Raw genomic sequence first — 72,089 nt, 5'->3', positions numbered from 1 at the left:
ACTGACGCTATGTTTACTCTGAGTTGGTTACCCACCCCCACCCCCCCACCTCACCACCACAATTGTGTAGAGCGACAATAATGTCACACTTAGGTATACTCTGGATTGGATTAATGTTCTAAACTGACCGGAGAGTGGTAAATGAAAAGCACTAGTATTGAAAAGCTGGGTTTTATACTAACTCTGATTTAAAAAAACTTTCATTATGCTGTAATACTTTAGTATTTATGATGACAATATATTTAAATATGATTGTAGACAAAACATTTTTGTAAAAACGAATAGTGTTAAGCTATTTTATTAGATTCTTAAGTAATTATTGATTTGTTTTGATATTTATAATCAAACGTGTAGACATACACATGTTTATATTAAGAGAGTGACTATTTCCCCTTTTAGCTTGTCTTAGTTAATGCCCCAGGAATTATTATGTAATTTTTTTACAAGGATTACAAAACAGATTGTATTGCGTTCATTGTTTTTGATTGAAGTGTGTGCATATATATTATGTTTAGAGTGATACATGTTTTGTTTTGTCGGCCTACATTTTTTGTTTTGTCGGCCTGCATTGTGTGTATTTTTTATTTCTTCAGTGCTACTTTCAATTTATTTTACATTATAGCGAAGCAATACCATACAGCTATTATATATATATATATATATATATATATATATATATATATATATATACGTATATAGAAAATATTACAAATTCGGCGCCTTTTTTTGCTATTCTCACTCCCCCTACACCGAAAACGTGGGTACGCCCCTGACGTCAGTATCTCACTATCCGCGTGACATCTTCATTCGTTCAACATACGTGCGCACCAATATTCATTCGCATCACTCCATACTCAGAACATGCCTCATAACACTCTTCATTTTAAACAAGTTAATAGCTCTGTCGTAGCGTAAATCAAGAGCAGGGTTAGTAAAACCATTGGTTAAAATACATGTTTTATTTACAATAGAGTTACATGACTAAAAACCATTGCGCGCCTAGCTACTGAACGTGATGACGCAGCCATTGAACGTGATGGCGCAGCTATTGAACGTGATGACGCGTGTGGTGTGGTTGGATAAAAATGTCTACTAATTCTGTCCAAATTTTAAATTAATTCAAAAAATTGTTTGTGACCGAACGAAAGGATATTTTTGAAAACTTTCTTCGGCAATATTGTTCTAAATTATGGCATGAATCGATTAGTACATGTTTCAAGTCGCTTAGTGGTCTGGTTGTCGAGATATGGGCAAAAAACTGCATTTTTTCGAGGTTTTTTGGCTTTTCCGGGAAATCCATGAAAGAAACCCGGAATTTTTATGTCTTATGTTCATCCTCGTAACTTGCTTAACATAATTGCTTTTGGAACTAGTCCTCGATATTGCTTCATTGAGGAGGAGATACAACTTAAATCTGCGGACACACATTCATACATTCATCCATCCATCCATTCATCCATCCAGAAATGACGGGTTAATAAACGCAATTCTCCAGAATGGAAATTGCGCTAAAAATATATCTAAAAATAGAACTGTCGCACAAAAAAAACGTTGGAATAGTTACATTCTAAGTTCCAATAAAACAAAATTCCATAAACGTTATTTTTCATAAAGATACATTTCGATTATTGTGTATTCCCGTTGTGAATTTCTCTTTGGTGAGCATATTAGCGGTGAATTTTCCTATAGTGAGTATCACAGCGGTGAATTTTCCTTTAGTTAAAGGAAATTTCTGAATTCTGAAATTTGAACGCGTATGTTGATGAGATCTATATCTTAACTTTTCATTTGTTTCGAATTTGACGATAATGGATTTATTCTTACACATAAGATAGATCCATATATATATATATATATATATATATATATATATATATATATATATATATATATATATATATATGGCACCTTAAGATTACTTTAAAATTAAATTTTTTAAGTAATCTAAGACATTTTTGCAATATTTTTTCTGAGATATATACATACACTTAAAACATAATTTATTATAGAAACGTAGTATTGTAATTTATTTTGAAATAATGTAACACAAAATTCACTGTTATTTGTGTTAAGTATTTGGTTTTGTTCATATTCTTACAAATCTTTGAGATGTCCAATTTGCTTAATAGAAATTCACTATTTACAGAAAATCTGATTGAAATGTTCCCTGAACTTTAAATTGTAGCTGTAGTAAACAAAGAATCTGACGCTAGAGTTGATGTTTTGAAGCAGCTCCCGCAGGCTGTTGATAGTGTTGTAGATGTTGGGGTAGCTTCCATTAAAGCAGAATTCGGGTATCGCGGTCTCCACTAAATTCATCACGATTTTTGGCAGGTTGCAGAGGAAGAAAATGGAGGAGATGAGAATCATTTGCTTCACTACCTGAAGTTCTTTACCGCTAAGTGGTGGTTTTTTATCCTTAAAGTCTGTTGGTTTGTTAGATCTGGCGAACGAAGCGTTTGGTTCTGGCGTTTGTGTGGTTGATTTACTTTCATAGATAATTTGATGACTGGATTTTGATAACGGTTTGAGGTTGTTTCTGAATATAAAAGCAGCTTTCAGGTGGCTGGCCATGATACAGAGACAGACAAACAAGGTACACTGTGTCAGAATGGGGAACATAACGTCGCGAATAATAAAAATTACACCCTTGGTAACTTTTCTTTCTGGGGCCAACCACAATATCGGTCTAGCCACGTTAATTCGAGCGTCAAACTGGTGTGATACTCCCATAAACATAAATACTGGAATACAGAGTCCTATTGAAATAAATATAAACAGAATCATACATTTAATGTTTATCCATTTCGTGAAATAGTATCTGAACTGTAACGGCTTGGAGACACAAATACAACGAGCGACGGTTAAATATGTTGTTATCAACATTGTTATCGAATACACAGCACTGCCGACGTTGGATGCAAAGATAAAGATGGCGCTGGGATCAATGCTGTACCAGGTTGTGAAGTTACTGATGATCTCAGCCTGGAGGAAATCATACGCCACAGACCTGACAGTGACAGCCAGTAGGTAAGTGACATCAATGAGTGACAGGGTGAAAAACGACACTGTCAAACCGTCACGAAATCCCACGGCAAGGTAGGTAATCACGCTTAAAGAGTTGTCTAAAACACCGAATAAACTTACAAATCCACGAATAAAATTGAGCACGTCCCAAACTAAAACATCTCTTTCTATTTTATAGTCTGTAAAGTTAGATGAATCGTGTGTATTATTCATTTTAAATCGAAGTTTCTAATGATATTTATTTCAAATTATCATCCATCACACATATACTGACAGTTTATTTTTATCATCTTAGTTTTTTATTTGTGAATTCTGCTTTCGTTAAAGCAATGGTCCGGTGTTTTATTTTAACGTGATTTTGTGCTCAAACGTCAATTAATTACAACCTTGATTACGTTAATAAAATACTTAAATTATATAACATTAAGCCTAATTTTTTAGTTGACCTTCCTTAGTACGGTTTTTTAGCCTTTTGCTTATGTAAAAAATTTAAAGAAAATCCATTTTTTCATTTTTGATAATTGTAAATAGCATGGTGATAACGAATTTAAAATAATCTACACTGTATGTTTTAGATCTGTTTTTATTTGCTGGAGTCTTAACCCATATTCTGCTAAAATTTATTAAATACTAGTTAAAACACAAATTATGTTTCATTGTATTTGAAAATGGCTAAACTATTGAATTTGTGTGTGTTTTGTAGAAAAAATTAATTTAGAAAAATGTTATAGTGCCGGATTTGCAGGACTTGTCAATATGGCGGAAAAAAGAAAACATGCGCACAGGATAATGCATATCTTCTAAAATATTAACATTTTAAGTGCAAAATACATTTGAAACTTGTAGCAGTACCATATTTCTATCTGATAAAAATATAAGAATAACAATTTTTTTTACTACTTCGTTATATCAAGTGTACAACAAGCGTCCCATAAGTGGGACGCTAGCAACGAATGGCTCAATGTAGATTGTTACACAAACGTCACATTTATTGGACACTAGCGAGAAACAAAGATGCAAATGTTTATGTTAAATGGTTATTTATGGTGAAACAATTGTTGACTTTGTTAACTGCTGAATTAGGGGTGTTAAGTAGTATGTATGGATATTTAATTATGACCTTGACCTATATTTATGCAGATTGTTACACAAACGTCACATTTATTGGACACTAGCGTGAAGCACAGATGCAAATATTTATGTTAAATGGTTATTTATGGTGAAACAATTGTTGACTTTATTAACTGTTGACTTTGGGGTGTTAAGTAGTATTTATAGATATTTAATTATGACCTTGAGCTATATTTTCTTATATATTATTGTATTAGAAAATTGCAAATATTGAAAAAATTACATTTTATTTTTAAGTTTTCAGAATTACACTTACTGAAGTATTTAATACCATTGAATACAAACTAATTTAGTATTGCTGTAAATGTACTAGCGCGTGATATTAAAATTATAACAAACCAAAATAATAACAATGGCCATGATTTGGGTGAAATGATTCAGTCATGGGAGTTGGTTAACACTCTTCATATAAGAGGGCTTAAGCTACATATAGCAGAAATGTGAATTAGCTGTGTACAGTTGTCATGCCCCAATAATATCCCCCTCCAAAGGTTACCGATACCAGCTTTACTTTGTTAACTTTTTAATGAGATTCCTGGTGTTAGATTGGGAGCTGTTCGCATAGTGAGGTGCATACAGAGACGGATCCGTGCCCTAGAAATAAGATGTCTGATGTCCTAATGTACGCCTTTGGGGGGGGGGGGGGGGGATAGCGAGGGTAACAAAAGAGAAGATGGCTGGATGACATCTGGGACTGGACAGGAACATCTTTTGCACTCTTTTTTCCCTAAGGGCAGAGTTTCTTTCAGGCATCATTTCGGAGAAGGGGGGGGGGGGCTCTGCCCCCAGAAGAAAATGGAATTTATATACAAAACATACTTTTACCAATGTCCACCCTTCCCCTGAAATTTAAGTCCCCACCCCTGAAAATTTCAAGTACGCCCCCCCCCCCCCAAAAAATAATCAATTATTTATATTTAATTATATTACAGTTTCGATGAATAATAACAATATTTGTGATTATGTGTGTATAATTAGATGTACTAGTCACAGCTTTACTTATTTCCAAGTGTTGTTCACTTTGATGGATGCTAGATTGAAAGAAAACTAGACGTTTGAACATAATTTCTGCATTTTAGACCATGGTATGGCTAACCCAATTGATCATTATCAGTATTTTTAGCTGTCCTAAACAATTAAATCATTGGTCTAACAATACAAAATCAGTACACAGCTTAATTTTCGCGTGATTAGCCATATTTCGTGAAAAATGATTTTATTTTTCAATAAATGTACATGGGGCCGTTCGTTGCTAGCGTCCCATTTATGGGACGTTTTTTAAAAAATCGATATTTAAAAAAGTATTGATTTAAAAAAAAAATCCATAGTCATTCCTTCATTTAGTGCCTAAAAGCTAAACCATATCATAAAATTATAAAAATTTGAGACCTTGGGATAATATGGGTTATTTTTTTCGGGAAATTCCGATTTTAAATCATCGCTAGATCGTAGACCCTATTACCTATTAAACAGCTGTACGTAGTTATTTGTATTTGAATGTTTAAAAAGGTAAGCCTCTTTTTAAAATTATGTTTGAAACAAGCATTGCAAACACTTAAAGGCTATTTTGTTTATTTCAATCTAATTTTTCGCAAGGAAACAATTTTCAACATGAGACGTCCGTAGCACTGGTTCAAATATGTGCACATTTGATAATGGTTGAGCTGCTCAAGCCTTGGGTTGCTGATATAAAAAACAACCATGTTTAGTTTATTTTTTGTCTTGTTCAGTGTCATGCGAGTTAATAGGGTAGGGGTACTTTTAAAATATGAGCCTAATTTTAGCCTAATTTTATTTTGAATATCAAATGTGTGGTTTACAAAACCATTTTAAACATTTTCAAAAGCTAGCAGTTTACCATAACGGGCTAAACCAACTTTTAGAGTAATAATATGTAGTCCCTATAAAAAGGCTAAACCTGTTAAAGCATTTTGATTAAAATTATCATACAATAAAAACAACGTATGTGCCAAGAGTGGTTATTAGTATTAATAGATACTATATTTAAACGGATATCCTTCACCTAAACTTTTTGAAGTATTTTTTGTATGAGCTCTTTTGTTATAAAATGTTACCGTCTTTGATGAGCTGTGTTAGGATTAGGCATATTTAATTAGTATTGATACCAAATTGAAAATAGTGTTGATGGGGAGCTGTGGTAAAACGCTCGACTGGTAACCAAAAACTGAAGTTTTCGGGATCGAATCCATAGGCCGTGCCTGATTCAATGGAGCTCTGATCCGTACATGACACTGTCTACATTGTACCTTTATGTGCCATGGTGAACTGTACTTCATCTTCCCATGGAACCCCAGGGTCCGTCAAAACGATACCCTTTACGAAAGTTTGTTTAAAAAATAATTAAAATACTTTTTAAAATACAGAAGTTCGACGTCACAGATTCTGAGACTCTATTGAAACATTCTCACAAAAACCATAGCCTTCTATTTGAGAGTATTAAGTCATTTACAGACGGCACCTAAAAATTTATTTATATCAAGTATAATTTTTATTCATCCAATGTAGATTTAAAAAAAAAAATAGAGTACATAAAGTGGAAGATGTATGGCAACTTAGTTATGGCAAATTTCTTCAGTCCAATTTAAAGATAAAAAAAAACAATGGACACACAGTGAAATGCTCAGTGAAGAAAAGATTCGACTTTCAACTTTCATTGAAGTTCACTCACGATTGAAACGTTCAGCTATTATTTTAGCTAATGATGGTTTTTCTTGCATCAGAGGAAATGAAAGTCACCAAGAAGGCATCCAGTGTTACTTCTGTCATGCGTTTTATCCTATTGATAATGAAAACTTTGTACATAACCCTGATTGTCGCATGAGAGATGGAAATGCACGCGACAACATCCCTTATCAAACAGATGGACTGTTTTGTTCAAATTTCTCAGAACTATACGGAAACATAAATGCAGAAACAGAGTCCATCGATGTAGCATCTGATTCTAGGCATTCTGAAAATAGCTCAATCAATGCAAACACATCTCAATCTGACAGCATTATTAGTGATACAAGCTTTGATGCTAATTCTTTAATATTAGATCAGCACTCCATACAGTCTGAAGCCAATCAAAATTCTCGCACATCTGTAAATCAAAGCCAACCAACCGGCACCAACCACGCCCAGCAAGAACCAACAGCCAATTGTCAACCCTGTGCTCTTGTTTTCTCTAAAATATATCCACCAGTGAGAAGTACTACACATGCGAATAGCAATGCGTTACAATCCACCCAGAACATTGAGATAACAGGCAGTAGCACGATGACACAAAATCCGCCACAGCCACGGAACATCAGCTCTGGCACACAGCAACCCATGCCCGCAACACAAACATCACCTCAGACGTTACCCACGACGAGTGTTTCAACCCTTCATGCAGACTCCTTGATTGCAGCGACCCAAGCACTGCCCCTGTCAATAAGCACGAACAACCGACTACAGCAAAACCAGAAACAACCCAGACCTAATGTTACCAACCTCAGCACTGAAGCCAATCAACTAGCACTAGCACCAGTATCCCAAACCCAACCAACCGGCACCAACCACGCCCAGCAAGAACCAGCAGCCAACAGACCTGGACGACGGCCTGGGCACACCCCGACCTACAGCGAGCTGGGCATCATCACAGAGAGACCCAAGCGAAACGACTACGCCTCGAAGATCAACCGACTTGAGAGCTTTGAATCCTGGCCGAGAGGACACCACCTAACTCCTAACGAGCTGGCTGATGCTGGCTTCTACTACGCAGGTAAGTAGTCTCTTGTTTACACACCACACTCATATCATAAATTTAACGAGCTGTGATGGTAGGCCGACAATGGGCGACTAAAGGTTGCAGATCTTGGTGCTGTTCTCGCAATACCAAGTTATACAGAGGACACTGAGTCAGTTGACTTCTACTTCATACAGAGAAGTAGCTACCCATTGCCGCGCTCAGAGCGTGACTATCGATTTTACGCCCCCGTCTATTTATATACTTATTTACATTTGACATTTCCCCCACCCTGAATTCGGAACACTGGTAAGTACACTCGTTTACATAAAGTATATAGAGTTTCTTTCAGACAATTTCTCATAAATGTATATTCGCTATTTTGTAGGTAGCGCTGTTTAAGGCCAGTTTGTTTGTTTGTGGGTTTGTGTCCAATCATTTAACTTATTTTTAACCAACTTCTAATGCAGCAATTTCGTTCAATTTTTTTTATCTAATTAGAAATTGGATAGGTCATTAAAATCTAACCAAGCGGGTTCGAAGCTAAAGGGATATAACAAGATAAAATACTAGGGATCACTCGATAGATTACAATATTCTAAAAAAGAATTTTGTACATTATATATTTTTCTATTTCATCCTGGGACATGCCTGAAAGAAGCTCTAACAACCTTTTAGTAAAAGCATCCAGCTTTGATGTAGAGCTGATTGTGTGTGTGAAGGTGCAGATGGTGGTGGTTAACACAGTAATTTTTCCAATAAAAACTGTATGATATGCCAAGGGATGATTACATTGCTTTTAGATGATGAACGCTATCTTATGATTTATTTTACATGATAGTCTTAAACATAATTAATACCACCATTTTTATATTGCTACTAGACTACCCGTCATCCTTGAATAACTGTGGGTTACGGGGGTCATCCATAAATAAACCGGGAGTGATCTCCTCTAAACTTTCTCGAATATTCTTATAGGAAACAACAGGGGATTGCAACTCGGGATATAGACATGATTTTAAATCAATTTTAAAAACTTGCACATTTTAAAATAGAAAAAAACCTCGTAGAAAAAAGAATTGCACACCAAGTGAACGCCAATTGAAATGTGCATAATAGTGCGGGATATTATAAGTACTTTATAAATTCACACGCGTTTTTTGACAAAATCGGAAATTGCGAAAATTACTACTTCCGGTTAACGGAAATTACTCAAAATATAATAGAAGGGCAAAGAATTAGTTCTTTTACTGGCATGTGAAATTTCATTTATCTATCTGCTATCCGAAAAAGTACTCAAGTTATAGGCTTCAAAGTAGAAAAGTTCCACTCAAAAGTTGATACGGATCTACGATTTTGATATAATACTTATATATGAAATTTCATCAACCTAGCTGTAACGGTACTCAAATTATCGTGTTTACAGACTCACAGACACACACACAGACATACACACATACACACACACAGACATACGGACAAGATTGCAAACTATGTTTTTACGACTCATGGATCTGTAAAATGTCGAGATTTGCAAAAATCTCGAATTTTTGTGCACGATTTCAAGACTTTCTCTATGATTCGTATATACGAAAAAGTAAAAACATCACGTCTGTCACTTATAGTCACAAAAAAACAGACCCCCCCCCCATAAAAAAGATGTCACGCCCCAGACGTTTTTTTCTTTTAAAAACAACGATTTTAGCTGAGCATGGTTCTTACAACACAATCTCTTCATATGCTAAGGTTACAAAAACAGGTCAGCTCTACTTCACCTACTCAGTGTCCTCCCAACTTAGACATGTTTCTGTCTTTGAAAACAAAGATTTCGGCCGAGCATGGCTCTGACCACACTATCATATGCTGAGGACAAGGAAACAGGTGAACTCTACTTCACCTGCCGTGTATCCCGTGTATCATTCACATCTTAAAAAATTGAATTTTTTTTTAAACATAGGCATGATGTTTCTAGAACCCGTGCCACACGCATGTAAGAATATTACACCTTTTTGTGCTCTATATTAATAGTTTAAGTATGCTAAAGAAACTTGATTTACGCCAATAGGCCCAAGATCTAGTATTATTTCAAATTAATTTTTATCTTAAATTAACTTCTTCCATCCCTTAAAAAACAAAGATTTATATGAATAAATGAAAGTTGAACTATAGTTTATTATAGAAACTCATTATTATCTAGATCTAGATATAATTATTTAGATTCTACGACTAATTTGGTTAAGTCTAGTTTTTGCCGTAACTCTTGCTAGATCTAGAACCTAGAAAGATTCTTGAATTAGATGACCAGTGAAGCTAAAAAGCAAAGATGTATATCAAATATTTAAGGACTAAAATAGTTTAATAAAGAAACCCGAAAAATTTATTCTGATTTTAAAATGATTTTTATTTTTAACTAATTCATTTTGGTTTGTCCTAGATCCTAGATCTATAAACAACTTCCTTCGACAGCTGATCTTTAGATTCGATTCTAGATCTAGAGAAATTTATTGTATACTTAAATGAAAAGGACTGTTGAAAATTGATATTAGTTTTGGAACGTAATAAAAATAGCAAAATAAAAAGCTTTAGCCGACAGAAAATTAGGTATATAATGCGTTAAACGTTTGAATGGGCAACAAAATCTGGTATGAAAGCAGCCATTATTGTTGTTAAAAGTACATAAATCATGTGACGTCAATACAAAATCATGGTTCTGAACTGTTATAATGAATGTGGTTAATCTACCAATTAATAAATCAATAAATAAATTAACGTCTTTAAATTAATTTGTGATTAACAGTGTGTTTAAAAAACGAAATTGTTCTCTACCTAAATACTATTTTTAAGCTCTACACATAGTGCAGATTCTCTCCTGTAACAAAACGGACAAAAAAATAAATTTAAAATATGTAAACAAACTTGAGTTATTGTAGTATATAGATACTATAATCAAACATTGCCATAATTATAAAAAATTAAAAAATTAAAAACTTATAACCCTAACCTCATGGAATATCTATTTGTCAGGTTAATTATTTAAAATGTAAAATTTTAACTTAGGTTATGGCGATTGTGCCCGATGTTTCTACTGCGGCCTAGGTCTGAAGAACTGGGGAGACGAGGACAATGTGTGGGTAGAACATGCCAGATGGTTCCCTAAATGTGCCTTCATTCGTCAACAGATAGGTCAGATTTTTGTGGATAAGGTGCAAAGTCTAAAAGAAAACAAAGACCAGGTATGTTGACTGGAAATATGTAGTGACAGGTGAATGAGCATGCTTGGATTAATGTTGTTGTAATAGTTAACCTGTGTTATCGTTACTGTTTTACCGTCGTGTTGTGAGTTCTTTTTCTTATGTAATCATCCTCCCGTTTGTCCTAGTTTTCTTACGCGGTTTTCGTTTTTAATTTTTCTTACACATCATTCCAGTATTTACTTCCTACCTGTATGTTAGCTTGCCAAAAATAAAAAAAAATTGGCTGAAATCGGAGTCAAGTGCCTATATGGCGCATAACAATTTGATACATAAAACGTCCTTGAGTTGAAACAAGTGTAGACTTTTTTTAAAAAGTTAGTTTGTGTGTTTATAAGCTTTTAAAAGGACTTTTGTAGATTTGTGTATTTTATAAAACTTTTTGTTTTGAAGAAAGTGTTATATTTTTAATCAAACTATGATGCAACACATTTGATTTAACTGCGCTGAAAGGAATTAATTTAAATTGGTAGGTATAATATGCTTATACCTAAAATAACCTAATACATTTACATTGTAAACAACGTTAAATTTCACTCCCAGACAATAAGTGTATCAAACATAATCGCCCCCCCCCCCCAAATAAACCCCATTAACAATATCCACGACTTGGGTCAATATAAGGAAATACTATTGATAACGAGAACAAAATTGGTAACATAGTTACGATAATTCAAATGTTAACAACCATTGAAATTGTTTCAACCCAAAAGAATTTCGATTCGGCAGTCAATTAATGTTCTGATTTTTATTTAATGAAAGAGCGGGCACAAACAACATCTTCGACATAGGACACCCAAATAAATGTGGGAGCTGCAATGTTCGAAAGCTTAACCAAACCAAACATTTGATCCATTTAAAATATGTGATAACTTTACACGATGAAGCTTGGTTCATATCCCCTTGGCACTCAGAGACTAGGTGTGCACACGGCATAAAATGTATCTCTTCTAAAATCTTAGCATAATTTCTAAAAAAAACATTCCTACAATCTAATGAAGGTCATTAAAAAATTATCTTCGTTTTGTGAAGAGAACATTCAAAACTGCTCTGCATTATTTTCACAATTTTAATTTGAAGCAAACTACGGGAAACTTACACAGCGCATGCATATTAGTATTAGCAAATGATCATGATAAAAAAGTTTAAAGAAAAATGTATTTGCAAAATGTAATCTAGAAAGGTAAATTTATTCCACCCGAGCAAAAGAATATTTTAAAATTTACAGGACTCTCGCTTTCAACAGGATTTGTAGCTTCATAGTACATTTTGTCATGTGCTGAGAATGATGTTTGCATTAGCGTATGTACCAACTGATAAAAAAGTATTGCTATTTACAATTTATCTGAAAATTCTCTCCAAAAAGCAACTCGAATATGCTTATGCCTACAGAATGCGACATACCATAAACAACCCAGTTGAAGTTTGGAAGAGAAAATTCTTGTCCAGTATGGGATGTTGCCTTCACAATATTTAAACATCAAATTAAGTTTAAAAAAAAAACACAAATATCACCTCAACATTGTTATTAAATAAGATTTATTTAGGATACTGTTTACCAAAACAAAAACTGTATGGATATCAGCGTTGGATTTGCAACTTTTGTTCTAAGTTTCATTGAGCGCACTGTATAAAAATAAATACGCGGCAGACTTTTTTTTTAAAAGTTATATATTACTTTAAAATATATATTTATATTAAAATACTGTTTACATCTAAACATGTTAATTTTTAATTATACTTTTTAATTCTCATCTTCATTAGTGTTTTCTTATATAACCTCAATCAGAGGGGGTTGGGGTGGGGGGGGGGGGTTGGGCGGAGAGGGTGGAAAAGAGTCTAACGGATTAATTTTAAATGGGTACCTGTCAAGAGTTTATGTTCAGTTTAGTGTAATTTTTGTTATACAATGTTTTAACTGTATACTTGTTCCTAAACGAATTAATTCTCATCACAGATAACGTTTGAGACGGTGATGGAGGCAATGAATTGTGCGAAACACACGTTTAATCTCGGTGGGTAAAAACATTAAGAAACTTTTTCTCTCACGATATTTGTGAAGTTTCATCAAGATAATACTTTGCTTTAGTTCTGATAACTGTTCAGTTAATATTTTGGTAACATCGTTGCAGTTAAATATAAACTGGCCTCTGTGAAAAACCTATCTGTAAAGTACCAAGACTTGTGTGTTTATTTAGCGGCAGAGCTTTCCCCTGGTTTAGGAAATATATTACTTTTCTAATTAACCTAACTACATCCAACCAAACACAAAACATAAAAAAAAAACAAAAAAAACGTAAACATAACATCAACGCAAACCAAAACAGAGAGGAAAATACCGGAAACACAAACATAACGCAAACACAAAAGCAAATACAAAAGCAAACACAAAAAAAAACACAAACACAAACACAAAAACTAACGCAAACAAACACAACGCAAACGCAAACAGAAACGTAAACATAAACATAAACGCCAACACAAACGGAAACAATAACGCAGAACATAAACCCAAACTCAAATGCAAACATTAAAGCATAGTGCTCAAAGTATAGCCCGGGGCGCTATACCGCACCCTGCCGGGGCACCGGGAGAACCACCTGATTCAACTTAGTAAACGACTAAAATATCCAATCTTATTCATAGCCCATCGCAGAGTTCGAAATAAACGTAGGCACCAGAGGGCTCACGGGAATGTATGGGGCGCCAAATAGCACCCAGTCGGGTCGCCAGATGACACCCGGTTTCGATTTAGTGTACGACTATAGTAATTCTTTTTATTCAAAACCTATCGTATTCTCTAAAACGAACGTTTGCACCATATAGTAAATATAGCGGACATTTAGGAGCTGCTTCTAAACTTGTTATTGATCAAAAATAAAAATTAGTAAACAGTACATTCATTGTATAAAATAAATAAAAGGCAGTATTTAATACATCCGTGTCTAACCTACCACATTGCACTTGGTCAAACCACGCTAATTGCATATATTTTTTTCCAACACCAAACAAACTTAGACAATACTAGGCATTCTGCCTAGCTTCGCTTAAGTTTTCAAAAAACTTATCAGAGTTTTAATGATTAATTATTTGGTAACCGGCTGTAATGTGGAGTTTAGGGCCTAAGTTTACACAGTCTGAGTATTTTCATGTCACGCAAACATTGTTGTATTCGCAAACTTATTTGTCGCAAGGTAATTAGAACTGCAACGGCTTCATTAATAGTATAAATCTTATATTATATTAAGTTCACTTTTGCAATTAACTTTTACATTTCAGTACAATACATAACTAAATTTGTAACAAAACATTTATTTAAACGAATATTATACTTTGTGATTTTTCTTTTTTTTCCTTAAAATAGTATAAAAATTATTTAAAAATGATTACTTTAATAAGTTACCTGCCCTGTACATAGACCGAATGACGTAGTCTTTTTTTACTTTTTCACAAACAATTGTTTATATAAGAAAATATGGCATCTGGACAAAGCTAACGAAGGGTTTTTTACCGACGGGAATAAAGCGTTTTGGTTACCCCCAGGGTCTGTCTACGACCTCAAAAAATATTAGCGGGATCGTTCGTCAATTTATTTATATATAACTCATATAATGAGAATTTCACTCGCGGTCATTGTTTAGCCCTCATCGAGGGCTTTGAGTCTGACCAACAGGTACATGCAAAATTTTAGCCAGATGTACAGAGGTTAAGTACCCTAAAGTACCTGTTTTTCACATGGAATGCACTTTACGAAATTTTCCCTAAAATGCCGAGCTTTTTATGAAACCCCTAGACGTTCTTCTACCACCTCACAAAATATCAAGGGGGGGGGGGGGAGTCGTTCGGCAAATATTTTTTTTCGATAGATAGCTCAAATTAGGAGAATTTCACTCGCAGTAACATCGAGGGCTTTGAGTCAAACCGACAGTTTTTCCATACAGCCTAACCATTTATCTAGGAGCCTGATGTACAGAGGTAAGTACCCTTAAATATGTGTTTTGACCACTTCGCGAAGTTTTCCCAGAGAGATATGCCGAGTGTTTTATGACAACCTTGTGTGTTCTTCCACCACCTCACAAAATATCATGGAAGGGGGGTTCATTCGGCAAAAATTATTTTTGTTATATAGCTCTAATAAGGAGAATTTCAATCGCGGTTACTTTTAGCCCTCTTAGATGGGTTTGATTCAAACCTATAATTTTCTTAAACGGCCAAGCCACCTACAGAAGTGCATGCTAAAAATTAACCAGATGTACAGACGGTAAGCGCCCTAAAATCTTTTTTGAAATTACCCTCTGTTTTTCGAATAAATTACAAAAATTATATAGGGAAATACGACTTTTCAGTTTTGACCACTTTGCTAAGTTTTCCGAGATATGCCGAGTTTTTTATGACTGCCCTAGGCGTTCGTTTATCACCTCACAAAATATCAAGGGGGGTCGTTCGGCAAAAGGTTTTTTTGACATATAGCCCATATAAGGCGCCGGTCAGTCGATGACAGTTTTGACCCCTCTTCGTGGACTTTGCGCCCAACCGGCGCCGGCCCTTGTGTTCCATTGCCCCAAGGCAGGATCCTGTCTAATTTGAAGCACCTGTGGCGCCGGGAAGTGCCCTATTGGGCACCCGAGCACTTTGCTTCATATATTAGGATATTTTTTCCCCCGATGTAATCTAGTTTTAAAAGGGAATTTTTAAAATGTGATAAATCGAGGGAAGTAATTAAAAATAACGGAAAAACAGTGAAATAATTTGTACACTTTTAAAAATTTTTGAAGGATGATACATTTTCTTTGAATATGTTTACTACACTTGACGTTAATTAAAATTAAAGTTTGGAAAATGAAACTTGTTTTCACAAAACTATCGACATTATTTTTTAAATTCTTCATTTAGATATGTAATGCTTTAAGATTATTACACTATTTCGATCAAGTCGAGTTTTTACTATGCTTCTACTGGCAAGGGTACGTACGCTGTACGCACATACAGAGCCACAGAGACCTTTGAGCTTTATATATATTTGTCGACTCGCCGATTCCACTAATCTGAAAACCTGTATACACTTCAGAGTTGGGCTTTACCCCAAATCAACCATTAACTGACATAAAACCACAACCCTCGACAAAGGCCCCTAGCATTTAAATTTTCATATCTCCCCTTTTATTATTGAATTTAATTAAAACCCGAGCAGTAGATTGCGTTCTCCAAAAGACAGTGTCTGCGCCTCTACGTGGTTTACATCGTGACAAAAAAACAAAAAAAAAAAACCACAGCTCAGAACATGGGATGAACACGTCTATCTAGTTATTTCTTCTTCTGCTATTGAAAAATATAGTCATCTATCGAGTGATCCTTAGCATTTAATCTTGTTATATCCTTTTAGCTTCGAAAACGCTTAAGTTAATGACTGATCCCATGTCTAATTAGATTAAAAATATGAACGAAATAGCTGCAATAGAAATTGTTTAAAAATGAGTTAAACGATTTGACACAAACCCAAAAACAAACAAACTGACGTTGCGAACTAAATAAAAGCTTGCAATAATACAGAACTCTGGCCTTCAACAGCGTTATCTACACAAAGGCGAATATGCTTTCATCCTTAAAGTGTTGCGTCTGTTGGCATTAGAAGTGTCTTTTTAATAAATTTATTTTGATTTTAATTATGATTTTACTTTTTCAGCATCGTTAATATTTCCATATATAGCCCTCAATCTAGGCTTTTTTATCCTGTTTTTTTTGGTCCAGTTGGCTTATGTGGGGGGGGGGGGGGGGGGAGTGTAGGGTTGTTTCTACATAAATAGTTTTTTTCGTGTCACTTGAGATTTAATCAAACAAAATGCATTGTTCTTATGTATGCATGTAAGTATATATATATATATATATATATATATATATATATATATATATATATATATATATATATATATATATATATATATATATATATATATGGTGACAGGACAAATGATCTCAGGACAAATGATCTCAGACAAAATTTCTCAGACAAAATATCTCACGGACAAATGATCTCAGGACAAATGATCTCAGGACAAATGATCTCAAGGACAAATGATCACACGGACAAAAGATACCAGGACAAAATATATCAGGACAAATGATACCACGGACAATTGATCTCAGACAAAATATCTCAGACAAAATATCTCACACCTAAATTTTAATAGTGTATTGGGTGACTTTAGTTGATCTGAACAATTTTTATTAACTGTCGTATGGTTTTGTTTAATATGTTTAATATTGTTTATAGGCCCATATGATAATTGTAAGAAATGTTTGCCGTATAAATTTATCGTATTGCACTTTTAAAATTGTATATTGCATTTCAAAATTAGGATTATTACTATAGAGGATTAAAGAAATTGTTCGATAGACAGCGTAGGCGTGCTTGCCAAACATGAGACAATCCAACCATGTCAGGTGGACGAAACTAGATCAAAGAGGATGAAATAACAATAGAGAAACACCTTCGTATCAAGGTGGCAGCCCGCTTTGATGGTAGAGACATGCCTTAAGGGAAAGACATCCGCCCTCCATGAACAATACAACTAATAGCTAAATTCAATAGTTATGCGTCGGTCACACCTTAGTGATCAGGTGACTAATGCTTTTTTAAGACAAACAGCGGTCATCGCGGTGTTAGAACATGTCGAGCAAGAGTTCACACAATACATGATCACATAGTATTGGAGAGGTGTGATCATAACGATGTACTGTCAGCAAAGAAACGTAAACGTTATGTTTGTGTTGATCATGCAATAAAAACAATAATTTTACGTTACGAACCTAGAGACCCATTAACATTTTTGAAAGATATTTCGCATGTTTCAAACATTATTGTTGTATAGCTACCGTTACTTTGTTTTATACTTTATCATTTATCATAACTTTCAGGCTAAAGGAGAAAGTTTGTTTTAATTTTTATTTTTTTCAAATCAAAGGCCATTACAAAGATTAAGTTAAATAAATCTTTTGATGGTTTGTTAAGTTTAACAAATTCAATTTATTCACAATTATTATGCGTAAAGAAAGTAAACGAAACCATATTGCCAGTCAATTTAAAAAAAAAGTTCAAATGAACTAAAATCATTGTACATACTATCAACATTTTGCTGTGAGATATTTTGTCTGAGATATTTTGTCTGAGATCATTTGTCCATGATATCATTTGTCCTGATATATTTTGTCCTGGTATCTTTTGTCCTTGAGATCATTTGTCCTTGAGATCATTTGTCCTGAGATCATTTGTCCATGAGATATTTTGTCTGAGATATTTTGTCTGAGATCATTTGTCCTGAGATCATTTGTCATGGAACCATATATATATATATATATATATATATATATATATATATATATATATATATATATATATATATATATATATATATATATATATATATACAGATAAATGTATGTATTTTTTATAATATGGATTTATCAAACTTGAAAAATAGTGTTGTATAAAGGCATGTTTTCGTCATCAACTTTATTAATGTGCAAATTAAGTACTAAAAATAATTTTTTTCTGACAAAACACATTTATTGTTCAAGTTAAACAATTTTAGTATAGAAACATTGTTTTCACATACAATCTATTACTGTATATTTTAAAAGAACCATTATTTTAAACTTTCTAATAACTATTTATAACTATAAATGCTGAATCTGAGTCCATCAATGTTGCAGGTGGTTCTAGGCATTCTGAGAATAGTTTAAACAAAATACAATCTGACAGCAATGTAAGTGATACAATATTTGCATGTGGTCGTGGATTTGAAAATGCAAAAAGTTCTTCGATTAAAAAAACAATAACATGCACAGACGATGTTGGTTCTGCTAATTCTATAACATTAGATCAGGAATGTACGCCTCGTCGGCGCAACATACATTGTGAAGCCAATCAAATGTCTGACACATATTCTGTAAATCAAACCCAACCAACCGGCACCAACCACGCCCAGCAAGAACCAGCAGCCAACAGACCTGGACGACGGCCTGGGCACACCCCGACCTACAGCGAGCTGGGCATCATCACAGAGAGACCCAAGCGAAACGACTACGCCCTGAAGATCAAGCGACTTGAGAGCTTCGAATCCTGGCCTAGAGGACACCACCTAACTCCTACCGAGCTGGCCGATGCTGGCTTCTACTACGCTGGTAAATAGACTCACGGTTAAATAAAGTATATAGACAATTTTCTCCGAAATGGGGGGGGGGGGGGGCACTTAAATTAAGTATTTATTTTCTACATTAATTAAAGCTTTGGGATCACTTATCTAACCCAGCGATCCTCAGAGCTATGCCGGAGCGATAATTCTGGCAGGTTTAACCCTGCCAAACAGGCCCAGGGTATGTCTTGCCCTGATCCTTTAGTTTTGGGGTCGTGAAATGGGCTAACTTCTCGTCCACATAAAACCAAGAAAAGTTACAGAAACCGAAGCTAAATATGAAATTAACCTAGTCATTGGAAGAAGCAGAGTTTCTTACATTGATATCTTCGCCTTCCCCAACCTCACCGAAATAAAATTAATATAGAAAATATATGCTTTAACAGAGTCTAACCAGACCACGAAAATTTTATTCCGCCCCCAACTCCGGAAAATTTGTGAAAATCTCGATTGGATTTTTGAATAATTACATTACTTTCTGTATAGGGCTTACTCGTATACGAGAAAGTAAAAGACAGAGTTTCTTACAGGCATATCTTCGAAAAACGTCTGTCGACCCAACCACTCCCTGAGCGAATTAGAATTTATATAGCAAATACATGATTTAAAAGTGCCACCGCCCCCCCCCCCCCTGCCTCTGCCCCGCAGAAAACAGTCAGGAAGAACCACTGAGAACAACGGCTCCTCTCGATAGAAGCATGACGCGATGGATATAGCTACATTATACATTTTTATATTTCGTCCGGGGACATGCCTAAAAGAAACTCTATCAGCCTTATAGTAAAAGCATCCAGCTTTGATAGAGAGCTTATTTTGCGTGTGAAGGCGCAGACCGTGGTGCTGAACACAATGTTTTTTTCAATAAAATGATACATGCTGCAAAGGGATCATTACTTTGCTTTAAGATGATGAGCACTATCTTCGGATTTAATTTACATAATTGTATTAAATATAAATATTATCACAGTCTTTATATTGCTATACTATAATAAAACCTTACCCTTATTATATAAATTAAAATTTGACAACCATTTGAATAATAAACGTGTAAAATTTTACATAGGTTATGGTGACTGTGCCCGATGTTTCTTCTGTGGCGGGGGTCTAAAGGACTGGGAAGAAGAGGAAAATGTGTGGGTAGAACATGCAAGATGGTTCCCTAAGTGTGCATTCATACGTCAACAGATGGGTCAGATTTTTGTGGATAAGGTGCAAAGTCTCAATAAAGACAGAGACCAGGTATGTTGACTGGATATATGTAGTGACAGGTGAATGAGCATACTTGGATTAAATGTTGTTGTAATAGTTAACCTGTGCTATCGTTACTGCTATACTCTCGTGTTGTGAGTGCTTTTTCCTATGTAATCATCTTCCCGTTTGTCGTAGATTTCTTACGCGTTTTTCGTGTTTAGTTTTTCTTACGCATCATTCCAGTATTTACATTCTACTTGTATATTAGTTTGCCAAAAAAATTAGGCTGAAATCGGAGTCAACGGCCTATATGGCGCATAACAAATTGACACGTAAAACGTCTTTGTTTTGAAACAAAGGTAGACTAGAAAGAGTAAAATAATCCACGACTTAGGTCAATATTAGGGAATAATATTGATAACGAGAAAAAAATGGTAACATATAATTATGATAAATCGAGTATTAACAATCATTGAAATTGTTTCAACCCAAAAGAATTTCTATTCGGCAGTAAAGGAGTGATCCAATTTGTATTTATTGTAAGAGCGGGCACATACAACATTTTAGACATAGGACACCCAAATAAATGTAGGAACTGCAATGTTCAAAAGTTTAATTAAACAAAACTTTTTCACCATTATAAAATACAAGGTGTGCATACGGCGTAAAATGTATTTCTTCCCAAATGTTAGCACAATTTCTGGAAAGGAGTTTGTACAATCTAGTGAACGCAATTAAGAAGTTATTTATGTTTTGTGAATAGCACAGTCAAAATTGCTCTTTGCATTATTTTCACAACTTTAATTTGAAGCAAACTATCGGCACCATACACAGCGCATTTGTATTATCTAATGATCATGATAAAAAGTTTAAAGAAAAAAGAATTAGCAAAATACAATGTATAAAGGTTTTTTTTTACCCGAGTCAAAGCATATTTAAAAAATTACAGGACCCTCGCTTTCAACAGCATTTGTCGCTTCATAGTACATTTGGTCTTGTGCTGAGAATGCTGCTTGCATTAGCGTATGTGCCAACTGATAACAACAGTATTGCTTTTCACAATTTATCGGAAAATTCCCTCAAATGTCAATTGCAGATTAGTTTGATGAATACATTAGCAGACCACAGCGTCGATGCGGAGACAACCAATTTTCTACTTACTTTTTCGAACATGCTTATGCCTTCAACCCAGTTGAAGTTAGGCAGAGAAAATTCTTGTCAATGCTTGCCTTCACAATATTTAGACATCAATTGCCGTTAAAAAAAAGAAAAAAAACTGTATTAATAGCAGCGTTGGATTCGCAACTTTTGTTTTAAGTTTCAATGAGCGCAAAGTATAAAAATATATGCGAGGCATAGCTCACACACTTTGTTTTTTATAAGTTTTTTTTATTTTAAACTATCTATTTATATTAAAATACTGTTTTTGTTTAAAAATTGTATTGTTTTTAGTTATACCTTTTTGTTGTCATCATCGTTAGTATTTCCTTATATAATCTTAATTGGAGGTTGTTGTCTAAAAGGTTAATTACTTTCCGGGGTTTATGATCAGGTTTTCTTTAGTGTAGTTTCTGTTATATATTTCATATGATTGTATACATTTTCCAAAACGAACTTAATCTCATGACAGATAACGTTTGAGATGGTGATGGAGGAAATGAGATATAGCATACACACGAATAATCTGGGTAGGTAATAACAATAGCAAATTAATTTCTCTCGCGATATTTATGAAGATAGATTTACAAAAATAATTAGTAATTTGTGCAGCTAATATTTTGGCAACACAGATTTTGTCATATCAATGCTTTAAATATATATATATATATATATATATATATATATATATTTATATTTATATATAAAGCAATATAGTATGTTTGTTTGTCCTTTATGCATTACTACACCTCTCATTACATCGCCGTGAAACTTTGGGAAGTTGTTGAGAATATTTCTGGGGAGGTTTCTGCGAAAAAAAAATTCAAATTCGTAGGGTTGGCGCCCCGGTAGAGCGCAATTTGTATTTCTCTAAATACGGTATATAAAAATAAAAGTCGACTTTGGTTTGACACCATTCATCTGATCGCTATCAAACTTTGGTGAGTTCATTAGAACACTTTAAGAAAGGGTTCTGTAAATAAATCATTTTTAATTTCACAAGGGCGGCGCTACGGGAGGGAGCGATTTTTCTCTATATACCGTATATAAAAATAATAAAAGTGAATTGCCGTGACACCGTTCACACGATCGCCATGAAACTTTGGGAAGATGTTGAGAATATTCCTGGGGAGGTTTCTGCGCTAAAACATTTTCAAATTCGCAGGAGTGGCACCCGGCAGGGCGCGATTTGTTTTTTCTCTGTACAAGGTTTATAAAAATAAAAGTCTATTTCGGTTTCACACCGTTTTTTTTTAAATATTGCAAGGGCAGTGCCACCGGGGGGAGCGATTTTTTTCTCTATACAGGGTATATAAAAAATAAAACTCGGATGCGGTTCATCGGAGTGCCATGAAACTTTAAGGAGTAGATGAGAATACTCCCGAGAATATTTCTGCGAAAAAGAAAACTAAAGTTTCTTATGGGCGGCGCCATGTAGGGTACAATTTTCGACAATACACAGTTTGGCGCCCAGAGTTTTAGAGCGACTATATGGCACTTGGCATCCGTTAATCGAGCGTCCTGCATAGCGAGTAAGGGGTACTACTATATTCAGCGGTAAAACTACAACAGGCTTCTATAAAATAATTTTGTAACGCGAGGAAATCCTAAACAGTTTCGTCACTTTGCGAAAGATGAAAAAATAACTTTTTGAATATGAGGAGCCTACTGTAGAGTTTCGTCACTTTGCGAATGATGCAATAAGCATCTATTATTAGACGATCCAGTCAGAAATTGAGATCGAGCATCTAATAATAGACCATTAGTAACGCTAGCAAATTGCATCAGTCACACTGATGTTTACAACACGTCAAACAATTGTTTTACGTGTTAAAGAAAAAAATCCTGTTCATTTGTGTCACTTTAGCGAAAGACGAAATCTGCATCATTGTTTACAGGATGCTATTGGTACGCTGGTTTATCCTATGAGCACGATGGCACCTGTTAGTTTTACGGAGCCAGGGGCCGTACGCTGCGCCTATGCGGTAGTGTAATTGGGGGGTGGGGGGGGGGGGGGCTTCTGAGAGCGCCCCTCTACGTCCCTGATACATAGGTGGTCACCAAAGTGTGTTCTACCTCATTATTTCGGTGAGTGATTAATGTACACTCAAGGTTTTCATGCGGTAGTGTAGGAAAACCCGTGTCCCGATAATTATTATTATTAGTATCCAAGCGCAGGTATTGTTTACATTTAAATAACACAGTTTTAGAAAAGAAGGACACGCGTCTAAGAAAATATGATTGGTAATGCATTGGTGATATCCTTCTAATATATTTCGTCAGACTTTCTTCTATCCCCGCGGAAACGCGCGGGGGACGGGTACATTAGTATATAATAAATATTTATAATATATATATAATCTATAATATAAGCGGGCTGGTAGTATGTCAGTCCTTTCTTCCTTTCTTCCGTCATCGCTATAGATTTTGGAACCATAAAAGTAAACATCGCACCATGCAGTGCTTTTCAGTGCATCGGAATTTCTTATTATAAATTAAAGAATAGGGTTTCTTTATAATACGACTTAAATGTATTTTATAGTAGCCACTGTTTTTACTCTTGCGCATAACGTCAAGAAAATATTAAATACACGCACACTGCTAAAACACATTAAAAGGATCAATGTCAAATATCATTTTCGTTTAGATTCTCAGAAAAAGTGGATACATTTTAATGACATAATAACAGTAATGTAGAAAAATCTAATTAATTAATTCTTGTTTTCTAATTTTGACAATGGAGGTAATTTAAAAATAAATTTAACTCACGCTAAATAATTAAATCTACGGAATGGCTAAAGTTAAATTAAATGTTTGTGGTTTAATACATGTTGTACGTCGGCGGTTTACATTACACCACGGGGAAGGGGAGAAGAGAAATCTCGGCAGATATCAGTTAGAGCATTGCGCCATTTTAAACATTTTTATATTGTTTAATATGTTAAATTAAAGTTTAGAGAGGTTTATGAGTTACGGTTTTGGTTACTATATCAGCATAAAAAACATCATATATGCAGCCGTTTAGATAATACAGTGATGTACGAGTGGTGCTTGCGGGTTGATGTGGCTAGGACAGGGGTCGGCAACTGCGGCGCGCGAGCTGCATGCGGTTCTTTTGACGTCCAGATGCGGCTCTCCAGCTCCTTGCACAAATATTAATAGTTATATAATTTCATTTTTACTGGACGGTGGGGTACGACTTTACCATTGCGTTCAGTGGGATGGAAGATACTCCTGTTGAGAACCAAAGGATAGAAGCGAACGATGCAAGTTATTCAAACCGATATCCTAGCCAGTTAGTCGGCTTTTGCCGTGTTGAGGCCTGACTGGCTAATGTGAGACATCTCCTGAGCCGGTGATATCCGTAAAGAAAAAATAAAATAAAAATTAACAGCTTCTAAAGTGGATTGAGATAGTCCTAGAATAATATCATTTTTAATTGTAACTTTTGGCTCTTGCGTATCAAAAGGTTGCCGACCCCTGGGCTAGGAGAATGACGGTGAGTTAAGTGTGGGTCGATTTTTTTCAGATTGCTGTTCATGTAAGGTCTATTTTATGGTGGTCGGCGCTGTTATTTTAATGTAGTGAATTCTCATTAATTAAACTATGTCTCTCTTAGAATACTTAAAAAAAAAACAACATAAAGATTACAATTGAGCAACATTTTTTACACACTCCTTATACACACTCCTTATAGAAAGATAATGATGCAGTCAGATGCTTATTCATTTTGCTTTATTTGCTTTATGTGGATATGCAAGTGTAGCACTATAGTATAACAAATAATAAAATCTCTGTTCCCAAGCTGGTACATTTAAAAAAGATTTACCGTGGCGGAGCACGGGTATGCAGCTAGTATATATATAATCCGCATAACCCTATTTCATCCAATCTAACCAAAACTAACCTAATCCAACGCAATTTAATTTTAAATCAAACCCTAAATATAACCAAAATCTAACCCTAAATGCAAATGTAAACGTAAACGTGAACGGAATCGTAAACGTAAAATGAACGTGAACGTGAACGGAAACTTTAACGTAAACGTGAACGTAAACGTGAACGTGAACGTTAACGCGTACGTGAACGAAAACTATAACGCCAACGGAAAGACACATATAATCATAAAGGACACTTAGGAACCACTTCTAAACTGTTATTGATTTAAAATAATAATTAGTAAACCTAACAGTGCATTCTGTGTATAAAATAATTAGAAAATAGTATTTAAAATACTTGTTTTTACCTACCAGTCTGCACTTGTTTGATCCATGATAGTTAAATAATTTTTTTTCCAACATCAAAAGTAACTTAAAAAGGGTATCTCTATTTTTTTTTTGTAACCTTGTATATTTTTTTCAGACAAAACAACATGTTTTAATAAACCGGGAGTGATCTTCCCTAAACTTTCTCGAATATTCTTATATAAAACAACAGGGGATGGGAACTCGGGATATAGTTATGATTTTTAATCCATTTAAATTCTTAAACTTTTAAAAATAGAATAGAATCGCTTAAAAAAAGAATTGCGCACCAAGCGAACGCCGAATAAAGATGTGTATAATAGTGCGGAATATTATTAGTACTTTATAAATTCACATACGTTTTTTGAGAAATCAAAAATAGCGTAAATTAGTACTTTCGGTCAACGGAAATTGCTCAAAATTTGACAGTAGGTAGAGAATTAGATGTTTTACTTACATGTGAAATTTCATTTATGTATCTGAAATAGTAATTGAAAAATTCAAAGTAGAAAATGTACCACTTCCGGTTATCGGAAATCGCTCAAACGTTGATACGGATCTCTATTTTGATAAAATACTAATATATGAAATTGTATCAACCTAGCTGTAACGGTACTCAAAATTTCATGTTATTTTTTTGCACGATTACAAGACTTTCTCTATACTTCGTATATACGAGAAAGTAAAAAAGGGTAATACATTATTTTTACTTCATTTTTCGAACATTATGTCAATTAAAACTATGAGCTGTAAAATGAAAACGCAGTTTAAAACCGATCATATTGAGCTTTTTAGGCATCGATTTGGATTTTAGTACAAATGGTAATACTTTAAAAATAATACACATTGGCGATCTAATGGAGTGGCTACTATATGCATGTCAAAAACAAACATCTGTTAACAGGGACGGAACTTCAGTGCCGCCAGACCCTGCAATGTGGGGGGGGGGGGGGAGGGCACGTCATTTAGGAGCCCAGAGCCGACCATAATAAATTGTTTTATAGTTTAAACAAAAGTAAATTTTCCTTCATCTTGTATATTATTTTTCCCTTTGTTTTTAAACCACTGTGAAAGCCGAGTCTTTCTCCTACAGTTAAACTTATCAAAGATAAGCAAATGTTCAAACCACTACCATGACTTATTTCCCTTTGTTTTTTTTTTAAAAATAGTCAAATAGGGGTGATCATAAGCTCCTTTTAATAAATTTGTACAAAACAAATAAAAAAGGCAATTACTTCTCTTAATTATTTTTTTTATAAGTAATTACTAAGGAATGACATTGTATAAAATAGAAATGTATAATAATAATATTTTTAAAAAATAATAATATAAATACAAAAAAAAAAACACATAAAAATAAACATAACACGAGACACCATTACTTAAACAAAGCTTTCATGTTTTATATTATTTTGACAGACTAGATGTTAATAGGGCTTCGATCAGAAACTATTTAAAACTGATTTTCACAAAACTTACTAATGCTCTTACACTACTCACATGACATGATGTTGATTTTTTTTAAAATTGACGTTTTTCAAATCCAGAACAGGCCATCAATGAGTATCTTATCTTCGCATATTGTGATTATATATATATATATATATATATATATATATATATATATATATATATATATATATATATATATATATATATAATCTGCAATTAGTCGATCTAATTCAAGCACTTTAAAAATCGTATAGTTTATTTAAGGCCGCGTTCTCTCTAGATCAGTTTTCGGTCACTTTAAACTCGTTATTGAAAGTACTCGTTAAAAAGAGAGTGAACAGTAAACTTTGTCAAAAACAATTTCCATGCAACTTACCTGCAAGTATCTGATCTAATAGGTGTGAGTAACAAACAAACAAACGACACAAACATCACCCACTTTACTTTTAAATATATAGATAGAAGAGAAAAAGTATCACAGAAGATAAAACATTTTAGGGAAAAAAAAGAAGTAAATACTATTTTTCTCCTAACTATTCAATAGAATTGATTAGAGCCATCAAGGAATCGAACAACCAACTACGCCAGCAGACAGATTCAAACTCGAGACTTTTGGGTTAGTAGTCTAGCTCTCTTTATATGTTTCAGTGAAAAACCATTAAGTATTAAAATTGTTTATGGCTTTGATCTTTATGGCTTTGATCTGATGACCTGGTTTATTATTTAAAAGATGCATCAGGTTTATAATTTTAAGAAACCATTTATATTCTTTACTGCTCTTTTGCGAAATAGAGCCAGCATTTAAAATACACTACAATACTTTATGTTTTCAGAAACTATGCGTACAATAAAAGAACAGAACAACCAGCTACGCCAGCAGACAGTGTGTAAGATCTGTATGGACAAGGAGGTGGCTGTCGTCTTTCTGCCCTGTGGTCATCTGGTGTCCTGTGGGGACTGTGCTGCAGCCATGAGGAATTGTCCAGTCTGCCGGGTCAACGTCAAAGGAATTGTTAGAGCTTTTATTGGTTAAAGTTAATTCAATCAATAAACATGACAGCCACATTTAAAAATGAAAATTTACCTATGTTCACAAGTTTGTATCTTTTAAAAAAAATGTTTTGGTATGCCTTTGTTTATATTTGTCTAGCCTTGAAATAAGAACATCTGCAATATGTGTAAGATTTTAAATGCACATACATACAGAAAAAATAATTATGTTTGAAGTGAAATTATGATAAAAGGTATAATAAAAATATTCCTAGACGTCTTGAAATATTTTTTTTATTCACATAAAAATTTCATTTATAAACACCTTTAAATATAATGGTCCAGAACAAAAACAATTTTAAAACAACTCAATAGTCACAAATCCTACAAAAATAAACAGTGTCAAGAGACGATTCACTGACAGACATATCACCCCTATCCTACCTATCTCATTCAAATTTAAATAATCGCTTACACGGCAACCATTCGGGAGAGGAAAAAAATAGCGTAAGATAAAAATAAAAAAAAACTGGACTTTCTTCAGGGTGGGGGAGAACGTTTGCACCATAAGCAAAGATAGAAGTAAACATAGAATACATTTAGGAGCGGTTTCTAAATTGTTATTAACAACAAATACTATTTAGTAAACAGTACGTTCAGTGTATAAAATAAATAAAAGTCAGTATTTAAAATATCTGTGTCTTACATACCGCTTGGCAGTTTATTGCATAATGCTAATTATGTAATTATTTTTTTTAACAACACCGAAACAAAGTAATAAAAATTATCCCCCCTCCCCCATGTTTTTTAAAGGGAAGTAATTGTGTTTTTGTAATTTATCATGGGAAGTAATAAGTGCTAAAGGACTTAAGGAAGTAATTTTCCTATATATATATATATATACATATATATATATATATATATATATATATATATATATATATATATATATATATATATATATATATATATATATATATATAAATTCGTTCATTTCACATGACGGTTTGGAAATTTTAAACTTGTTTTACAAAACCCTCAAAAGTAATTTTTAAATCATTAATTTTTGATTAAAAAACAAGTCTGTTTTTTCACTATTTACCTTTGTACCACCGGTTAGTCAGTCTATCCAGCCACATACAGAATTGAATTTTATATATTAGACTAGCTGTCCCGGCTAGGCCATGCACTGGCTTCTGTGAAAAACCTATTAGTAAAGGATCATGACATGTTTGTTTGGTAATCAGCATATACCCGGCATTGCACACCCTAACCACAACCAACCAAAACCAAAACACAAAAACACCGCAAACATAACACAAATATAAATACAAATACAAACAAAAACACAAACGCAAACACAAACCAAACACAAATGCAAACGCAAACGCAAGCATAAACACAAACACAAAGAAAACACAAACTAAAACAAAAAAGCAAACGAAAACAAACCAAATGCAAACGCAAACAAATGCACAACCACAAACGAAAACCAAACCCAATCACAAAGAAAACACAAACGCAAACATAAACGCAAAATGCTCACAGTCTAGCCCGTGATGTCAAATTGCAGCATGCTGTGGCGCCGTCGGAACCGCCTGTTTCAGCTTAGTAAACGACCATAGTACCCCCAACTTATTCTTAGTCTTTTGCACTCATTTAAACGAACGTAGGCGCCATAGCGAACACGGGAAGGCCCGTGGGGCCAACCAGCACCATGTTGAGGCGCCGGAGGATGCTCGGATTTGATTCACTTAAAGACTATAGTAACCTTTCTTATCCATAGTCCAGGGGTCGGCAACCTGCGGCTCGCGAGCCGAATGCGTCTCTTTTAATGTCAAGATGCGGCTCTTCGGCTCCATGCACAAATATTATTAATTATTATTTTATTTTCAAAACTCATAAAAATATTGTTCTGCAACACTCGGTAATCAACTATATAATCATAAACATAAACATTAAACATTCGCAATTCTATTAGAATATTTAGGTACTCCCTATTTTCAATGTAATTCCTATTAAACTATTCATCCCGAAATGAAGCATTCAACTTCATTGTGGATATCACAAAGAAAAAAATCGAGCTAAATGTAAAACTGCAAGGAAAGGAAAACTCAGCCTATGCCATGCTTGAGAAGTGGATGTTTCGAAAAAAAATACTTTTTTTTGTTGTTGAAGACACGGAGAGCGGTAAATTACTTGATTTCGAAAAATCTGAAAAAACAATTCAAAACAAATGCAAGTACTCTGACGTTAATAGTAGACTCTCTCAACACAAAAACAAATGAGATTAACTTTGATCTGTTTGGAATTGATGCTGATTCACTTCAAATGCAATTACTGGATTTGAAAACGACTCATTTGTGGAGCGGAAAATTCACAGAACACAAGAGCAAGTAAAAATAGTTGAAGGTCTAGTAAAACATGCACGTTACGCTGCACAACTGGACAGCTGTAAAAGAAATATCGCGAGTTTAGGTACTCATACGTGACGCATGGAATAGATTTGCAGGATGGTACAGTAACGTGGAGAAGTTGATCTTTATGTCAACATATTCGTGCTAGCAAGAGTTCTCATACATGAATATAATAAAAAGTTAAGTAAAAAACCAACTAAAAACTAAAATCTAGAGACGTGCTTGACACCTCCTAAAACAATAAGTTATGAGCCAGATTTAAACAAACTGTCAAACGGCTTGCAAAGTCAATGCTACAATTGATGTAACTAATGTAAATATTCAATGATTATAGTTATAATTTATGATTACTAATTTTATTATTCTAGGGTAAGGGTTAGCTAGCTAAAATACTATAATATGTTTTGTGCGAAACATGTGTATTTTTAAAAATATGATTAAATATTACTTCATATTTAAAGCTGTTTATTTAAATTATATATATATATATATATATATATATATATATATATATATATATATATATATATATGTATATATATATATATATATATATATATATATATATATATATATATATATATATATGTATGTATATATATATATATATATATATATATATATATATATATATATATATATATATATATATATATATATATATATGTATGTATATATATATATATATATATATATATATATATATATATATATATATATATATATATATATATATATATATATATATATGTATATATATATATATATATATATATATATATATATATATATATATATATATATATATATATACCTAATCCTAAATATTGAAACAAAATGTTAGTGGCTCTTTAAAAACTAGTAAATTATGTAAACTGCATCTTTCGGCTCTTCCGTCTCAAAAGGTTGCCGACCCCTGCCATAGTCTATCACACTATTTAACACGAAATTATGCACCATAGCGCCCGTTTCAATTTAGTGAACAATTATAATACCCCAAACTTATCCAGAAAAGAAGTAAACATAGAGGACATTTAGTAGCTAGCTTTTCAACTATTGATTAAAAATATAATAAGTAAACTGTACGTTCAGTGTATAAAATAAATTAAAGGCAGTATTTAAAATACCTACACTATTGCACTTGATCGATCCCCGCCAACTATGTAATTTTGTTTTACCAACACCAAAACAAAGTAATAAAAAGTACATTTTTTTCACCCGTTGTAATGTTTTTTTTAAAGGGAAGTTATTGTGTTTTCCTAATTTATCAAGGGAAGTAATGCGCGCTAAAGGATTACATGTAAATAATTTTCAGAAACAATTAGACATTTTGTGTAAGGTGATACATTTTTTTTAAATTTATTTGATGGACATTCCAACATTTATTACTCTAAGTTTAAATAAACCGTGAGTGATCTCCCCAAAACTGTCTCGAATATTCTTATATAAAACAACAGGGGATGGCAACTCGGGATATAGATATGATTTTTAATCGATCTTTAATACTTACACTTTTAAAAATAGAATTGAACCTCGTAGAAATAACTATTGCACACCAAAAGACCGCCAAATAAAATGTGCATAATAGTGCGGAATATAATTAGTACTTTATAAATTCACATGCATTTTTGTCAGAAGAAGATAATTAGATCTTCTACTTACATTTGAAATTTCATTTAACTATCCGAAATAGTACTCAAGTTATAGGCTTTTGAAAAAATGAAAGTAGAAAAATTTCCACTTTCGGTTACTAGAAATCGTTCAAAAGTTGACACGGATCTTGACAGTTTTTTCCATATCCATGGGGATAGTTCTAGAACCTTAAAACGTATCGGGGGGAGTGGGAGGGGGAGGGCGTTTGGCAAAAGTTTTTTTTTTATAGTATCCCGAAAAAGGGGCTCACAACTTATTCGCTCCTGGCAAATAGGCTCCCGACGTAATGAATCTCAACATGTTGGCTCACGACAAATTGACTTTCGACATATTGGCTAAAAACTAATAATCGTATGACCACTTTTGGCATATACGTAGCCTGATTATCCAACTCCAACCTAAAAATATCACTCTGTTCCTTCCTCCACTTCCACCATATGGCGTAATCGAGATTCTACAAGCAAAGTGCCGCTAATTAAATATTTTGGATAAGTTTTATCAACCCACGTTACGACGTGTTGCTTAAAAGCGAACACAGAAGATACACGTGATGTTTACAGGATACATCGCGATATACAACGACTTGTTTGATGGATGTGATAACTAGTTCACCATTAAATTTAAAAACCTACTATTTCGTATACTTGATAGAATTTTTAATGTAAAAATAAAGCCTGCTGACCGAGAACAACATACTCTGTATTTTTTATGGTGGTCACTAAGCTTACACTAAAGAGTACTGAAGTCGGGATTCTACTGTCAGGGGTCATATTAAAAGAGGACTTTTCGAAGGGACACTTATTGTCTTTACGTGAACGGTATTGATACGGACCTTTATCCGGTAGTCAATAATAACTGGATCCGTTTTGTTGGGAGTCGTAATGACGGGAAACAGTTCATTGGGAGCCTAAATGACCAGAGACTACATGAGTTGGTGGGGCTCTTGTTTTTGGGGGGGATTTGTCAGGGTCGTTTCGAAGGGTCTGTTATGACATTGGCTGTTTTGATACCGCACGGTATTAATATACATATAAATTTCCAAATAGTATTTTTTTTTACAAAATGTTTGTTCTGTTTTTTCTTTTAAAATAAAGTGCTTTTAAACTTCTAATTAATGCATTCAGTGATTTTATATGTGTGTTTCGTTACAATTAGCAATTTATTTATTGTGTTGATAATATGTATTACCTAAAGTGAATTATCTAAACACTATATGCATACACTTTTTATTGAACATCTAGGAACAAAATCATTCATCCTTATTATTCTTAAAAAATTGTATTCATTTGAATTAAACAGCTTTAGAATTTCATAAAAAACGTTTTAATAACAAGCTTTTATGTACTAATACACTAAAAAGTAGAAAATAAATTATACAATACTATTTAAATAACTATAACGAAAAGCGTGGGTCACTTTAGTAGCTATTGGATACCTTTACTAATGTTTAGGACTGACGACTGACGAGGAGGTGAGTTAAATAAAAGCTTGTAAAAATGTTTGAATGTTTTTCAAAAATCTTTTCGAAAATTATTATATTTCCAATTAGTCATCCCTCACCCTTTAACCCTTATCGGTATTGTTTGGCCACCACCGTTGATTTGTTCATAATTTTCTGTCATCTGTCTCAGTCCTCTGCAGCTATAAGTAGTTTTTTAACGGGCAATCCTGTCTAACCTGTGATGTCCTCCATAACTTACTTGCCCTCTGCTTCTTCTCCCTTCAGGCGCAATGCCTGGCAATATTGTTTTCGATATGCAGTTGGTTCGCGTGAGATACCCTTATCATGTCGATTTTCTTGTTTTGACTAAGCCCAACAGACGCTCAAATGAACCATTTGCATTAGTGATCATTTCATTTGTTATGTGATCTATGTATGAGAACCCTAGTAGTCTGCTTAGACTGTTCTGAGCCTGGATTCCGGTAGGTCTGTGTTGAGGCTTCATATGTCGTATTCATACAGATAACAGACATCAGCGACCGCATGAATTCATGTTTTGTTCAAATAGAAGTTTTTTCGTCCTGTCAAGTTCTCCTAAATTTAATGAGTGCTGCGGTTGTTTGGGCTTTCCCTCCCTCTCATTCGTGGCAATTTACCCGAATATCTGCCACTATACCGTTTTGTTCATGATTTGTGTCTTTTCGTTAATTTTTTTCCATGCAATATGTTTTGCCAAGTCGATCTATAATGCTATCAACTCGTATTCAATATTTGTAGCCTCTATGTCATCAACGAAGCTTAGAATAGTATCCATTCATCCGTCGATGTTAACTGAGCCGACATTGTCTCCCAAGGCGTCAGTCATGATCCTTTCTAGGTAGACATTGAAAAGCAGGGGATAAAACAAGCAGCCTTGCCTGACGCCTATTGTTATTCCAAACTGTTTGCATATGGTTTTGTAGATAACTACTACCTTGTTAGCTCTCTTATACATATTTGTGATGATTTCTGTAGGTTTGCACTGATGTTGCATTTGTGCATGGTAGCTAACAGTGCATTATGCCCTATTTTATCGAATACCTTAATAAAGACTTGAGATCTTCGCCCTTTAATATCTCCATCATACTGGCATGAAACGACCACGACTTTGTCATTATGATATAAGTTTACATTTATAAAAGATAAAGAAGCAGGAGAAGAGTAGGATAAAATTCAACCTTGAAAAACAAAAGAACTTCAAAATTGTTCGAAGCTATACAATCATGATACTACTGAAGACTATCAGAAACTTAATTCATCTCATGTCACACATAATCACAAAGATCCTGTGGCATACAAGATGGAAAATAGCTGAATCTGTCGACCCAATCTTCTATCATCACCATTCCTAAGAATACTGGAATGTCGAAAATACCGTCTTATAACTAAGTCAATCAAGCAAAGTTCTGCTAATAATAATGTTCTGGTCAGTGTGTCGTCGCATCACATTTACTCTTTTATACCCTGCGTATTTATAGTGACGAAAACAGTTTTGCCACTGGCTGACCAACATACAATTTTATTGAGTTAAATTACAGATAGATTTATAGAAAATATGAAGGGCAAATACATTTGTAAAAAATAAAATAAACAGTATCATGTAGATAGTGTTTATTTCTATTTAAACGTGTATTAATATGGTGGGATTAGATTTTGAGTTTTTTGTAAATTCAGAGATAGGTTTAGGGTGAGGACAAGATTAATGATTGTGTTTGGGTTTTGTATTTTTATTGAGAATAACAACAAGTAGTTGTAAGTACGATAGCAACAGATGTAAATGTACGTCTAATAACAGTTTTATTTAGTCCATTTAAATGCCTGTTTAAAAAGGAATATAGACAGGGCGATTTCCTTAACGAATTCTCTTAGTATTCACTAAAGGTAACTAATTATAACAAGCAATTTTTAATGACAACATTCGCCCCAGTTAAATTGTTTATTGACGCTACAAACTTAAAGAGTTAAAAATTATCAAATAGGGTAACACATAAAGCACTCACAATATCTATAATGTCGAAAATAGAACAAAGACTATTTTGAAATGAATTCAATATTCTTTTATCGCGATTATAAACAGTCCAAAGAGGTATGTCAATTCAATAACAAGATGTTTCGATTATCTGCATTTTTTCCTGAAACTGACTTACACGAATGGGACGGATGGCACTAGAGTTCTCATCTGCTGTCTCAAAACTTCCGGATTCGGATCCCAGGTTCGAGTCCATATGAAGCCCCTGCATCCACCAACGTTAGAGGATATAAAAGCATAAAACTGATCCCTTTGTCCCATCATAATCTAATTTGATGGATATAGATGCGCTCTACTTCACCTACGTTATTGATTACAGAGACGAAAAGTAAATTTTATTTTATTGGCACATCAGCACAAATAATAATCTAGCTTTTCTAATGTCCTTGACTTTCTAATTTCTATATGCTTCATTTTTACCATGCATTGATTGCTATTTATTGTATTAAGCTCTTTATTTATCCGCCTTGATGACCGTCATCTTTTGAACTGACTCTACATTCTAATAATAAATTCTAATACTTACACTGTCGCACTCAACGTAGGATGGATTAGTTAGTTAAATTTTCAGTTCCAATAAAACACAATTCCACAAACTTTATTTTTTTAGCAATACATATTTCATTATTAGGTTTTCCTGTTGTTAATTTTCTATTGGTGAGTGTATAAGCGGTGAATTTTCTAAAGAGCATCACAGCGGTAAATTTTCCTTTATTATTCCAACAGCGACATTTCTAGGCACATATTGATTATCTAACTATATATATATATATATATATATATATATATATATATATATATATATATATATATATATATATGTATATATATTTATAGCCATAGGATTACTTTAAAATTAAATTTATGTTAGTAACTCAAGACACTTATTAGATAAAATGCTCATACACTGAAAACATAATGTAACATAAAAACGAATTATTGTCATTTATTTTTACTTTCTCGAATATGCGAAGTATAGAGAAAGTATTGTAATCGTGCAAAAATAAAATCGAGATTTTTACAAATCTCGACGTTTTACACCTCACTGATACGGAAAAACATAATTTTGCAATCTTATCCGTATGTCTGTGTGTCTGTGTGTCTGTCTGTGTGTAAACACGATAACTTGAGTACCGTTACAGCCAGGTTGATGAAATTTCATATATACGTATTTTATCAAAATCGTAGATCCGGATCAACTTTTGAGCGATTTCCGATAACAGGAAGTGGTACTTTTTTTTACTTTGAATTTTTCAAAAGTCTATAACTTGAGTACTATTTCAGATAGATAAATGAAATTTCACATGTAAGTAAAAGATCTAATTTTCTAACTTCTTTCAAATTTTTAGTAATTTCCGTTGACCGGAAGTACTAATTTACGGTACTTCTGTTTTCTCAACAAAAAAACTCCTGTAAATTTATAAAGTACTAATAATATTGCGCACTATTATGCACATTTTATTTTGGCGTTCGCTTGGTGTGCAATTCTTTTTTCTATGAGATTCTATTCTATTTTTAAAAGTTTAAGTAATTAAAAATCATGTCTATATTCCAAGTCATATAAGAATATTCGAGAAAGTTTAGGGGAGATCACTCCCGGTTTATTAAATAATGTAACACATTGTTGACTGTTATTAGTGTTTAGTGTTTGGTTTTGTTTTTATCATTAAAATTTTAGAGATGTCAAATTTGCTTATAGAAATATACTATTTGCAGAAAATCTGATTGAAATGTTCCCTGAACTTTAAATTGTAGTTGTAGTAAACAAAGAATGTGACGCCAGAATTGATGTTTTGAAAAAGCTCGCGCAGGCTGTGGATAATGTTGTAGATTGTGGGGTAACTTCCATTGTAGCGGAATCCAGGTATTGCGGTCTCCACCAGATTTATCACAATTTTTGGCAGGTTGCAGAGGAAGAAAATAGAGGAGATGAGAATCATTTGTTTCACTACCTGCAGTTCTTTACCGCTAAGTCTTGGTTTTTTATAATTAAAGCCTGTTGGTTTGTTAGACCTGGTGAACGAAGCGTTTGGTTCTGGCGTTTGTGTGGTTGATTTACGTTTATAATTATTTTGAAGACTGGATTTTGAAAATGGTTTGAGGTTGTTTCGGAATATGAAAGCAGCTTTCAGATGGCTGGCCATGATACAGAGACAGACAAACAAGGTACACTGCGTCAGAATGGGCAACAAAACGTCTCGAATAATAAAAACTACCCCCTTGGCAACTTTTCTTTCTGGGGCCAACCACAATATCGGTCTAGTCGCGTTAATTCGAGAGTCATAGTTGAGTGCTACTCCTGTAAACACAAATACTGGAATACAGAGTCCTATTGAAATAAATATAAACAGAATCATACATTTAATGTTTATCCGTTTCGTAAAATAATATCTAAACTGCAATGGCTTGGAGACACAAATACAACGAGCGACGGTTAAATATGTTGTTATCAACATCGTTATCGAATACACAGCACTGCCGACGTTGGATGTAAAGATAAAGATGGCGCTGGGATCAATGCTGTACCAGGTTGTGAAGTTGCTCATGATCTCAGCCTGGAGGAAATCATATGCCACAGAACTGACAGTGACAGCTAGTAGGTAAGTGACATCAATCAGTGACAGGGTGAAAAACGAGACTGTCAAACCGTCACGAAATCCCACTGCAAGGTAGGTAATCACGCTTAAAGAGTTGTCTAAAATACCAAACAAACTTACAAATCCACGAATAAAATTGAGCACGTCCCAAACTAAAGCATCTCTTTCTGTTTTATAGTCGGTAAAGTTAGAAGAATGGTGTGTATTATTCATTTTAAATCGAAGTGTCTGATGATATTTATTTCAGATTATCATCCATCATCTTGTCTCAAACATGTACTGACAGTTAAACTAACTTCGAAACTCGTGTAGTCGGTTTAAACGTGACTCAAATATTTCATTTGAAAAACATGGTGTCAATTCAAAGATCAATACAAATAAAAAGCTGTTCTGTATTTCAACCGCCTAAAATGTTTAGTTTGACACAGAATCCATTTAGAAGTAAAACAATGTGTGACTGCATTAGGCTTCTGCAAACACACCCTAAATGCACTTTTCAGTTGAGCAATCTAGTTGCTATCGATTCGGCCACTAACGTGAATGTTTTAAACATCATTTCCCCCCTCCCCCCGAGCGGTATGGCTTAAACATATTGAATATGTTCTATAAATAGTACAGGCACGTTTTGTTTAGACATTGATTATCTGATGGATCCGTGACGTTGTTTAAAATACTCCAAGATAATTAGATATTCTAGTTTTATTACAATGATTACAATTATATATATTATATCATTCTGATCAACAACGTTAAATGTTGCAGGTGTAAGAAAAAAAGCTGTCTTTATAGTGTTACTACCTTGTTAAATGTTAGCAATATCAACATAAACAAACAACAATACATTAAACTTTGGTAGAGAGGTGAGTATTGACGCAACCAGAATTGTTGTATTTTTTTCAGTGTCAGATTGTTGTTCATATATCTGTAGACTTATTATGATCAGTTACATCAATAGAAAATTGAAGCCTCACATAATTCAATGATCTAACATTTGTAAAACCTAACAATTTATTATGTAAAATTTCCACATTTACGGGGATATACGCAAGAAAAAAATCATAGAAATTTTGATTTTTCGTCATAATGGGTTTCTCGCACCTTTGGAATAATTGTCCATTTCTTAATTTAGAAAATAAGAACTTAAATCTATATAAAAATCTAACGTTTAAAAAAAAAAATTTTTTTTGAAAAAATAATCAGATTTTTCCAATATTACACGTTAGCTACGAAATGTTGAACATCTGTCATCATATTGTAGTTGGCATTATTAAAAAGTTGGATTTTTACGGTATACATTAATTGTAGTTCCCGTCAGAACGGAAACCCCTAAGCTTTTCAACTGGCCTTATAAATCACGCAGAAATGGTATTTTCCTGAGCTAGCTTTTCGTAGTTTTTCCGATATTTCACAGTTCGAAGTTTTTCGACATTATAAAGCCTTAGATATTTTTTTATAATACAATTCCCACCATATTCTCAGTACTTATTCTTATTGTAATAATAAAACTTATCACGGGGGAATATGCAAGAAAAGCTGGTTCCAAATGGTTCTACATTTTTGTTGCCAGAAAGCATATTTTTCAACGAAATTGAATATTTGTGTAATAAGTACAAAATCACTTCCGGTTTTATTAAAGCTAGAAATAGTCAAACAAAAAAAATACTAGTAATATAATAGTAATTTAGCAAACACCTTTTTTTTAAAATTTGGATTAGCAAAGTAAGTGTGTTTTGGTGAGGGGGGATGTTATATTATTTAATATAAATACAATACTAGGGTATACATCATGTATCATGTAAAACAGATGTTCTGATTTTCATTGTTTTACTTTTCCTGGCTATTCCGGTTTACTTCAAGGAAAGGTTGAGAGCGGTTTTAAAAAAAAAATCTTTTAATAGATAAAATAATTATAAATAGCTTTTCAACTGATTATAATAATTCAAAAATATGAAAGTTAGTGTAATTGATGGTTCCCAAACAGCTTTTAGTTTTTAAATGTAACAATAATTTTATCGCTTGCCATATTTTTAAAAAGATTTTTTTTAAAAAGTACTATTATTAAAACAAATTCGCACAACAAGTATAGTACGATATATCGGACCATGTAGAATTCAGACCAGTAGCCCTATCAAAAAATGTCGTGACAAAAGTTTTAATATATTCTGAAATATAAGCAGTGTAAATCTGATTGCTTTAAATACATGAATAATAAAAAAAAAAAGCTTTAGCGCTTTTAAACGTGCTGCAAAATTTCAAATGGCCGATGTTTTTACGGGTTTCCATGACAACCAAAATTGTTTCCAAACTTTGTTTTGCTACTTTGTTTTGCTGTTTATTACTTAATTTTATGTGTCGAACATGGCAAAGTATTTAAAATGTTTCAGATGTTGAATTGAAAAATATAGAAAAAAAAAACAACACAATATCCACTTAAAATTTAATTTTCTAAACACAGGTTAAATAATTTAAGGATCTGGAGATAGAACTGACTATGCTATCTCATCTTACACTGAGATCATAGTCAGGTTAACTCTACCTCATTTGCCCGATTTACCGCGAAGTTACCTTTAAAAATATTTCTGGTTTTGCTGAGCTATTGGTTAAAAATTGAAATTTCAGCAACATGAGTTTATTCAATACTATCATAAAATTAGAGGTAGATAATTAATCATCGTTCTAGTGAAGTAAATGTATTACATGCTTTTGAGAACTTGCTTATTTTGCTGATATTTTAAGGTACTATATTTGAAATGTTACGAAAATATACTTTACTAAGTTCATAAAAAATTAATTACAAGCTGTTAAATGATGAATAAATTACACAATTATAACTATATTTATATATATATATATATATATATATATATATATATATATATATATATATATATATATATATATATATATATATATATATATATATATATATTTATATATATTTATATATATATATACATATATTCCAGATTTATTTTTACAGATTTTTAAATGAATTTATTTTCCTTATATTTTTTCATTAAATTTACCGACTCCAGTTTGAAATCAAGTGACTATGAAAACACCATCATTCACAAGAAATGAGAAGCGATGTCACACACATTGTCACGTTGTGTAGGTACTTTTTGTTCGAACGTCGAAAAATTCTGTTTTACGTAACGTCACGAATTTAGAAGTAAAGAACGGGGTCGGCGTGGTCGAGTCGGTAAAGCTCATGGTTGCTAAACCGAAAAGTCTCGAGTTCGAACCCTCGGGCAGATGAGGCTCGTTAGCTGGGGACAGCCACTCTTCTAGGAGAGACAACTCCAAAATTAAAAACAACTGCTGCCTTGTAGTTTGTTCTTGGTTGGAAGCAAATCCAAAAAGAAAAGCAGGCTGAAATCGGAGTCAATGGCCTCAATGGCGCATAACCAGTTGACACGTAACGCTTAATTGTGTTGGAGGCGTGGTCGAGTCGGCAAAAAGCTCATGGTTGATAAATTCGAACAAAGTCTCGAGTTCAAACCCACTGGCCGATAAATCTCGACCCCCCTTCAACACTAATAATTAAGAACGAAGAAGAAGAAGAGAAGTAAAGAACATATAGATGTTACCTTTTTACTTTAACTAGCCTTGATTGCGATTTATATTTTACTAGCCGTCGGTACCCGTTAAACTTTTATTATAGGCCTATACATTTTTAGTTTTAAACAGGTTTGAGTAAATATTTTATAAAATAGTTATTGGTCAAAACGCTATGTGCTTTACTGCAGGTTGAACCATTTTAGCGACAAAGCAAAGAAATAACTAATTAGCTAAAAAATCCGACACATTTAAAATAATATAGGCTACAATACTTTTTAGAAAAAAAGTTATATACTCTATTAGTCAACACAACACACACCATATTAAATGCACACTGATTAAGAGACTCAAATGATTTTGTTAAAAACCCGGCTGTTCAATGCTCATTAAGTAAGCTGTATTACTTTTGGCAGAGAATATTGTATACATTTCATAGTGTGCGTCTTGAAATGTAGATTTTTAGAATCTTGATCTAGATTTAAATCAAATTTAAATGAAATAGTTTATTTCTTCAAAAACTATAATTGGAAGAAGACGCCATTAGTATTGTGTACTTTTCGTAGTTTAAGCATGTGGCATTTGACGTCATTGTTTATTGCGTTCTTGTCACAATCATAAACAATTTTTCCGCTTGCATAATCAAAAAATGTGTTTCTACATTGGAATAATTCTTTTTTTTTTTTCTTTCTTTAAATACAATTTAGTTTCAATGTTTAAAATATCCAACATATGATTTTCAACAAAAGCCAGTATCTTTAAGTTCTTTTATAAGATACTGATCTCGTAGGCTCGGGGCATGCGGAGAGAGAGAGAGAGAGAGAGAGAGAAGTGCGCACATGGGCTTTTATATATTATGATAATATGTTGGAGTTAGTCAACTTAACGTACTTTTGGATTCAAATTTTTAATTTATTTTCAAAAATAGTTCTACAGGAAGCGTTTAACTGCAAGTTATATACCACATTTGTCGAGCGATAAGTATGCTCTGTGTTAGATACCGATTTGTTTGGAGTGGACATGTTGGTATGGAAGTGGTTGATTAAAAGTACACAATAGTGCTGTGCATTCAACATACTTGTACGAGTTTTTGGTTATATGTGTCAAAGTACCATAAACGCTTTATTAAAGCATCAAAAACCTCAAAGTAGCTGTAACAATAATTTTTAATATATCTTTAGCAAGATACATTGTCTGGATAAAGTTGCGCCAACGCTCATTAAATGTTCGAACTTGTTTTGTGATTACAACGGCTTATATGAAGGCCACATAATGCTCAAGCAGCCTATCAGAGAAATACCAAAGTTTGAATTTCTAATTACAGAAATACAACATAGAAAAACAAATTAATTTTGAGATTAGGGGTCATCCATAAATGACGTGACGCTTTTTTGACGATTTTTACCTCCCTCCCGTTCGCCAGACCCACCCCGTAAAATGACGTCACACCTCAGCCTACACCCTTCCTTCAAAATGACAGATGAATTTTTCTTAAAACATCGATAATTTTTTTTCCAAAATCTTGTTTGAACTCTGTCAACATAGAGTAATTTAATCTATTACTAAAAGAATTTATTCAAACTGTTTTCTAAAAGGCGAAATAACTGCTAAAACTCGTTTTTTAACATTGCCTTTTTATAATGCAAAAGTGTGACGTCACACAATCTGAACATCCCCCCCCCTCATCAAACACCGTAACAAAATTACGGACTCCCCTCCACATAACGAGTGTGACTTCATTTATGGACGACCCTTTGTTTACATTTTTTATGCTTAACATTCGTCGGTCGGATATTCCCTTTTCGAGGTGAAGGACAAATGTATTAATAGAACTCGCGCGCCACGTAATTCGTCATTTAATCTCGCATGCGTTACAAGGTAAGACTCGTTTTAGTACTGTAGAGGCTTGCTAATTTTTGATAGTGTGGAAATGTGTTGCTTTCATTCGTACCTAATGTAAATTTTAATGCACGACCCAAATACTGTATGCATTAATTAATTAAACGTTGAATAATAGAAGTCTCAGACACGACACAGTTGAGCGCGGAGTGAAATTATCATTTGCTAAAAATAGAAATGCATGTTTTTACTGGTACATTTGGTTATCGACTTTTATGTGATAAGTATGATTGAGGACGACATGGTCGGATGATAGAGCTTAAGACTGCTAATATGAAAGTCTCGGGTTCGGATCCTGGGTTCGAGTTAATAGGACGTCCATGGGTCCACCCAGCCCTGTTGGGTACCTGACGCACGTTATGGAAGCTTCTTTGTGGCCCCTGGGGAGCATAGGGCTGCATGCAACCACACATTTCCAGCGGACTCGGTTTTGGGCTGCTCCCTTAATCTGGGCCCATGTGAACCCAGCTGTTTTCGCCTCTTCTTCTACCGTTCTTTTCCATGTTGTCTGGATATCTAGCTGACCACATTATCCCCTTGTAAGCCGAGGTCATTGAAACAGATGAACTCTACTTCATCTGCACTACCTGACCTGAACACGAATGGGAAATGAAGAAGATGATGATTTATAGTTAAATAAATTGATTAACATATATATGCTTACAAGCGTTTCTGTTGTAGTTGTATATGTTGCAGCGCTGCTATGTATGTATAGGCACCAGCAAGCACTAGACTGAGTACAGTTGAAAGCTGGGGCGAGCATAATTCTTTTGGCACGTGACCAACTAAAATGAGCAACACTGAGTTTTGTAATGGAGTGTATGAGTGTCGTGCACTTTCATCAGGCTTCAAGTGTAATAAGACACCTACACCATACAATAAAAGAAAGAGAAAAAAAAATAATGTAAGGTTCACGTGTTTAAAAACACAAAAAGCAAACAAGGATGTTATTTAGTTGACACACATGCCATAGGAGGTTGTGAAGAAATCAGAAATGTATTGCTTGATATTATAAAGCAGATATTTTTAACTTCGCGCTCCACGTCACCATTATCAGTATTGTCACTTATCGTCGACACGAATGTATAGATAAGGGGGTCGGGGGTCCATTATTTTGTGACAGTGTGTGATGAAGGCGAGGGGAGGGGGGGTCAGATGGTGTGACGTCACACTTTTGCATTATAAAAAAGAAGTTTTAGAAGTTTAAGCCTTTATTTAGACTTTTAAAAAAAACTGTTTTAATAAAGTGTAATAGGAATTGATTAAAATACTCTATGTTGATAGAGTTCAGACAACTGCAATTTTGAGGGGGGGGGGGAGGGTTGTAGGCTGAGGTGTGACGTCCTTTTAGGGGAGGGTCTGGCTTTTTGTGAAGATGTGTGACGGAGGGGAGGAGGGGATGTAAAAATCGTCCAAAAAAAGCGTGGCGTCATTTATGAATGACCCCTAACAGCCGGGAAGTTTAGCATTAAAATATAACAACCTGAATATAACAGAGAAATACCTGCGTGGATATAGAATAATAAACACATATGCATACTAATTAGCCAATTACAAAAATGTTTTAAACTTTATAAAAAAAAATATTTTGTCTGCTTTCTAGGAAATAAACAAAACAAACTCTACCCGTTAAAATTAAATTATATATTTGATAAACACCCTTTGAACAACCAGCGTCCACACAATAAATGAAACTGTTGCGATTCTATTGTTGAAAGCTACTAATGCAAAATATTGTCGAACGATGGAATAAAACACGTCTCCCGTGGCATTACTACAGAGAAGAAAAATACAGACTGTCAACTTTTTGTACTTACCCGTCCTCTTGTACAAAATGTGCTGCCGAGCTAGCCTCGGATGGTTTTGTTTACACCGGAAGTGGCAGCAATAACGACGACTCGGTGACCTGCTACTTCTGCAGGGTGACCAAGGGTGGCTGGAACTTTCTGGACATTGTGCGAGACGTGCACGCTGCCATCTCACCTGGGTGTTGTATGGTGACAGGTGTCAACTGCGGTAACGTGCCTTTCATCACCTGCAGCTTATCAGCACAAAGTCTTTTGAACGCCGCCGCTGTTATTTCTCTTCAAGAAGTCACGCCAGGATTCGGAGATCCAACACAGAATAATTTACCTTCACTCGAGACAAGAGGGACAGTTGCGACGACTTCACATCAAACCCAAAATGGCGTTTTGATAACAAATTCAATACAGTCGAGCTTGATTGGAACTTCAATCCCAGTTTCAACGAACTCATCTAGATTGACATCAAATACAACATTAAGAGCTGTTACTAGCAATGATACAGCAACAACTGTAACTTCAACACACAGCTCACAGAGTGCAATTTCAACACAATCAGCCGTGACACAATCAACGGTAGCGCAATCAACCGTAACACAATTAAACGTAACACAATCAACAATAACACAATCAGCCGTAACACAATCAACCTTAACACAATCAACGGTAGCGCAATCAACCGTAACACAATCAACCCAGCCTCTCATCAATACACCTGCGTCAACCGCCCTTAACAACACAGAACACAGCGCCACAGAAGTTGTTCCAGCCATCACCACACCAACCAATCAGGCAACAGGTGTTGTAGACCACGCCCCCACAAGAAGAAAGAAACCAGGGGGCGCTGCTCCCACTTTTAGAGATCTCGCCATCATCACCGAGAGACCCAAGAGAATCGAATACGCCCTGAAGATCAAGCGACTGGAGACCTTCGAGAACTGGCCCAGAGGACATCACCTGTCGATAGACGAACTGGCTTCTGCTGGATTTTATTATGCTGGTTGGTCAATTATTTTGTCAGTCAGAGGTGAAAGTTGTATGATATGGATCAGAGTTGTATCATGTGGAGACGAGAGTTGTATCATATGAAGACGAGAGTTGTATTATAAGAAGGCGAGATTTTTTTTGTTTAAAAGGGGGGGGGGGGGAGCGAAAGGTATATATCATGAGCCAAAAGTTGTATATTTTCCAGGCGAAAGATGTATTCTCAGAACTTGTATTATGAGTTTGAGATCATTTGTGACCATTTGTTATTGGTCTGTAAAGTTGTTAACTCTCAGGTGCTATATTGAATGTAACTCATCTTTTATCGCTTTTGAATTCTTTTATACTTGATATTTAAGCAGTTTCTTTGAATTTTTTTTATAAAAGTTAAAAATTTAATGTTGAATTCCATATTTGATTTCAGTCCTTGCAATAACGTAAAAGTTAAAAATTTAATGTTGAATTCCATTTTCGATTTCAGTCCTTGCAATAACGTAAAAGTTAAAAATGTAATGTTGAATTCCATTTTTGATTTCAGTCCTTGCGATAACGTCACTTAAAATCAATATAGCTTCATCTTAATTTAAGATTCCTGATTTTGAAAAAAAAAGTTACTTTCACATTGACTAATAGTTTACATGTTAATTTCAAGGTTACGGCGACTGTGCCCGTTGTTTCTTCTGTGGTGGGGGTCTGAGGAACTGGGAAGATGAAGATGACGTGTGGGTAGAACATGCCAGATGGTTCCCTAAGGCTGCGGATACACTATACGTCGGCAGACCGAATTTTTTCATCTGACGTCAGGTGTTGTCCAATCTGCCGAAGAGGGGTGCGCCCCAGCGGTTACACTGTAGCCCGTCAGAACGTATGTCTGACTACCGGCAGGCATTGTTTTCAAAACAAAAATGGACGACCAAATGAAGATTCATTTTTTAGCAGAAAACATGCTTCTCAAGATTTTATTACTAAACGAAAAGGAATGGGTTAATCCTATATTTGCTGAAAGAGAAAAATGTGGCGAATTTCACACTTTGTTTCCAAAACTGCTGGAGCAGCCCCAGAAATTCTACGAGTACTTTAGAATGAACAGGGACACTTTTGAGTACATACTCAACAATATTAGGCCGTACATAGAAAAACAGAGTAGCTTCAGGAAATGCATTTCTCCAGAGGAACGCCTGGCGGTGACATTGAGGCAAGTGTCTGTAGTACTGTTAATACACTAAATACCATAGTTAACAGATGTGTTCTATACATTAAAAAAGCAATAACTAAGCTTTAAATTAGGTTGGAATGTCCTAGTAGTGGGGAGTAGATCAATACAGTCATTACCTGCTTTTAGTGTTTAATTTGATTAATTTCTTTTCCAGATACCTATCAACTGGATTAGCCTTCAGATCTTTGGCCTTTTCATATAGAATCGCCCACTCAACTATTGCCAAGATTATTTATGAGACCTGTGATGCTATATGGAACTGCTTCACTGAAAAGCATATGCCAGTACCAACAGCAGTAATGCTTGAGCAATGTGCCAAGGACTATGAAGATTTATGGAATTTCCCAAACTGTGTTGGTTCCATTGATGGGAAGCATGTTCGAATTAAATGTCCTAAATTATCAGGTTCAAAATACTTTAATTATAAAACTTTTCACTCACTCATCCTTCAAGGATTGGTAGATGCTAGATATAAATTTTTAAGTGTAGACTTTGGAGCATATGGAAGGCAAAGTGACAGTGGTGTTTTTATAGAGTCAAATCTCTATAAACAGATAGAAATGGGTTTGTTTCCTTTCCCCCAAGCAAGACAATTACCTGGGACCACTTTTAATCTTCCTTATGTTATACTAGGAGATCAAGGATATCCTTTAAAGGATTACCTAATGCGCCCCTACAGCTCAGGTCCAGCAACAGTTCCACATGATGTTGAAGTTTACAATTATAGGCATAGTAGAGCCAGACGTACAGTAGAATGTGCATTTGGAATACTAGTTGCTAAATGGAGATGTCTAAAGACAGAGTTACAAGTTGATCCAAAACACATAGACAAACTAGTCACTGCTGTTTGCTTGTTGCACAATATCATTATAGATAAAGAGGGAATTAATGAAACTATGATGCATAATATAAATTTGGAGATTGTTACCAGTGCAGCAGAGTGTGTTAAATCAAAACGCTATAACAGAGCTGGTAGAGAAGCTTACAATATTAGAGATCAGTTCAAAGCATATTTCAATGCTGAAGGAGCTGTACACTTCCAATATGATAAACTAAATACTTACACTATCTAAGATATTATAAAACAATTTTAAGTTTTGATGCCACTGGTATTTAATTGAAATAAACTTCTTTGGTTGTTATGCTACTGTTGTTTATATTTTATTTATATTTGGCATACATAAAAATATAGAGACCATTGGTCAAGTTACCATATATATATATATATTCTTGCTTGTCAGACCTTCTAGCTAGCATTGAATTCTTATTAGGTAACATCCTTCAACACACCTTTCAATTCATCAATTTACCATTAAAAGAAAATAAGTTTAAGACTGCATTTGAAGATGTCTTAAATAAAATAAAAAGAAATTTATTAACACATTTAATTTTTATACAGCCATAACAAAAAATCAAGTAATTAATTTAATAAGCTTTAATAATTAATGAAACAATACATTATTTCAGACCCGTATTATTTATCAAAATAACAAATAGGGTCTTAAACTTCTGATGGATTATATGTACCCACAAATTTATTACTTTTGAATGAAACTATTATTTTTACCATGAGGATAAAAATTAGTAGAGTTAAGAATACAGTATCATGAGAACATAGTTAAATCTATAGCAATTATTAATTAGTTAGTAGTCTACAGGTACTACTATTAGATAATAATTTACATTGACTACATGGTTAAGGCTACAAGTAATAGTTAAAAGAACATCAGCCTTACTACAAGCTAGTAGTGAAAAACTGGATATCAGTAGAATCACAAATTCACCATAAACAAACTTGAAAGTAATGATTTCAAAGTGATAAATAATAGCAAAAACAAGTCAATGAATAAAAATAAATAATACAGTTTCTAGCAATACCCGTATAACAAAATCACAAGATCAAATGTACTGTTTTGAAACAACACTGATGATTCAGTTGAAATAAAACAAATTAGTAGCATTATTGCATACTTGAAATACTTTTATATAATTAGACTCAATAACCAATAACATGTTTGTAATTTCAAATAATTAACATTAGTCAAGAATAAAGAAGACTATGTAATAACAGATAACATACAAAGTTCTTAATCATTACACATTGCTCATTCACAGTCTGCATCATCAATTGTGTCAAAAATAACTTGTTGTATCTTCATCCTTGTTAACAAGCTCACTCTTTTAGGCATATCTTCAAAATATGGTAATAAACTCATCAGGAAATGGTAGTTATCATCATTCTTGATCTCCTGTTTGTCATTAATCTTTTCAATTTGTTCTAATTTCTTTTTCTCTAATGTTATCAACTGATTAATGGCGTCAGCTTTGTCTGCCTTTCTTTTGCATTGTAGCTTTGGTTTTTCAATTGGCAGAACTATTTCTGGATCTCGCACAGCAGCTTCGTCCAGTGAGTCCGAATTGTTGAAATTTATTTCAGCCACAATAGTTTCACTAAATTCAGAACTTGATGTATATGGAAAACTGCTTAGCATTGGTCTAGAAACAAAAACATCATTTAAAAATGCTAATTGATTTATGTATTTCCATGGTACTTTAGTGTTAGCTGCTGCACTTCCAGTTACTTTTTTTATGTTCTTTGTGTGCTCTTTCCTAAAGGTGTCTCGTAAATTTTGCCATTTGGCTTTTGCTTGTGACACTGAAATATACAAACAAAACAATTTAGATTATATGCTTTTAACTTCCATTTAATATATTTATTTCTGAATTCAGACACCATTCTTTCTACAGGCTGATAATTAAATGTTTACATAAGCTAATGGCTAATTTAATAATTAAATAAAACAGTCATCTTTGATATTTAATATTTAGTAGCTATGCTAATCAGTAAAAATTAAAATGTTCAACTATAGACTATAGTAGTTAAATAGTTAACTAATAAATAGCTAGATCTATATTCTACATTTAGGCCTACTAGACCTATAGATAGATTCTACTTAATTTAATTTTAATTCTACTACTTATTACTAGTTTACTAGTAATTTACTACTTGATTATTAGTAATTTAATTAAATCAATTACATTAGTCTCTTCTCTACTAAATAGTAAATAATCATTCATTAGTGATCACTGATTAGTCAATGACAGAGTAGGCAACATGTTACATCAGTTACATTTAGTTAGTTTAGTTAAGTATTAAGTTCAGTTAAGTTAGTAGAGTAGATAGATAGCTATCAAGACTTTTCTACTAGACTACCTTGTTTAAATGTAAATAATAATACTTAATTAGTATTACTAGTATTAGTCTAAAGTCTAATACTAATACTAATTAACTATTAAATATTAGATTTAGATTCAAAAGTAGTGGTAAAATTGAGTTGAGTAGAAGAATCAATCACTAGATCTAGTCTAGAAGACTTTTAGTACTAGATCTAGAATACTAGATCTACTAGATCTAGATTCTAGATCTAAAATCTAGATCTAAATCTAGTAGATTGTAGATCTAGATTAGATCTAGAATCTAGTAAAAGTGGGGCTAAGCCGCTAAAGTCTAAAGCTAGTCTACTAAAAGTCTAAACTAAAGTAAGCAAGAATCTAGATCTAGATCTAGATCTAGTAATTCTAGTAGTTAAGCAGTTAAGTATTAGATTCCTAGTATAGAAATTTAGAATAGAATGAATATAGATCTAGAATCACATCACAACAATGACTTAATTTGTTACTTAACTTGTACATCCGAGTTCATCAGCTATTTCAGACCATAATTTTTTTGAGATGTCTCTATTGTGGTAGCATGGGTTCGATGTATCCCATAGTGGCGTTCTCTCTTGAACTAGTAAAATAAGCTTCTCCGTGTCAAGTACCACAACAACGTTATTTGTACTGAAGCCCTCCATTTTCTTTTTTTGTTTATCCCTGCCAGATAAATTTTCATCAGAATGTGTTTTCCGTCAGAACAGAAACAAAATTTTAAGTTCATCATCAGGTGCCTGAAGACTCGGACGATGAGTTCGGATCTAGTGTAACCAACAGTACTGGATTATACTTTTTGTTTGCTTTCCAGTTGTTCGGCCTTGTTGCCAGAAACAGAAATTCGGTCTGCCGACGTGTAGTGTAAACGCAGCCTAAGTGTGCATTCATACGTCAACAGATGGGGCAAGTCTTTGTGGATGCAGTACACACACTGAACTCTGAATACGACAAGGTATGTTTTATTCAGATGGCAAATGCATACATTTTTAGTATTTCAAAGCTGAATACAATAGGTTAAATGTTATTTTGGATTTTGAACACTTAACGGTAAATGGCAGTCTTTATTTCAGACATTTTTCTACCGTGGGGGGGGGGGGGGGGGGGGGGGCGCACTTAAAGCGCGGGCCGGACACTGGTTAAAATATATCTTTAAATATTAATTATCCATTTTGACTATTTCTTGGGGTGGAGGGTGGAAGTGGAGCGGTGGGCAGTGCCTCCTCAAGAGATACCTGAGATAATATCAGGTTTATGTTATTTCTGTTCCTTCCTGCTTATGAAAAACGTGTTTATAATTGTATAATGGAGATTATCTTTGGTTGTGATTAAACTTGCTCAAATGTTAATTATAATGTTTCAGATTTCACTGCAAATGGTCTTAAACAAAATAGGTGTCTCAAGCTTAGGAGCATATATAAGTATGTGATTTTTCTGATCAGCTTGGTGTCTCAATAAGGTTTAAATCTTTAATTATTTTAACTAAACATCTGTAGTTAAACTAACAATAATATAAAATACTAGAAACAAAAATATCAATGTTGAATCTTGTCATCAGGTCCAAAAGAAAACACACTCAAAAGGGACCCAGCTGTTGTCACAGTGGTCAATATGGGCTTCCCTATTGATGATGCTTTACTAAAGGCAGCTGAAATTAAAGAAGAAGGTAAGCCCTATATGGATCATAAAAGAGTGTTACCGCTCAGTAAATGTTATTGTAACAACCGGTTATGAGTAAATTTACAATAACAATATCTGGAAAAATTTCTAATTGATGTCGATTCAAATTTAACATCTAATTTTTTGTTCTAAAATGTCATATCAACATTATCGTACACATTTACCAATCTAGGAATGTGGGGTAGATGTGGGGTAGATGTTGCATGTTGATGTTTAATGGGTGATTTCTATTTTTACAAATAAATACCCTAACACTAAATGTATTTAGAAAAGATAATAAGTTAGCCATTATTTCTATGTAAGATGGGTCGGCTAAGCGTTGTTTATTGTATTTTTACCTCGCAAGTCTGTCAATTGATACAGGGTTAAATGGTGTTGTAAAACTAAACTGTACAAGACCTGCACATTTTAACTGAGGTGTCTTGTTTTTTTCGACTAAAAACACTGCAGTTCGTGTAACAATATAAAACGTACACAACACCGTTTCAAACCTTGATTTTATATATTAATATCATCCCGTTCACATATGAAGGGATGGCGTGGTCAGAACTATGACCAGCCGCTTTTGTGATTTAATGTACCAACCGAGTTGAGTGGACTCAGGGACTTACTACGGACTTGAACCCGCATTCAACTTTCCGGGTCAGCAGACTAGCTCTCCGCCACTAGGCCACACAGTCCCACAAATTTGTATTGATTTAATGGCTGATTTCTTTAAGTAAGAACCGTGTGTCTCTTATAGGTGTTTTTTCCCCAGAGAACTTACAAGTGATTCTTCACATCTACCTAATGCATCCGCTATTTACATGAATGAATAAGTAAATGAATCCTGGTTGCTAAAAATATTTCTAAGTTGTTACTTAGTTTAACACAACATTTCATATTTATGGGAATGTCTATGACTACATTAATTGTGTTGAAAGTTAACAGGATAATCCACTTTTAGGTGAAGAAACCTCTATTGGCCGCTTCTCTTATCTTGATAATACAGTGGTCCACTTGTTGACCTGAGTTAATTAGTAAAGTTAAAAACAATATCCGGATCTAATTTTAGACGAAACAAACATCTTTGTTTTCTTAAAAGCAATGTTAAGTCGCATATTAGGACACGCTTAAACGCCTGTCGTACAATCGGAATCTTTATTTAGACACATCTTATATTTTATAAGAATTCTATTTATAACAGTGACGTAGAAGTCGATAAGGCCTACAGTGTCGTGCTATCGTTTTCGCCTACTTAGAAGTTAAAACTGAAATAGCAACATACTAATAAAGATTACGTTATTAGAAATCTTTTTACAAGTCTACTAAAAGTGGGTTGGGTGACCTTTAAACTATTTTGGTGTTGACATTTATAATGTCTGTTGCCCTTTTAAATGCTTACAGCGATGTCGACAAACTTAATGATTATATAATCCTAGCTGATATACTTAAGTACTTTTCTGTGTCTGATTTTATAGCTGTTCTTTTGTCAGCCACTTTACTGTTTTCTTATTTTAACTGTAGTACGTGTAATGTTTCATGCTGAAATGTTCCATTGTCCCAGTTGTCTGTCATACGTCTCTCAGCTCATTCTTATTTTAGGATCTCTTATCTCATTTGTTTTTTTTTCTTTTAGGTTTTTTGTTTATTATTTAAGTTCCCTTATCTCATTTGTTTTTTTGTTAGGTTCCCTTATCTCATTTGTTTATTTTTTATGTTCCCTTATATCATTTGTTCATTTTTTTAGGTTTCCTTATTTCATTTGTTTATTTTTTAGGTTTCCTTATTTCATTTGTTCATTTTTTAGGTTCCCTTAGGGGTCATCCATAAATGACGTCACACTCGTAGGGGGGAGGGGAGGGGGGTCCGTAATTTTATGACGATGTGTGATGAGGGGGAGGGGGGGGGGGTTCAGATGTTGCGACGTCACATTTTTGCATTATAAAAAAGCAATGTTAGAAAACGAATTTTAGACGTTATTTCGCGTTTTAGATAACTGTTTTAATAAATTGTAATAGTTTAGACAAGATTTTGGTAAAAATATCGATGTTTAAAAAAAATCAACTGCAATTGAGAGGGGGGTTGTAGGTTGAGGTGTGACGTCATTTTAGGGGGAGGGGTCTGGCTTTTTGTGACGACGTGTGACGGAAGGGAGGGGGGAGGAGGTAAAAATCGTCAAAAAAAGCGTGACGTCATTTATGGATGACCCCTTATCTCATTTGTTCATTTTTAGGTTCCGTTATCTCAGCTGACACTCTGATCGATAAACTAGAAAATGATGAGCCACTCAGAATCATTATGGAACATTCAGAGACAAGGGAGACAAACTCTACCAACATCTCGGAGCTGTTAGGTAGGCCTACACGCTCATGAAGTAGCAATTTAGCAACACATTTCTAATCTTTTTTTTCTTAGAACACGTTACACATATTAGATTAGACAAATCTAAGTTATGCACTAATTTTAGTTGTGTAGTACTTCCTTAATGATAATTTCAAAGCCTTCAAAAGATAAAGTGATGTGGTCGGATAATCAGTTGTAGTTGAATTCTCGTAATGTTAATATTGTATTGTAATAATAGCTTCCCTCTAGGGCGTTCATAGGCAATATCCTGTTGGTATAAGCATTCCACTCCTAAAAAACAAGGAATACAATTATTTGTCCTTCTTCTTCGTCCGTAATTCTAGTGTTCGAAGGGATTTCCCCCAACACAATTAAGTATTATGTGTCATTTTTTATAGGCCGTTGACTCAGATTTCAACCTGCTTTTCTTTTTGTATTTGCTTTCATTGTTCTTAATCTTGTCAAACCAAGAACAAACTACAGCAGTTGTTTGATTTTGGAGCTGTCTCGCCTAGAATAGTGGTTGTCTAGAGAATAAAAAAAAAAACAAGATAATATATCCGTTTAAACCTGTTAATTAATAAAACTACTGAAGTTTGTTTTTCCTAAGATTTAACTTATGTAAAGAATGTTTGTTAGTAAAACGCTAAAATCCAATTACTGTCTCAGTTTTTCCGATTCATAATTGTTTAAAAATTATTTTATTTTTTAAAAAATAAATAGTTTATATATCTAAATTATGTTTTAATAGAGAAAACCCGAGTCGTTAAAGAACAGAACAACCAGCTACGTCAGCAGACAGTGTGTAAGATCTGTATGGACAAGGAGGTGGCTGTCGTCTTTCTGCCCTGTGGTCACCTATCGTCGTGTGCAGACTGCGCTTCGGCCATGAGAGATTGTCCAGTCTGCCGGGTCAACGTCAGAGGAATTGTCCGAGCGTTTATGGTGTGAGTCTAGCGACAATTGTATCATTGCAATAGATACAATCTGTGTTGTTTGTGTGTTGGAGATTATCCATTGTACAATCTGGGTAAATCTCTTTGAGTGAATACAATGTAGTATTATATAGAAATAAAAATGCTTGCGGTGAACTATCTGTGACTTTAGAGTTGAAATAGTAAGACATTCGTATATACCCACAAACATATATACGTATATGTAGTATATTGAGTGTTATCAGTGTAATATATTTGATGACGTTCTTTTGAATAAAAATAAAAGTGAATTCATTAAAGAAACTAAATGTGCCATTTTCCTTTTTTTCTTTTTCTTTCTTTTTCCTTTAAAATAAAACACTTGTTTCTTATTGATATTAGCTGTTGCATTATATTGTATTGTCTGTTAGATTGCCTTGCAAAGGTTGGCTTTAAAAATTGTCAATGTTTACATAATGAATGAATGATTCTGTGCCTTCGAACCCGGGTGTTTGTTTGTGTTTTTGACTGACTAAAATTCGCCCGATGGAGAGATATAGATCTACTGCATTTTTGAAACAATCGTATTTGACGAATATCTATCGACCCTTAAAAAAATAGAAAGTTGATTAGGTGCTGTGAAATACCACATGTTTTGCTTATTATTTTTTATCCCAGTTAAGTCATTTTGATTCTGAAAACGAATTTAAATAAATAAAACGTGAAATAATAGTTATTTTGTCTAAACAATACTTTGAGAAAGAGGATAATGTTAATTTTTTTCAATAAGTATCTGTGCTTCATAGCAGGTATATTTCGTGAATGCAAATAAGTAGTTCTACATTGTAATAATTCACGTGTAACCGACTAGTGTTTAATGCATTCATTTATTCGCATATCCATGCACATTAAATTAAGTAACTTGATTTTTTTTCTTTACAAATAAACAAAGCTGCTTAAAATTGATCATTCGATAGGTATTACTTCATGGAGAAGTGAAAAAAAAAAATTAATAGCAAAAAAAAAATATCAAACATTTTTTGTTTGCAATTAAGCCTACATAAAAACCTATTTAAAAAATTCATAATACACGTTTTAATAACAAGTTTTTATGTGGTAATGCACTAAAAAGTAGAAAATAAATTATACACTACTATTTAAATGACTATAAAGAAAAGCGTGGGTCACTTTAGTATCTATTGGATACCTTTACTAATATTTAGGAAGTGACCCACGCTTTTCTTTATAGTTAATTAAATAGTAGTGTATAATTTATTTTCTACTTTTTAGTGCATTATTACATAAAAGCTTTTTATTAAAACGCTTTTTTAATGAATTTTTCTCAGTTCATTAATTTTTCTTTAATTTACAATAGAATTGCATGACTAGAAACAATGCGCACCTAATGAACGTGATGCCGCGTGTCTAATAGTGCGGAATAGTTTGATGAGACACCCTACTAATTTGGACACATTTTTAATTAATGCATAAAAAAATAATTAGGCAACCAATTACGTCGAAATTGATGTCATGTTGCATTGTCTACATGTTTTGACCTACGTCCCAAAGTTGAAAAGAATCTGTCAGTTAGGTATGTCCGAAATTTCGCTCGGGCGTTTCGATCTGGACAGACAGACAGACTGCCGACAGAACGACAGTGAGTTAACTAAAAAGTTGTTAAAACATACAATTTTAATATAGGCACAATTGGAAGGGCATTTGATTACACATATGTTCACCAAAACATAACATACACATATATCTATTTAGTTATGCTTGTTTTTTCTAATGAAGTTTTAGTGGAAAAAGTTATACAAGTTATACTAAGCTGATAGTTAGCCGTTTCATGACTTAATATTACCGTACATTTAACCGTTTTAATGTAATATAGAGTGATCTTGTATGTCTATAGAGTATAATTAGCCTTTGGAAGTTAAAATTAATTATTCTTATATATATATATATATATATATATATATATATATATATATATATATATATATATATATATATATATATATATATATATATATAACCCAATTCTATAAACCCTGACGCGGAACCGCGCACAACTAAGTTGGAGACACGTAAACATGATATTATACTGACGAACATCTATTTTTAGATTTTTCTAATGCTGGGTTTTCCCGGAAGTATAATTCATATATAATTTGTGTAGCACCAACCTCAAATCTAAAAATATTTAACTGCCTTCAAAAGCTGATTGTTTTATCATATTCAATTAAAAAATTGCATTTACATTCAAAATAAAAAAAAAATAATTTAAAAACTGGTAATTTACCTCTACAAGCAAAATTTTTATGTGATTTTACATTTTTTATCAGCCTATTTTAAAATATATTTTAATACACATGCACGTCAGATACTAAAATGTCCTGCATTATACTATTTGTTAGTGTTTGTTTTTACGAATCATATATTGTGAAAACTATGTTCGCCAGTTCACAATTGATAAAAAATCTTTTAGTAACAAACAAGGGAGGCGAATAGGCATTTTGAAGAGATATAAATGAGTTTTCTTCCCTGGTAATGGGACGAAACATTTTATAGCCGAAACGTATCCCCTGCTTAGAAGCAAATTTAATTTAAATAGGTGAAAGTATTTATCAACATATACTAACGCATGCACAAACGCACTCATAAGTAATGGAACTTCATTCCGTGTAGATTGTAAAGAAGGCCGGATGGAGGGGGGGGGGGGGGGGTAAGCGATCTTTTATTCTACAACATCATTAACTCAAGTAGTTGAATCAACCCGCACACACACTCACACACACAGATAACACACACGTACAAAAAATATTGAAGAGGAAATTAAGACTAAAGGATACATACATTTAACTTAAAATTAAAACAGCTACTTCTTATCTTTTTTTCTAAAACTATTATCTCTTTATCAATAGTTCATGATAATTAGAATGGTCTCCCTTAGCCGCGAATTGACACTATTGTCAGCAAAAGGTTTTGCAATCAAAAGATTTTTAGAAAGAGGGAACGATAGTCTATGGGCACATTTTTTTTACCTACATTGCTTATTCGTCTAGAGGGAAAAGAGGTAATAAAAAGTTATAGCCATGTAACATGACAATGATTTCTATTATGGGATCCCCGTTTTTGTGACCAGAGTTTCTTCCAGGCATCTCTTCGGGGGGGGGGGGGGTCTTAGCCCCCCCCCCCCCCCCCCCCGGAAAATGTTTACCCCCCCCCCCCCCCCCGAACGAAATGAAATTTATATAATTTATATAGAAAATATATACTTTTCACTGTTCCCCCCCCCCCGAAGAAAGTTTACTGCCCCCCTGAAAATTTCAAGTGCCCCCCCCCCCCCCGGAGAAAAAAGTCTGGAAGAAACACTGTTTGTGACGGCGCCTGGGCCAAGTGTCAACAACTCGGCCTGTATGGGGGTGAGTTTTACTCGATTCGAGCCTGCTGGACTAAAGTGGTTGAGAAATGTGTCGACATTACTGATGTTCTTTTTTACGTCGGTGCTTGACAGGAGGGTTACGGGAAAAAAGGCACATGCACACACACACACGCACACACGCACACACCAACACACACACGCACCAGGCACCCACACAAGCACACCCACACACGCGCATCCAGACACACACGTAAACACGCTAAAAAGCACGCGCATATACACACACACACGCACACACTAACACACACACACGCACCCAGGCACCCACACAAGCACACCCACACTCGCGCATCCAGACACACACGTAAACACGCAAAAAAGCACGCTAATACACACACACACACACACACACCATATAAGCGAGACATTTGCCGCCTCCCCCTCTTCACTCCGAAACAATAGTTTCGGCCCCCATTTCCTACACCGGTTGTCACATTTCGCTGTCCAGTCTCCAGTAATTTCACCAATGTAAAAACATGTTTTAACCCCCACCCCCCCCTTTTTTTCCCCTAATCCGTCTCTGTAATCGAGAGCAAGTCGTCTTGGAAATTGTTCAGACCTCTGCCAGTCTTTCACACAACAGTGCACAACCATAGATTTCTTTTCGCGAAAATCCACCACCAAAAACTTAATAATTTTAACGACATAAATGATTGTATTTATAGTCGGATCTAAACCGCACCCCACCTACACACACACACACACACTTTCGTTGTTGGTTCAGCTTCACCATAGTTCCAACACTACCAAATACGCTTACCATTACAGTAGTTCCAACACTACCAACTCGGCTTACCATTACATTAGTTCCAACACTACCAACTAGGTTTACCATTACAGTAGTTCCAACACTACCAACTAGGCTTACCATTAGTTCCAACACTACCAACTAGGCTTACCATTACAGTAGTTCCAACACTACCAACTAGGCTTACCATTACAGTAGTTCCAACACTACCAACTAGGCTTACCATTACAGTAGTTCCAACACTAAAAAACTAGGCTTACCATTAGTTCCAACACTACCAACTAGGCTTACCATTAGTTCCAACACTACCAACTAGGCTTACCATTACAGTAGTTCCAACACTACCAAATAGGCTTACCATAGTTCCAACACTATCAACTAGGCTTACCATTAGTTCCAACACTAAACTAGGCTTACCATTACAATAGTTCCAACACTACCAACTAGGCTTACCATTACAGTAGTTCCAACACTACCAACTAGGCTTACCATTAGTTCCAACACTACCAACTCGGCTTACAATTACAGTAGTTCCAACACTACTAACTAGGCTTACCATTACAATAGTTCCAACACAACCAACTAGGCTTAAATGCAGGTTAGGTCGACCAAACACCTCAATGTATCACCCGCCAGTATCTTCTCCTAGTCCCGTAGTCTAGTTGTGTACGTTTTGGGCGTTATTCGTGTCCTTCTGATCGCCTTCCTCCAACCCCTACTGACAACAGATGTTTAATGAATTTAATTCACTTGGATAGTGTGTATGTCAGTCATTTTTTCGAGGGTAGTACGTCTACTCCCCCCTCCCCCTAAACTAAATAAAATTTAAAAAAATATTTTAATCGAAAATGTATACTTAAACTACTCTAAATATTGCCCCCTCCTCCGTCATACCAAGTTTCAAATGCCCCCTCTCCCACCTCCTTGTGAGCACGTCCACCCCCCCCCCCCCCTCCCCTATACTAAAATTAAAAAAAAATATTTTTATCGAAAATATATACTTAAACTACTCTAAATATTGCCCCCTCCTCCGTCATACCAAGTTTCAAAAGCCCCCCCCCCACCCCTTATCAAAATTTCTGAATAAAAAAACTCCACCTTGTGTTGTGCTTGTGGCAGATGTAAAAGAAACACCACCGATAACACATCCAAGTTTAAGGCCTGACACAACTGACACCACCTGGTCTTTCACTACAGGTGATATCTTACGCGTCATACTTCAGCTGCCGTAGATCCACATGACGTCAGTCTAACTCACTTAATTATAACCCTATCACATAGCGACAGTCAACCTTTATATCTTGTATTTATGTCCAGATGGTCTTACCTTAATCGCTTCATGATTAATGACCACCGTTTGATGTAAAGTTGATGAGAAACACAATGAAGCTATCACAACAAATCCGTGTTCTCCGTATTTGCATAATACAATGCAAGCGTCTCAAAAAAGGGTAGCGCTGCATTACCTCCCCTGGTCAAAATACCCCGAAGCGCCACCTTGTGACGCCTGTTTGTTTACATGCCCACCTGTGTTCGCCTCTATGACGTCACGTTCCGCCTTGCTGGCTCTGACCTAAAACGAAAGCACGTCTATATAATTATCTGTCAACCTAAAATCGCAGTTTTATTTTTCGGACGGTCCAGCATCTGACGGCATCTCGTTATCTTTCTAGGAGTTACTGGATCACCCACAGTCGCTTTACAATTAATCAAAGTTCTAGCAGGTAAGATGTATTTTTATGTCATAATTTTTTCCTTTTTCTTGTTGCGTAGCGATATTTAAAAAATCAAGTGTTTTCAATGTTTACCTGCTCCATAGTGCTTACCATATTAGGATAAAATCTTTTTAAACTGCGCAACTGGTGATTTTGTTAATCCCCTCCATACGATTTAGCTGTGGTGTCTCGCTTATATAGAGGCGTGGGTTAGCGTGTAGCACTTTTGTTGTGATTAACATTTGCCAACTTTCAATGATTAGATGTTGACACGGTGTTGAATACAACTCACCTACAGTCTGACATTATTCTCTTTGTACCGTATTCTAATATCATGTTAGATAAAAATGTTTAGGTAGTATTGGATTAATTGAGATATTTTAAAAATGTTATTTCTTTGTCTAATGCATCACATAATGTGAATACTGAATACCATATCTTGCCGCCCAGTGTATAGCGTAGTAGTATCTGAATAGTAATAATACGATGCTTTGAAATATATACATATTTATTTTACGCGGCAAAATCATATATTGTAAACAGTTTATCTTGTCATATATACCTATATAAAGCTCGACAGAAAAAGTCTCTTCCTTTTAGTTTTAAGGTGTCACAACTTTATACACAACTACAGTGGGGTAGTATTGTATAACTTTAGTTTTAAAAACACAATGGCCTTAACAAAAGGAAGTCAATCTAATATTCTTTAATGTTTACGAATTTACAACCTGTCAATGAAGTAGTATTTAAAGTATGATTGAGTTTTCTTCTGATTTTGAAGATTTATATCATGTTTGTTTTATAGTCGTAATGAAAATTCTTAAATTGTGATAAATCAATACAACTAAGTATGCTTAGTGCAGCATTGTGTTGATGATGTTAAATGAAGTATTATCTCAAAGTAAAGTAAAAGAAAAACTCCCTATTCGAATCTCGCGGTCCATGTGGAAGTAATTAAACTTCACCTCTTTCTGTGAACTCGGTTTATGAAGGGATAGTGTGGTCAGCACTATGCCCAGCCGTCTTTACTTTCAACGGCGTTCTACTGACTTAAATCTGGGTTCGAATTCGAGACTTTCAGGTTAGCAGTCTGTCGCTCTATCGCTAGGACACGCCATCCCCATTAAGTAAATTACTTATATATTGTTTCTTGACACAGCTTCGCCTACACGACTAAGATGGAACACGAAGACACGCCCCGTCGCCTGCTACCCACATCCACACGTGGCAGAAGTCGATCCTCGTCTGCTTCCTCTTCCAGGGGTCGTGGAGGTTCAGGTCGTTTTGACAAATTTAAAAGCGAGATGGTCAGTTTGACCCGCTCGGCTAAAAGATCGCCACCATCTTCTCCGGAGTATTCCTGTGCTCAAGCTTTAAAGTACAGGCGAACCGAAAGACAAGAATCTTCACATTCAACTAAATCCAAGCCCAGGTTTAAAACTGCGAGATCAACAGACGATCGCTATGTTGAATCAACGATTAGCGTTCGTGTAGCATCACTGTCCTCACGAGATAAGGTATTTCCCAAATCCACCTCAGAAAAACATACTTCTTCCAAAAGAGACAGTCGTAAGACTTCACCACGTAGCGTTGTTTTGAAAATCTCACCACCCAGCAGTTATGACTCGACGACTCCAGTAAGCAGACGTGAGGTAGTTAACTCAGACGACAGTCCACAGCGGATGGTCGTGAAGACCTCACGTAACCAACATCCATCTCCTGATGCTCGGGGGACTCACTCGCTGTCCAGACGTAGCAGCGGTTCTAGCGTGTCATCTTCATCTCGAAGTCTGCGAGGACAAGGCGAGCGATCACCTCGAAGATCTAGTTCAAGTTCTTGTGGCTGTGGGGAGGACAGTCCTCCTACTTCAGTCAACGGTCAATCTCGTTCCAGGTCATCCAATGAAAAGTCTTCTAACAGATACAGCGGTTATTATAGCCGGACAGGGAAATCTACTGAAAGTTATGAGCCTAGGAATGAATATGGAGATTGTTGTGAAGACACGCCCAAACGAGAAGGATTCAAATCACTGCCGACTTCAGCACATTCTTATGGTTCAGGTCATGGATCTTCGTACAGGGGAGACAAGAAACCAGTTTTTGAAGTAAAAGATCTAAGAAACAAAATCCGATCTGGATCTAGTTCATCAACCCGCACCCCTCAACCCAACTACACTTCTAAATCCACCGTCACCCCACAACCTACCTACACCCCTGATACCCACTTTATCCTGAATACGCCTAAATCTCTCCCCCTCACATTCAACAACAAGCCACCAAGAAATTCCTACCGAAGATCCGAGTCTTTTAGCCAGCTTTCCCAGCCTAAGAAACAATGGAGCAGGGATTTGGTGGCCCGGAGCCAAACCTACAGTCACAAGTTCATTGACTCCCATTGTCACATTGACTTTATCTACAAGCAGATGGGCCTGGACAGGGGCACAAGTTTCCCCAGCTTCAAGGCCATGGTGTCGGCATCAATGCCAGCCAACTATGAGGGCTGTGTGGCTGTCTTCTGTGACCCTAACACATTTGATGATCAATGTAAGTCATTGCGTTTTAGCACATTTATTAGTACATTAGCACTAATTAGATTTTAAGATGTAAGTCATTGTATTTTGGCACATTCATTAGAACATTAGCACTAATTAGATTTTAGATGTAAGTCATACATTTTGTGTCGGTCATACATTTTGGAACATTCATTAGTACATTAGTAATAATTAGATTTTACGATGTATATCATACATTTTGATACATTCATTAGAACATCAATAACTAGGTTTAATATGGCTCAACGCAATTTATTATAATTTCCTAAATAATGTAGCATAATGTAAGTCTACATTTTTAGAACATTATCAGTAATTAGATTCAAATTCAGCACAACACATTTTATTTTCTTATACTATCAATAGATCGATTTTCATTCAGCTCAACATAATTTGTAAATTTTCCATTTAATTTGTAATTTTTTATAACATAGTGCACCCCTTTTGACACACTAATTTAGAGATATCCGCATTGTGATATTTTATAAAAAAGTTTGAACATTTGTTTATTTTGTATGTGCGATTTCATAAATATGTTGCATCATGTACATAATATGTTAAGACACCTTACTTTACCAAGTAAATAGCATTAATAAATCTTCCATACAGTTCATCATATTTGGTTAACATTTTTAATTTTTTAAAACCCATTCCCCAAATACAGATCCTAGAGATACAGTATTGAAGTCAGTTGCAGGAACTGAGGGCATCTGGTTTGCTTTTGGCTGCCACCCAAAGAGTGCCACAGGTTTCACAGATAGCCACCTCAAAGGCTTGAAGAAAGTTTTGAAGCGCCCAAAAGTTGTGGCCCTTGGTGAAATTGGCCTGGATTACTCTGGAACATTCCACAGACATGCAGACGTCCAGAAACGTGTCCTTAGAGTTCAGCTGCAGTTGGCGCTAGATTTGGACCTGCCTTTGGTCATACACTGTCGTGATGCTGATGATGACTGTCTGGAGATAATGCAGGAGGTAATGTTTGGTTTATGTTTCATATACAGGGTTAAAGGTAGATGATTTATAACTCATTAGTAAATTTTATTATTTAAACGAAGGGTATGGTTATGGTTATATGACCAATAGGAACCATAGTTGATTGGCTCGTTATTTCTCGACAAATATTAATGGTTAAATTTAGGGCTATCTACATATACATTAGTTCATTGGTAAAAAGTATGTTATGATTGTTATATATTGTAAACATTAGGGTAAACATGTAGACCTTGGTTCATTAGTAGAAGACATTTTTTTACTGTTATACTGTTGTAATGTAAAAACAACACCTAGAGATCCATTTGGTAGATGAAGTAGATTTCATGTTTCATGACCTCGGTATATGAAGGGAAAGTGAGGTCAGCACTTTGACCATCCGCCTTTATTTATCCTAACATGAGTTTGGTACTCATTAGAGCTGGGTGGACTCATGAACGTTCTCCTAACTAGAACTTATTATCTTCAGATGGTACCACAAGACCACAGCATCCACCTCCATTGTTTCACCAGAGATGAGAAAACAGCCAGGCGCTGGCTGACCTCATTCACCAACCTGTACATTGGCCTGACCCCTGTCATCACCTACCAGTCAGCTGTAGAGCCCATGACGGTCGCTGCCAGAATTCCACTCAATCGTCTGCTACTGGAGACAGATGCACCTTACTTTGTACCTGGGGCCATTAGGGTAAGTTACCTTGTTCAATTAGTAGCTTAACTAATTAAGTTTTTTAAGGCTTATATTATGATGTTAAGGTTACTAGGAATATTCACTCTAGGGTTTAGATTTTAGTTTTTTTCTGTCATCCCTAGAGGGGTTAGGGGAACGGGGTTGAAACGTGACGATCAACCCACCGGAGCAAGTCTACGCCCCTGTTCACTAACTAATGAAAAAATACAATTTACCTAGAAAATACTATATTTTATGTATCGTCTCTCTATCTCTCTCCTCGAAATACCCTCCTCCTCATAGAGTAAAATGTGTGAAAGAAACTCGGCTTTTGATTATTGTCTTGACTAGGGCAAATGACAAGTCAATATTAGATTTGCCATTCTTACTAAGTAAATTATAATTAGCTTCGAGACTATCGGTCTAACAAATATTACAGTGTCTCAGTTCCTTTTAAACTCTTTATAATTATTACTTAGAGATTTATCCTGTATGTGTTGGTCCCTTAAAGTCTTTTAAAATGTTTATAATGTTTACTTAGAGATTTATTTAAACTGTTGTTGTTGATCCCTAACAGAGCAAGTTGAAAGTCTTTTAAAATGTTGATAATGTTTACTTAGAGATTTATTTAACCGGTTTGTGTTGATCCCTAACAGAGCAAGTTGAAAGTCTCCCACCCCGGCCTAGCCTTATACACAGCCGAGCGTATCGCAGAACTTCGTAATGTGTCTGTGGACACAGTACTTAAAGCCTGCAGACAGAACACACGTCTGGTGTACGGGATATAGAAGCTGAAATCTTGCACTTGTTCGCACAGAGGACTTTGTTGATACATTTTTTATTTACCATTAAACGTGGAACGATGTCATTGTTATTCGACGTGTAAGGCATGTAATATAATTAATATATTGTAAACATATTTTCCATTTTCTTTTAACTGTAAGTTTGTATTATTTTTAAAGTCTTTTAAGTAATGTTTATATTCCTTGCCCTTTATTTGACACGTTTTGTGATATTTTCAAGGGAAGTAATATTTGTTTTTAATATTTGTATTTAAATTTCATTATTATTCCCCTTGTGCAATATTTTAAAATGTCGAGGCTCAAATATGCGATTGAAAAAATAAACTTTGCTTTTTTTTTAATATTATTTCTCAGATTTAATTATTTTTACAACTTTATCACAGTGTTAACTTTCAGTGGTTGTAGCTTCATTAGTAGTTGAGGTACAATTTCATATCCTTGTTTGCGCATAATAATAACTAGATAGTTGAGTGAAATACTGGAAATAACACCTGAACTAAACACTAGAGCTAAACACTAGAGCTAAACACTTGAGCTAAACACTAGAGTTAAACACTTAAGCTAAACGGTTGATATAAAATAGTTTAGCTAAACACTGCAGCTAAATGCTAGAGCTAAATACTTGAGCCTTACACTGGAGCTAAACACTAGTTAAACACTGTAGCAGGCGGACATGCCTTCACGCAAGTCTCCGACTAGTATCTAGTAACGTTTTCCACTTGACTTGTCTGTCACACTAAAGACACAAAAATATCAACCTGAAGTCACAGTCAGTGAACCAAATCGTGATGAGTAGTTGCTCACCATTTACTTATATTGATCAGGTAATCTACTCACCCCAAACATAGACACACGTTTATCCCCTGCAAAATAAATCGCATCGTATTAAAGTATCAAAGCGTTGAGTTAAATATACAAGAAGCTGCAATAAAGCATAAGCTTAATGTAATTATCATGAGTGCGAAGTTAAAACACAGTATCCAGCACTTTGTGACAATAATGCCTTTTGACTTTGTAGCTATGCTGCTTGTTTTAATATATTAGTATTTTACATTGTGACTATGTTGCTAGTTTCAGTACACCAACACTTGACTTTTTAAACAATTTTGTTTATTTCAGTCCAGTCTTACGACTTTTTGACAATACCGCCCGTATCAGTACACAGGTACTTAACTTGGTGACAATGTTGCCCGTTTTAATAAACTACAACTTGACTAACAATTGTTGCTGCTAAAGTACTCCAGCCTATTTCATAAAGCAAACACCATCATTCCAGAAACTTTCTCTTCTTTTTGCAGCAGTCTGCTGTGGTTTACAATTGTTTTCTATTAGCGTCAAATGAGTCTAAGGATTTTTAACTATAAACATGCGGTGTGTGTACACTATTGGGCGTTCTATTTTCTATTTCTATGTGTTTGAGTTTGCGTTTTTTAAAGTTTGCGTTTGCGTTTGTATGCTTTTGTGTTTTCTTTTGCGATTGTATTTGTGTTAGAGTTTGCTTGTTGTGTTTGCGTTTACGTGTACGTTGTTTCCTTGAAAGTTTGCGTTGTGTTTGCGTTTTTGTTTGCGTTTGTTTGCATTTGTGTTTTCTTTTGTGTTTGTATTTGTGTTTGCATGTTTCGTTTTCATGTTGATCTCAGACAACCTATCTAACAGAAAAATATATATGGTCTTTAGGATAATTTTAGTCGATTTTAACATTCTTTAGTTTTGTGTAATAATGATTTGATAGCACTTTTTTTTTACATTTGTGGTGAGGTCATTTGTTCAGTGATAAATTGTCTGGGATATTTTGTCTCAGATAATTTGACAGGAGACCATATATATGTATATATATATATATATATATATATATATATATATATATATATATATATATATATATATATATATATTTATATATATATATATTTATATATATATGTATATATATATACAGAGAGAGAGAGAGAGATACCTCTGAACATATTTGACATTTGTACAATTTTGCTGTAGGCAGCAATATCAGTACCATTCCATCATTCAGATTTTTTCTTTCCATTCCTCAATAATTCATCAATAAAACAACACTCTCATTTATCACCACGATCATCTCCCTTGAGAATTGCATCACGACCAAAAACAATATGCTGAAATCCGGCCAAATTGAAGGCAATATCTAAGAATATCACGGGGAGATTAGATTGGAACCCCCCGGGGGTGTAGACATAATAGACGCTGTCAGGGGGCTTTCGATGGGAGCCGGCCGGTGAAATGGATGAAGACCGGACAGCTATCAATAGATAGCCGGTGCCCAGCCGGCTCAAGCGAATGTATGGGCGCGAGACCGTTGATCTAATAATAGATTAAGATGGCCGACCAAACGAGGCGTGAAGGACCCGGTCTGATCCGGTTTGGGTGTTTGCGCGCGTTAAACTAATGTTTACAGAGGTTTAGTTGAATGATGTAGGGTCTTATTTTGTAGAACCTTTATTTCAATATGTTCTTCAGATATTTAACTTGTATTTCCTCTTCTAAAGCGGCCACAGCCGTATTTGTCTGTCTACATAATTCGACATGAAATAAGTTAACTCACGCCCCATAGAATAATACTGTTTGTCTATTTTAACAAATTGAATGAAGTTCTCAATAACTTCAGCAGGTTGCAATGATGACTTGAATTATTTCTCGTGAAGTTCACGAGGAGCAAAAGACTGCAGCTAACTCTGTAAAATATTCGTTGTTTTCGAGTTCTCTCTTTAATTTAGCCCACGTGAAACCCGTAGATCTTGTCTTGACTTTACCAGCCTTAGTTACATTATTTAGTTGAAAAGCTTTACAAAAGTATCCAACTTTAAAAAAAATATTGCAAGTTGCAGCTTAATAAATGATTAAAGATACGAGTTTTATTCGTTATGTATGTCCGTGTGTCGAATTGCTCGTATCTAAAAAAGTAATCTCGTATGTTGGGGCATTAATATGTCAAGGTACCACTGAATTGTAACACTCAAGATGCAATCCTGTATCTGCGTGTGAATGTGTGTGCGTGTGTATGTGTAATGTGTGCATTTGTGTGTATATGTGGTGTGTGCGTGTGTGTATGTGTATGTGTGGTGTGTGCGGGTGTGTGCGTGTATGTGTGGTGTGTCTGTCTGTGTGTGTATGTGTGGTGTGTGTGTGAGTATGTGTGGTGTGTGTGTGTGCGAGCGTGTGCGTGTGTATATGTGTGGTGTATGTGGTGTGTGTGTGTATAGTGTCTAATCAAGCTAATGCAACCTTTAAGAGTGAGATACGCCGAAAGATCTGTATGAGATACATTTACACCGTGCAGAGATAAGGTGAGAGTGGCAACTGTGACACTGACACATGTCACAGGCCGATCGAGATCCTGACACTCTAGCTTGTACCAGCCGTGTGGAGATGATGCGCCTAGTTCGTTTTACAGATTTTTTCTAAGAGATTGTCCATCTATTTGTGTAGTCTCACACGTTTGGTCTACAGTTTTTTTTTGTTTGAGATTGTCCTTCATGTTGTGTAGTCTCACAAGTTTGGTCTACAGCTTTTTTTTTGTTTGAGATTGCCCATCGTGTTGTATAATCTCACAAGTTTGGTCTACAGATGTTTGTTTGAGATTGTTCATCTATTTATGTAGTCTCGGAGTAAATGTAATAATGAGAAAATTATCTGTTATCAACAGAAGTTGAATTTGCTGTCATTAGAGCCAGTGTTTCTTCCATACTTTTTTCTCCGGGGGGGGGGGGGGGGGGGTAGACTTTCTTCGGGGGGGGGGGGAGGGGGCGGACACTGTTAAAAGTATATATTTTCTATATAAATGATATAAATTTCATTTCGTTCAGGGGGGGGGGGGGGCGTTTAAAATTTTTTCGGGGGGGCTTGCCCCCCCCCTTCCCGAAGAGATGCCTGTAAGAAACTCTGATAGAGCGAACATTACGGGAAGAATTTGAAATGCACGACGTTACTGGTTAAAGATTTCAGTAAATATTTTCTAAACATTCTCCTTTATATTATTCATGTGTGGTCCCTGGGAAGCCAAGTACTCCAGCCACTGAACTCTGTTTTTTGGGTATATCGCCTTATACAGATATATATATATATATACATATATATATATATATATATATATATATATATATATATATATATATATATATATATATATATATATATATATATATATATACATATATATATACATATATATATATATATATACATATATATATATATATATATATATATATATATATATATATATATACGCTGCCTTCTCTCTCGCAGTTTCTTCCAGACTTTTTTCTCCGACCCCCCCCCCCCCCCCCCCCCCCCCGAAGAGATGCCTGGAAGAAACACTGCTGCTCTCTCGTTGTTTGGACCTACCACTAAGTAAAAAGACAAAACGAGCTACAAAAAAGTATGGTTTAAGAGGTGATTAATGTTTTAAGCAATACATTTTGCTTTTTTATGTGTAGTTGGGTGTACTGTGCGTTAGTGCGCTTTCATTAAGCTTAACAAGTTATTTAAGAGGTAATTTGCATTCTAGGGTTTCAACATTCATGTGAGTAATCAACATTTTAATTATTTATTTTTTTATTAAAAAGACTAGGCATATTTTAATTCTCGTTGAGCATATTATAAATGCTGGAAAATGATCCAACCATTCCGACAACTGTCAAGACTTCGTAACAGGAACACATGGACACTACTGACTAGCTAGCTAACAAAAAAAAATTATGTGTGACTTTCAACATTTACAATAAAGCCAAGGAAAAGTAAAGGAAGAAATAATTGACTGATATGTGAGTAATCTACTTTTTTTGAGTAATCAACATGCATTAGTATTTTTTTTTTTTTTTTTTTTTTTTTTTTTTTTAATATCATACATACTTTTATTTTCTTAATATTTAGATTTGACAAACCAGAACTACAGCTGTTCTTATGACAATAGCAACTCCTTGAGGAATGCAACATCCAAATATCTTAAAAATTCCTATCTCTATCTGCCAATAAGTAATACTCTCAGAGTTAATACTACGACAATA

The 72,089-nt window shown here is 34.5% G+C and overlaps 4 protein-coding genes across 4 annotated transcripts; 3 read left to right on the top strand and 1 right to left on the bottom strand.

Annotated features, from left to right (window-relative positions):
• The first annotated feature begins 45,723 nt into the window (after nucleotides 1-45,723).
• LOC131935459 (uncharacterized) lies at nucleotides 45,724-47,583 on the top strand. The gene is made up of 2 exons (XM_059291853.1): nucleotides 45,724-46,801; nucleotides 47,438-47,583. The coding sequence occupies exons 1-2, from the start codon at nucleotides 45,724-45,726 to the stop codon at nucleotides 47,581-47,583; spliced, it is 1,224 nt and encodes a 407-aa protein (XP_059147836.1).
• On the top strand, nucleotides 47,537-49,143 carry LOC131935467 (uncharacterized). Its single transcript, XM_059291860.1, has 2 exons — nucleotides 47,537-47,980; nucleotides 48,156-49,143. Exons 1-2 carry the CDS (start codon nucleotides 47,691-47,693, stop codon nucleotides 49,072-49,074), a joined length of 1,209 nt encoding a protein of 402 aa, XP_059147843.1. The 5' UTR covers nucleotides 47,537-47,690; the 3' UTR covers nucleotides 49,075-49,143.
• A 337-nt stretch (nucleotides 49,144-49,480) lies between these two features.
• LOC131935468 (uncharacterized) lies at nucleotides 49,481-52,077 on the bottom strand. The gene is made up of 2 exons (XM_059291861.1): nucleotides 51,687-52,077; nucleotides 49,481-50,657 (listed from the first exon to the last, which is right to left on the bottom strand). The coding sequence occupies exons 1-2, from the start codon at nucleotides 51,853-51,855 to the stop codon at nucleotides 50,107-50,109; spliced, it is 720 nt and encodes a 239-aa protein (XP_059147844.1). The 5' UTR covers nucleotides 51,856-52,077; the 3' UTR covers nucleotides 49,481-50,106.
• Nucleotides 52,078-52,088: 11 nt separating this feature from the next.
• On the top strand, nucleotides 52,089-67,035 carry LOC131935458 (uncharacterized). Its single transcript, XM_059291851.1, has 9 exons — nucleotides 52,089-52,163; nucleotides 52,572-52,629; nucleotides 52,767-52,874; nucleotides 55,104-55,223; nucleotides 55,965-56,160; nucleotides 63,195-64,579; nucleotides 65,252-65,559; nucleotides 66,047-66,265; nucleotides 66,904-67,035. Exons 1-9 carry the CDS (start codon nucleotides 52,110-52,112, stop codon nucleotides 67,033-67,035), a joined length of 2,580 nt encoding a protein of 859 aa, XP_059147834.1. The 5' UTR covers nucleotides 52,089-52,109.
• Nucleotides 67,036-72,089: the final 5,054 nt, after the last annotated feature.

This window comes from Physella acuta, unplaced genomic scaffold, assembly GCF_028476545.2.
Source record: "Physella acuta isolate Inbredline_101_S28 unplaced genomic scaffold, ASM2847654v3 ptg000145l, whole genome shotgun sequence".
NCBI lineage: Eukaryota > Metazoa > Mollusca > Gastropoda > Physidae > Physella > Physella acuta.
This window is presented reverse-complemented; position numbering and strand designations above follow the sequence as displayed.

Bases quoted from the DNA above. Each gene is read 5' to 3' on its own strand.
- LOC131935468 (XM_059291861.1), bottom strand. From the start codon at position 51,855: ATGGAGGGCTTCAGTACAAATAACGTTGTTGTGGTACTTGACACGGAG. The intron at 50,658-51,686 runs GTTAAGTAACAA...TGTATATTTCAG, and splicing joins TGATGAACTCGGATGTACAA to TGTCACAAGCAAAAGCCAAA.
- LOC131935459 (XM_059291853.1), top strand. From the start codon at position 45,724: ATGCAAAATATTGTCGAACGATGGAATAAAACACGTCTCCCGTGGCAT. The intron at 46,802-47,437 runs GTTGGTCAATTA...GTTAATTTCAAG, and splicing joins TGCTGGATTTTATTATGCTG to GTTACGGCGACTGTGCCCGT.
- LOC131935467 (XM_059291860.1), top strand. From the start codon at position 47,691: ATGGACGACCAAATGAAGATTCATTTTTTAGCAGAAAACATGCTTCTC. The intron at 47,981-48,155 runs GCAAGTGTCTGT...TTTCTTTTCCAG, and splicing joins CGCCTGGCGGTGACATTGAG to ATACCTATCAACTGGATTAG.
- LOC131935458 (XM_059291851.1), top strand. From the start codon at position 52,110: ATGGGGCAAGTCTTTGTGGATGCAGTACACACACTGAACTCTGAATAC. The intron at 52,630-52,766 runs GTATGTGATTTT...TCTTGTCATCAG, and splicing joins AAGCTTAGGAGCATATATAA to GTCCAAAAGAAAACACACTC. The intron at 56,161-63,194 runs GTGAGTCTAGCG...TTCTTGACACAG, and splicing joins ATTGTCCGAGCGTTTATGGT to CTTCGCCTACACGACTAAGA.